The sequence below is a fragment of the Eutrigla gurnardus genome (assembly GCF_963514095.1).
Source record: "Eutrigla gurnardus genome assembly, chromosome: 5".
Classification (NCBI taxonomy): domain Eukaryota; kingdom Metazoa; phylum Chordata; class Actinopteri; order Perciformes; family Triglidae; genus Eutrigla; species Eutrigla gurnardus.
In genome coordinates, this window is record NC_139919.1 from 8,694,540 (window position 1) to 8,766,628 (window position 72,089).

Below are 72,089 nucleotides of genomic sequence, written 5' to 3' on the forward strand. Positions count from 1 at the left end.
CGTGTGTGTGTAGAAAGAGCAAGAGAGAGAGAGATATGGCCAGGCGCGACCACCAGATGGAGCTATTCCCCACAGCGTTCAGGGCGGAGCCACTGACGTCAGATGGAGTAGCGAAAGAGGGGGAGAGAGAGAGAGGGAGAGATGGCCGGGTGCAGCCACCAGATGGAGCTATTCCTCACAGCGTTCAGGGGCGGAGCCACTCGAGAGAGAGAGAGAGTGAGCGAGAGATGGCCGGGTACAGCCACCAGATGGAGCTATGTCCTCAGTGTCCGGAGACGGAAACAGCTGGCGTAGGATACGTGTGGGGGCGGTGTATGTGTGTGTGTGTGTGTTAGCGGGACACAAACAAAGAGAGGGGGAGAATGCGCGCGCAATATTCTAAGGCTCAGGAGGCGTGTTACTATCACACAGGAGCTCGTGAATGAACTGGCGTTCGTTCAGCGGGCCCCCGGTCTTTTAATTGATAGTAGACGCTTACTGAGCTCACGAATATGGCTGAGGTTAGTCAAAACACCGTTATAGAAATCAACCCAGCGGCGTGGGTACACAATCAGCCTTCGAATACAACAATACAGAAAGCCACGGACTCGGTGGTCCGTGAACAAAACTTAAAACATGTTAACAAGAATTACAAGCATGTCCTACACTATCGAATCTCTGCTTCTGCCCAGACAAATAGCCTCTTACTTTTGTCGATGTGAGGTGTGTCGATGTGAGGTTTCCGTCCCGTGCGGTGATGGCGTTTCTTGACGCCGGCGACGGACGGTGGTTCGCGAGCGCTCGTTCGGCGCCGGAGGGTGCAGACGAGCGGCTGAATCCAAGCGAGTTTGGGTCGTAGAAGTTATCCTCCTCGCGGATCAAATTAGTTGAAGAAAACAGTTAGTGTTTTCTCCCTTCTGCAGGCAACAATACAATCGCGGGGCTCAGCGATTTAGTCAGCTGACAAAAACGGGTCGTTAGAAGTTATCCGTTCTGCTGGCAGCTGGGACGAAGAAAGTGTTTTTCTTCCTTCCGCGGGTAAACAGGGGAGTCGCGCGGTCGCGGCGGTCTCCTCAGGATCCAAAATGATAAACAAAAAGAAAAATAAAGCGAGTAGAGAAAAAGAGAGGGAAAACAGTCTGTTGCTCGTCCAGCGAGCTTGGGGAAAAGACAACACCAGTTGTGTGACGTTGCACTTCGCACCTCGGTGAGAAGTGAAACTAAAATGGTGGTTGTAGTTTTTTATCTCCTTTGTTCCTTTGTCCTGACCGCATGTGAAGGCTTTTGTAGGCCGCATTGTGTAGTCCTAATGGTGAGGTCCCAACACCAGGATGACCTGGCCCCGAGTTCAGCAACTACAAGCACATTCAAGATGAACAGGTATCTGTAATGGTATCTACTTTGTTAGCATTAAGAAAATAACGTGTTGTGGTAAAAACCTTTCTTTCCTTCCACATCTGGATATTTACATCCTCCAGGAGGAGATCTTTCATCTAGCCAGGGAGGTCTTATGGTGTCCGAGCTGTGGAGGACCCTCCCAATCAGGAGAAGACCACAGGAAGCAGTAGAGTAGTTTGTTGTGTACTTGCCCCAGGACTACATACTGCTACAGTTGTGATCCTAAGACACTACGGAAAACTTTTTGAATGAGTTTTCGGTGAGATGCCTGAAATAAGGTCTGTCCGTCTAGTTTGCACCATAGTTTGCTCTACTCTCGGGTGAGATGGACAGGTCTTGAATTACATTGACTCAGGTTTTCCAAAAGTTTTGGTAAGTTTTATTCATGTTTATTAACCAAGAAGAAGGAGCATCCAAATCCCAAAATTGAAAAGAGAATACCTTCCCAATGCATGAATATCTGAATAGTTGAATATTTGAGTCAAACTCTACAGCAAATGTAATTATTTGATAGGAATGTGCAAAGAAACACATTTGGACATCATGGACATATAAAGAGAACTACAGTGTTGGATCCAGGCTTCTGTTCATTTGTATGAAGCATTCAGATAAAAACCTGAATACCTGGTCATTCTGGCAATCTTCTGCATCTACAGGCCCATACAGCAACCACACTGGCGTTTCCTTTAACCCCGCCTCCCAGCCATCGGTTCAGCCTCAGGCTGGTTTCATTCACATGAATGGATGAAGTAAAATAACTGGATGGTTATTAGTGCATTTTCCAACTTTTAGGACATAGTGATTTGAATAAGGGATATTATAATTTATTATAATTTATCATCCTGGAAAGCTGATTTACCTCAAAAAAAGAATCTGCTGATTTACAGATGTCTCTTTCCCAATGTAATGTCCCAATGACAGGTGATAACTTGCTTCATCACACTACACTATATTACTACGACAGATGATTTATTAGACAGTGTAGACTTCTTCTTATTTATTTTATGCATGTTATTATTAACATATTATACACTATTTTATACATGTATTTAATTATATATGTTTTATAATTTAAGAATTATATTCAATTGTATGGTATTTTTTTATTAGTATTTATGTAATAATTTTTTCCTACAATTCTATTTTATTCTATTTTTATCATTTTATTTTGTCATGTGCATTGTCTCAATTTGTTAAATTTTTAACTTCCTGAACAGCCTTTTATTTTTTATATTTTCACCATCCACACTTTTTGGTCTAAACAACAGTGTGGTAATGCAAGATAATTTGTTGTGTTCAAGTGTCATTTCCTCATTCTTGAGACACGTCAAATGTACGCTGGAAAGACATTTCCCCAGCTCATTGCTGTGCACAAATGTATATTAGCCTCAAGAGCCCTTCAGGCATCAGCAGACATATAGAGACCTCTCGACAGGGCACGCTGTGTGCACACAACACATTTCTGTAAAAAATGCAATGTAAAGGACTCACCTACGCTGCTACAACTCCATCCTTGTGGGAACACTAATGGAGCACAGATCTAACATAACATTAGCAGGGATAAAACAGTGATCCTAAATAAACAAGCTAACAAAACCCATTATATTTTTGAAGATTTCACAAAAGAAACAGCTTGAAAAAATGATTAATGTTCAACAAAACATCTTAAAAAAATGTTTAAGGATAACTGTTAAGATGGGGTATACAAATGAAACAAAAAGCTAACAAAGCATTAGCAGATTAGCAGTGCTAGGCTAATATCCTGGTATGATCCTATATCAGTTGAATGAAAACATTTTTAAGGGTGGGACATCTTTGTGACAGGGGATACTATCAAAGCACAATGCTAACAAAGCATTAGCAGCACTATGCTAATTAGTTGGTGTTATCCTACCAGCTAACAATACAACACTAACTACTTGCTAATTACAAAAATGCTATTCTGTTTTATTAATGAAGCTAAAAACATGGAAAGCGGGAGACGTGGAAGATGATTTAATCAGTCAGTTTAAATGTATTAATGTAATGTTTTACTTTGCTATCAGCTATCACAGTTTGTTTAAAAAAAAAAAAAAAAAAAATGGTTTCCAATCATCAAGACAGCCCTGAACGAGCCTCAGATCACTTTGAGACTGTAAACCGGCACTGTACTAAAGACTTGGACCAGATCCCTCCAGGGTCTCTAACCATCCGGCTTCTTTTCAGCCGATTAAATAAAGCCTAAAACGATGAATTATACATTGTTGATACATTTGCTTACACTTCTTTCTAATATGAAATCATAAAGTACACTGAGGCCTGCCATCCTCATACAGGCAGATCCAGAATCAGTTGAGTTAATTATTTATTGGCAGACATGTTTTGGCTCCACAGACACACAGGTGTTTAAATACAGGTAATTCTGTGTCATCAGCTCCTCCACATGCTGACAATTAACAGGCCAATTAGAAATTAACCTCACGTCAACATGTCAGCGTCCATGCTTCACATTCACTGAACAGGGCGATACATTTCTTTAATGAATCCATAAATGCACAAATACATGAAAACAACCATATTGAAATGAATACAAATTAAACCTCAACTATTTTCGAGGAAATAAGAAAAACATTTCTGAAGTAAAGATGATCAACTATGATTTTTTTCATGAATATTTGGTGTATTTTTTACATTATTGGTTTCTACTGCCCATTTTATTTGTCTTGTTTTTAAGAACACAATTTGTCATTTACATTTTAGTACCTAATACATCAACCATACTTGAATGCATTATTAATTAATATTAACTCAATCGCTCACATGTTGTTGAATTTAGTTCACAGGTACAACACAGCAGATGAAACAGTTTTACTGTAAACCGACATCTTTTAATTGGAAGACGTTTCAGAGTATTTTTCTATAAGAGCAAACATCAAATGTAGTTTTTGTGGCCAGAAATTCTACACTGCTATAGAGGAACACTGACTGTTGAGGCTGGTTTGATGAACACGAGTTACAACACGTCTAAAATACTAATATGTATATACCTGACTTTCTGAATCTAAGTGAGGAAAAATTATTTTAGTCAGCAAATTTATTTGCTTCTTGTTTGAATGTTATATGGCAGTGACGGACATATTAAGTATAAAATGAACAGTGTTTCTGTGCTTAAAAAAAGATTTACATTCACACAACAATGTTGTGTTTGTTTCATTATGATCCACTCAGATTTAACCTTTTTTATTAGTTGAATAACATAAGTTTAGTTTAATATTGTATTACTTTTCACTATTAACTAAAGTAATTATTTGCCTTGTGTATTTTTTTCCCCATTTTATATGATTATAAACGACTTTAAATGACATGTCATCATCGTGCTATAAAGGCTTGTTTTATAAATTGATCAGGCGTATCATAATACGTTTGGAATTTATTTGGTCTCTGTCTTTTTGATACTGGAAAAATACTTCACTGATTTTTTGAAGTACTACAATTACTAAAAGTATTCCTCTTGATTTCTACATGTTGCTTGTAGTGAAAGAAACTCTAAAAATGACCCTGCACCCAGCTCAAATACAAACAGCTGCTTTGTTGTTTAAATAAAGTACATTTTCTGTCAATTAATGTGAATTAAGCTGAAACCTGATGAAATTGTAAAATCCATTTTACATCCAAATGTTTGTGTAATGGATTTGTCAACTATATAAACATACAATAAATTAGCGGATATTTGTTGACAATACAATCACTTTATATTGAGTGGATTTTCAGCCCGGTTTTAATGTCAAATATCATCGGGTGCATTTCTTGATCTTCATTCCTACAGTTTGAAACAGAATCAGCAGATGAACGCAGTGTTTAACATGCAGTCTGTGGCTCCACCTGCTGTACTTTATTGTAATACTTATACGACCATACTACTACTACTCTCCAGTTTGATTTAATTCAAGGAGAAAGAAAAACATAGAGCTGGGAATTTAATGCAGTAAATGTTCACACTATTATTATTGTGTAGTTCCACATTTGTATTTTCATTTAATTTAGTTTTTCTACATTTCATTTTATTGTATTTAATGTTTTTTAGTGTGTATGTCTACACTCACGGTATATTTTAAGCCAACAGTGAGGCTTTAATGTGGTCCATCTGCGGAGGAAGTCTATGTGAGAGCATTAAAGGCTCCAGTAGGCTATGTCTACTAAATGGACCTTGTGGTGAGATATTTGTTTATATTTAATTCACTCTGATTGTCTGGATGACTAACGTGTCTTAACTTATTTTATCATAAACATAGAAAAAATACTATATTTGCACATGATGAAACAGAATTACAGCAGTAATATTAATCCAGAAACATCAGATATTACAGTAAAACACTTCTACTGCACCATCAATTCTTTTACGTTAACATAATTTTGCTGATGATACTTATATACTTTTACTTCCATAAGGTTTTGAATCCAGACTTTTACTTGTAGTGGCGTATTTTCACACTGTGGCATTGCTACTTTTACTTGAGTGACACAGTGATGATAGACGTAAAGGTTTTTTTTAAAGCTTTAACTGTCATTGAGTGAGTTTGAAAATAGTCCTACAGCACCACCTTATGGTTAAACTGACAACATGAGAAATTCAGACAGCCTGTTTGAACATTTCCCAAAGAGAATCTAATTTAAAATCAGATTTAAAGCTCTAAAACAAAACAATATTTAATGCTGATGGCTCTCCAAAAAACCTGAAATGTCACTTATACAACCTGCGATGGGAGGAAAAATCTTCTGAGAATAAATCTGGCATCACTCACATTGGACAAAGGGAGGGAAGGGAAGGCTACACCAGTACCCTTGTCAGAATATTATGAGGATTGTGTCCTAATTATTTATTGATTAAATTAAATAAATAATAAAATGTTATATTGTTACTTTTAAGTACTTAATTTAATTAATTGTGATTATTTTATGTAATTGTGTGTACTAGTACTCATTAATTGTGTTTTATTTAATTGTGTTGTGTGATGGGAATTTTTCATTTAGTAGTTCATTATAGTATAATTAGTAATTTGAGTAGTTTTAACTCATACTATTGCAAGTGTCATGAGGTAACCTGTATTCTGCACTTATGTCATGTCATGTGTTACGTGAGTTGTAAAATGCATTTTGTGACACCAGCACAGCTGGCAAGTCAATATGGATCTATGGACACTGATGAGTGGTTCAAACACCACATTCTGGACAAAGTTCTCCGTCTACACAAACAACGGAACAATGCTTCTCTGATGACACATCACAAACAACTGTATAAAAAGCCCTTCTCAAGACTGAAGACTTGGTCAGACTCTTAAGGAGTCTGCCCCTATCTGGCCAGATAGTTTGCTCTGAAGCTGTATGTCGGTGATGCGGTCCGCTTGGACACCCTGTTTGCGAGGGCTTTGACTTATTAGACTTTGTCTGTTACAGTCTGTCTGTAGCGACTGCTAGCCTGTTTTGGACTCTTTATAGAATAAATTACTAAAAGCGCTGTTAGGAGTTGTATTCTTATTTCTCATCAGGTGATCATAAACTGATTTCCACCACATGTTGTAGTTAATTTGTTAATTTGTTTGTAATTCTGTATGCACTGGACTTCAGCTCTCAGTACCACCTACTGCTGTAACAGGTTGTGTCAAATGTCACAAGTAAAAGAAAATGTTATGTCAAATGAAAAATGCAAAAGATAGGATAATATTATGATGACGATTTTCTCCTGTGGTTAATGGGGGCGGGACTGAGCCTTGGCTTCTCCAGCTTTCCCTTTCGGCCATGTGTATTGTATTATTTGAACAAAGATGTGTGATGATGATGATTTAACTGACATGCCCGAAATAAATAAATAAATAAATGTCAGCCCTGTGATAGACTGGTTACCTGTCTGTCTCTACATGTCAGCCCTGTGATAGACTGGTTACCTGTCTGTCTCTACATGTCGGCCCGGTGATAGACTGGTTACCTGTCTGTCTCTACATGTCTCCCTGTGATAGACTGGTTACCTGTCTGTCTCTACATGTCAGCCCTGTGATAGACTGGTTACCTGTCTGTCTCTACATGTCGGCCCGGTGATAGACAGGTTACCTGTCAGTCTCTACATGTCAGCCCTGTGATAGACTGGTTACCTGTCTGTCTCTACATGTCGGCCCGGTGATAGACTGGTTACCTGTCTGTCTCTACATGTCAGCCCTGTGATAGACTGGTTACCTGTCTCTACATGTTAGCCCTGTGATAGACTGGCTACCTGTCTGTCTCTACATGTATCCCTGTGATAGACTGGTTACCTGTCTGTCTCTACATGCATCCCTGTGATAGACTGGTTACCTGTCTGTCTCTACATGTCAGTCCTGTGATAGACTGGTTACCTGTCTGTCTCTACATGTCTCCCTGTGATAGACTGGTTACCTGTCTGTCTCTACATGTATCCCTGTGATAGACTGGTTATCTGTCCAGGTGTACCCCGCCTTCGCCCAATGACAGCTGGGATCGGCTCCAGCCCCCCCGCGACCCTGAATACAGGATCATCGGTAGACGATGGATGGATGGATCATTCTATTCAATTTCCTGTGTACCCTCCTCGCCAACAGGTGGCGGTAAATTGCATTCATTCGTTTATCAACCGCCACAACACTAAGAAGAAGAAGGCCTAATCGAATGGTTCCTTTAGGCGATTTTCTGCATCTATCGCTTTGAAAAAAATACGTTTTCACGTCTGAACATTTTACTTTCCGTCTTTATGAAGCGACTGTGTTTTTAATCGACCGAATTCGCCATTTATTTCAAGGTACGTATGGGGCTGCATTTCTGTCTTACAGTCTGTTAGCTTGCTAGCAACAGACTGATGATGCGGTTGGTGCTGGTTTCGTTAGCTCGGTAAGCTAAATCTATTAGCCTCCAAATAAATTGCTTACAAAGATGATAAAACCATGCATTCACACGGACGATATGCTGTGACTGCTGTCTACATGTACAGTTAGTTACCAATATTTTATTCATCGATAGTTAACTGTTGTTTTTCTCGTGTTTATGTAGCATTTACGTTCGCTTGTTTTGTGTGTGTGAATTAAACGCTTTTCTGTGTCTGTAGTACAAACATTAGAAGAGAGTTTTCAAGCGTTCAGATCTTTCAACCGCTGCTAGCAAAAGCATTCATCAACATACCTGCAGTAAAGTATACGTGTCTCAGCAAAATGTACTTAAGGTGGTGTTTTTAAGTCCTTCATATACGGCTGTAAGGTCATACGTTTGCAGTTTCGGTGCCTGTGAGGACCACTTATTTCTCTAAAGTCAACTTTTCATTAGCTCAGAAAAATCCCGGTTTTCAGTTCCGTGATTTTCCAGCTGACCCAATAGGCTCTTTGCATCTTTTAACTAATCTTTTAAGTAGTATTATTTCTCAACACATATAGGAACACTTTATCCTTCAGTTTAACACAGACATTCAACATCAACACATCTGGGGGTACAGGTTTTTCCTCAAACCAATACCATCATTATATATAACCATAAATACTATTGATATTTGAGAGTTTTAAAATATCAGGTGATATATATTGAAGGATATTATTTCTGTACATCAATTTCTTCTTTTTCAGCTCACGCTGATGCCGTCAAATCTGCAATGTTTTAGGCTATATAATATATCTAATAGCAATTTAATAACATATCATTTTAAGGTGTTAGACAAAATCACTTTAAAGAAAAAAAAATCTGGTTGACTTAATGATGGACTTTGGTAAGAGGTTTATATATAGTTTGTGCATATAATTCAACCAAAATTATTTGTTTATATATCTATATGTATCACTCAAATTGCGTACGTTTTACTCACCTGAGCAGCTCATGTTCCTGTGTGTTCATGTTTTTAGTTAAGATATGTTCTCTCAGGATGAACCGTCATCAGCCTTTTTACATCTCTGTAAGTCAGATTTTACAATATCATGTCTTCCCTGACACCTTTTGTCTGCAGAAGACGCCCCGGGCGTTTCTCCTTCCATCATGTCTCACAACTACCCGTACAGACCACAGTCGTCTGAGTCTGATCTCAGACGTGATCCTGGACCATATGGCTCTTCAGACCGCCGTCGCACCTCAGTGGACCGGGACTTTTACGTGCCTCCTCAGGAGTCCTTATCCTCGTCCCATCCATCCTCATCCTTTTCCTCCAGAGGAGCTCAATGGACCCAGGATGGTGCTCTTAGCATCCTGAACAGCTGTGGTCTGGAGCCCGACGACCTAGCTCTGCTGGCCAAGCTGCCTGAAGACGTCCTCACTGTCGAGTCCCTGCCTAAAGTCCTCAAACAGATTAAAGGAAAGAGGGGAACCGTCAAGCCTTTCCCTTCCAGTGCTCTTTCTTCTTCTTCTTCCTCCTCCTCTTTTTCCTCTTATCTCCCCAGCTCCTCCTGTCGACCCGCTGTCAACCCCACCGCTGGCAACTGGGATCCTCCCCGCAGTCAGTCACTCCAGTACCAGCTGGAGGTAACACCTGGTCCTCTTCCATCTGAGCTGGACCGCTGGGGGAATCCCAGGACCTGCAGCTCTGTCAGAACAAACCCACCAGCATCATCTACGTTCTCCAGCTACGGGGTAGACTACAACTACACAACAGGACCCTCTGAGTATGGTAAGACAGGCAGAGACGCCAATCCAGTGTTCTCTCACGACTACAACCACAGTCCAGGAGCCTCCGATTATGGCAAGACAGGCAAAGATGCCAGTCCACTTTTCTCTCAGGACTACAACCACAGACCAGGAGCTTCTTTCTATGGGAAGACAGGCAACGACACCAGTCCACTTTCTTCTCAGGACTACAACTACAGACTGGAACCATCTGATTATGGTAACGCTGGGCCTGCTTCCTCTCTGGACTACAACCACAGACCAGGACACTCTAACTATGGCAAGACGGGCAGAGATGCAGTGTCCACTGAAGCCCACACCTACAAACCAGGAACCTCTGATTGTGGCAACAGGGGCAGAGAAACCAGTCCAGTGTCCTTTCCGGACCGACCCTCTTTCAACTCTGCAAGAAGAGACAAAAGAATTCGTCCTTCCCGTTTCTCTCAGCCGGGACCAGCAGATCACAGTTTGGCTCTCCCTTCTGAAGAGCTCTATCCAAAACCTCGTGGGGACCGCCGAGAGTCTGAGACCTCTTCCATCAGGAGCAGCGGCACCCAGCCCACCGCCGCCTCACTGCCCTGCAAGAAAGAAGCTATGGACTTCCACGGGACTTCTCCGCCGGTGTTCCCATACTCATGCTCTCTGTGTGATATCACTGTGATGTCAGAGAAGGTAAGTACACTTGTCCTCCTCCTCGGACCTCTCTCTACAGTGTATGATGGGGGGTGGGAGGTGTTTGTATGCAGCTGTTGCAGCTGTCAGGTAGAAACAGTACAGTGTGACAGATGTAATGTTGCTGCTGCTTCTTGTTTTTCAGGTGTGGATAAAACATATAAACGGGCCTCACCATGCAGACGGACAGCTCAACCTGCTGCAGCAGTAAGTTTCTCTGTAATACATTGGTGGAAACCCTGACAGATTCTGGCAGCTGACGGCAGCTAAATGAACTGATGTGGTGGAGAATGTCTGTTTAGCTTCATACAGTAGCTGCTGATAAATGATGATTTAACAGGTTTGTTGTTTATTGGGTTGGGCGGCTTTTTAGGCTCAGCTTATGTACGAGTACATTGAGTAAATTATTCGATCCAATATTTGAGAGAAAACCAAGTCACATCTCCTCTGCAGGTTTCCTAACTGGGACTGTCGCTTGGAGACCATCAGCAGGTCAGTGTCATACACAGCTATAACCATCACCATCAACCAAACGATGCTCATGTGTTTACTGTAAAGCCTGGTATTAAACTACAAGCATATTAGGTTCAGTGTGTGTGTGTGTTTTGTCATTTAAGTCCCGAGAGCCAATCAGAGAAGAGGAAGGATGAAGGGAAACCTGTCCATCAGCCTCAGACAGCCAATAATCAGAACTCCTCTAGTAAAGACACGGTCTCAAAGCCAAATACAAAACCCCAAAAGAAGGTAAAGTCTCAGAAACCATTAAAAAGAAAGCAGATAAAGTTGAGTTAATCTGCTCCTCTGTGAGCGCTTAAATAACAAATATCTTGTGCATGTTTCCTGTCAGGCATCGGAGAAGGGTAAAGTGGTGTGTGTGCAGTTTCCGGCTCAGTCTGTGGATGAGGCGTACCTGAGGAAACTCGCCGAGCCATTCGGGAAGGTCGTCAAGATCCTCATGTTTCCATCTCTAGTGAGTGCACATGCTTTATCACACATGGCAATGTAATGCCTTACTTTTCAAAAGTTTTAAATTAGCTATGTAATTGATCCTCTTCTCCTCTCCAATAATAACTATTAACAGCAAAAATCAATACAATTCAAATGCTCATGTATTATTTACACATGAAATAGATTTTTACCCTCAAAGAAGAATATCCATTTGGTCGATGTCCTCAGTGTTTTATGACATGGGTGAATACTGTTGTAACCTGGACTTTGAATTTGTTTTCCAGTCCAGAAAAGAGTAAGTGACCCTTGACCATTATTTAACCGCAACACTGCTTTCTACCACTAAACATTGAATTAGATCATTTGTATGTGGGTCCTCTGCAGCCTGGTCAGTGGTTAGAAAAAAAGTAATGAATGCTGTACAGTAAAAGCTGGAAAAATCAGCCCCTTCATACACACATCAGTGAAGCATAACTCCTGTGTAGAATACATGTAGTTTGTGCTTTTACAAACAAATGGAATAATCGATCTGTTGTGAACCCTGCAGGCGTTTGTGGAGTTGGGCACCAACGACCAGGCGAAGGACTTGGTGAAGTTCCACTCTAACCATCCTCCAACTGTGAACGGAGAGCAGATGGCGTTCAGGATATCCCAAACCTTCAACTTCCTCCAGGTAGATATTCAACCAACACGCTGAAGCCACAGCTCACCCAGCCCTTTTGCACAGTTATAATAAGGCCTGATGTCTGAAACACTTCAAATGCTTCCGTTCCTCAATAGAGAAGGTGATCCAAGATGCTGTAGATGAAGGTTCTAGTATGTCAATCAAGTTCAACGTTTAGGTTTTTTTTTCTTTTTTTTCTTATCTACAAATTACAACATTCGGTCTAGTACACCTCTTCCAGAGTGCTGCTCCCTGTCCTTCACCACACAGCTGCCTAGTGTGGAGCATATAGGAACATTAATCACCCAGATCACCTGCAGCTGTGTCAATCAGCTGATGCTGCTTCTGCGTGCCACCTCCACACACCCCTCTCTCCTGCAGCCAGAAGCCTCACCAAGCCCTTCTCCACAAACACCTTACAGGAGAGAAATGAAGTCACCTGTTTCTCCCCACAGAGTTCTCGCGTGGTGAGTTTCACTCCGGCTCCAGCAGGAAAGGACAGCCAATCAGATCTGATCAGCATTGTCAAACGCTTTGGCTCACCGCTGTACACCCTGTTCCTGCCGTCTAAGGTGAGCTACACCAAAGTTGTGCAAGTTAAGCATGCATTAATGTGATATTTAGTCTTAGATTTGCCTTTTTGTATTTACATTATTGTAATCTGTTTAATTGTAATCACTCCTCTCTCTTAGATTCTAGCAGCAGACACAAAGCTGACAACTTCACAGCTAAACTAACTCTTCACAGCTAAACTAACTGATGTGGTGGAAATTCACTAGACTTTTTACCTTCATACTGCAGCTGCTGATAAATGATGATTTAACATGTTTGTTCATCAGGTTCTTGTTGCAGCTGGGCGGCTTTTTCTGCAGTGGTGTTGGTGCCGTTGTGTCTAAGTAGTTTTCTGTGGCTGCGTGTTTATTGATTGTTCCATCTTTGGAACACTGAGGGGGGAAAAAATCAGCCCAGTAACAACAGTAGTACCATACTATAGTACCATATTGCAGTACTGTACTGTTTCATCGGTTGCATTTATTTTTCAGGCGTTTGTAGAGATGAAAAATACTCCTGATGCTCAGAAGCTAGTGGATTATTATTCCTCCAAAACTCTAAAGATCAACAATGACAACATCATAGTTTCATTCTCTGGAGAATACAAGAGCCTAATGTGAGTATGATGGACCTGATGGATGATTGATCAGCTCATTCTCATCCATGGATTATTTATTGGTAGTAATACTCCTCCTCCTCCTTGCAGGCGGGTCACTTCAGCTAAGAAGTACGAAGAGGAAATGCTTTCAGGCAAGAGGATAAGGAGTTCTAGCCGAGAGAAAGAAGACAAGACAGCGGAGACCAAGAGGAGGCGGAGTTCCAGTCGAGAGAAAGAAGACAAGACAGCGGAGACCAAGAGGAGGCGGAGTTCCAGTCGAGAGAAAGAAGACAAGACAGCGGAGACCAAGAGGAGGCGGAGTTCCAGTCGAGAGAAAGAAGACAAGACAACAGAGACCAAGAGGAGGAGGAGCAGTAAAGACAGAGAGAAGGAGAGGAAGGAGGAGAAGGGACAGAAATCCAGCAGAGAAAAGAGAAGCAGGTCTCGATCCAGAGATGCATCTCAAGAAAAGTCCAGCAGAAAGGGGAGGTCCAAGTCCAGAGATAAATCCAGCAAAGATGGGACATCCAGAACCAGGTCTAAATCCAGAGAAAAGTCCACAAAAGAGAAAAGCACTAGAACCAAGTCCGGGTCCAAAGATAAATCTATAGAAAGGTCCACATCCAGGGAAAAATCCAGCAGAGACGAGACAAACAAGACCAACTCTAAATCCAGAGAAACATCCACTGAAGAGAAGAACACCAAAATCAAGTCAGGGTCCAAAGATAAATCTGTAGAAAAGTCTGGCAAAGAGAGGAGGTCCAGGTCTAAATCAAGAGAAAAGTCCAGCAAAGAGAAAACCACAAGAACCAAGTCCAGGTCCAGAGATAAATCTGTAGAAAAGTCCAACAAAGAGAGGAGGTCCAGGTCTAAATCAAGAGAAAAGTCCAGCAAAGAGAAAACCACAAGAACCAAGTCCAGGTCCAGAGATAAATCTGTAGAAAAGTCCAACAAAGAGAGGAGGTCCAGGTCTAAATCAAGAGAAAAGTCCAGCAAAGAGAAAACCACAAGAACCAAGTCCAGGTCCAGAGATAAATCTGTAGAAAAGTCCAACAAAGAGAGGAGGTCCGGGTCTAAATCCGTAGAAAAGTCCAGCAGAACCAAGTCCAAGTCCAGAGATAAATCTGTAGAAAAGTCCGGCAAAGCAGGGGGATCCAAAGACAAGACGACCAGGACAAGGTCTAAGTCTAGAGAAAAGTCCACTCAAGAGAAAAGCACAAGATCCAGAGATAAATCTGTAGAAAAGTCCGACAAAGCAGGGGGATCCAAAGACAAGACGACTAGGACAAGGTCTAAGTCTAGAGAAAAGTCCACTCAAGAGAAAAGCACAAGATCCAGGGATAAATCTGTAGAAAAGTCCGACAAAGCAGGGGGATCCAAAGACAAGACGACCAGGACAAGGTCTAAGTCTAGAGAAAAGTCCACTCAAGAGAAAAGCACAAGATCCAGAGATAAATCTCCAGAAAAGTCCAGCAAAGAGATGAGTCCCAGAGACAAATCCAGCTGCAGGTCTGAGAAGTCGGTGTTACCTGAGACAACGAAGACAACTGGTAAGAAAACACAACATGATGCAAACTTTTAAATCAGCAAAAAATCTTCAAATGTTTTTTTTTTGTAGAACACATCTGGGCCAAGCTAAAACAAAGTTACTTTCCCATACAGCTTTGCTATAGCTGGCCTTCAGTTATTTCTTTTATGTTCTGTTTTTACTTTTTTTGTACAGCACTTTGGTCAACTGTGTATTATCTTTAAAGTACTTTATAAATGAAGCTGGATTGGATTGGGTGTTTGACAGTGAAAAGCAACAAATCATCAGAGCTGAGAAGCTGGAACCATTTCACATTCTCAAAATGGTTGCAGATTAATCAACTTATGTCATCTAATTCATTGTTTTAGTCTCTCCACACTGGTAAACTGAGAACATTTCTCAGGGTTACAAGGATACAGTGCTTGAAAGAAAATTCAGCATTCACATAATACAGAGGTATCATAAAACAGCCACGGGTTAAGATCAAGTAAAAGCAGAAAGAAAATGTAGGTTTAAAGTCGTGCCAGTGTATTTGGCGAAAACCAGACAACTTTCATAATGATTGTATTTTCTCACCTCACCTCAGAGTCCAGGACTGATCCGAATCCAGCTTCTGTCAAAGACTCCAAGCCTGAAGCTGAAGACAAACAAGAGTCTGACGAGGAAGCTGAGTGAGTTTCTCCTGTTTGTAATGTCAATCCTGCAACATTTAAAACACTGCTGCTGTTTAAAAAGTGTTAAAAGGGAAAATGCGACCGTGATCGCTTGCAGGTCGTCTGCAGAGGAGAGTGACATCGAGGGGATGGAGGTGATCGGAGAGGATGGAGAGAGAGTGGAAGATGAAGATATAGAAACTCTGGATGACGCTGATGTAGAGGAGGAGGAGGAGGAAGAAGAAGATGAAACTGAGACTGACAACTGTCCTGCAGAGACAACACCTGAAGGAGGTAGAAATTAATAAAAGCTGAGCTTTTCCTCATAAGGAGAACCAGAAAACCAGACACAGATTTTAAAGAAACTGTTCTGATATCTGTTTCAGATAAAGAGGAGGAAGTGAAGGATGGAGAGGCTGGTGATGGGGAGAAAGTAATGGAGGAGACAGACAAAAAGGAGGAGGAAAAACCTGTGAAGGAGGAAGAAGCCGAGGAGATTCGACTGGAAGACGACGAGGTGGAGACACAACACACTTCTCATGAATGCTGCAGGGCAGGGCAGGGACGTTCTGAGACTGAAGTAGGAACTGATCAGTCGACTGTTATGGCTTCATCTCCTCTACCTAGGACAAGTTTCCCAAAGATAATTTAAACTGGTCTGTAGTTTAAGGCTGAAAAGTTAGCCACCCAGCTCCTAGACTAACTCTAAACTGGTTAAGTTTACTAGTCAGATTAGTTTGGTTTAGCTACACTACCTAGTTCTCTGTGAGTTGGCCTAGAGTTTAGTTTCGTCATAGTCCAGCTTTGAATAGTGCTGCTGCTGCGTCAAGTTATTTAGAATCACTTTAATGAACAAGAGAAAGCCGTGCTGGGTAGGATTGCACTACCTATTGTTTCAGTATCAACATTGCGATGTGTGCATGTGTAAAACTGACATCACAGGACATATATGAGATGTGGACAAAAATGAAGTCATACGCATCATTATAGCAATTACTCCTGACCTTTCTGCTTGCCTATCATTGAAGATGATTCAATAAGCGCATCAATTGCTCCCCATCTGAAATCACCTATGCTATCTTGGCTGAGTTCTCCCATTAAACGTGTTGTGATGTGGTTGCTTTGGTGAGGCTTGTTCCAGCTTTGGAAAAAAAACTCTTAATTTACCCTGAATTCTTTGGAATTTAGTTCTACTTAAAAGAGAAGAACCAGGAACTAAACTTAACTTGGTGGTCTGTCTGCTGGTAAACTGATAAATTGTTATCATGAAAAAGATCTATCCACTCGCCATACTTAAGCACTTCTCTGTAAATCTTTTTTAACCGTACCACTACCTCTTAGGTTGATGTTCTCTGTGGCATCACATACTTGCAGACTCTGAGAAATTGTCCCCTGTGGTACCAGCTCAGTCTTTTTTTATTGTGTCCTATTATGAGACAGCTGGCACTGCTCCTAATCCAGTAAGGAGGAGGAAAAGAAACAGCAGCAGTAGAAGTCGTAGCACTAGTTGGAGCAGTACAAATACTACTACCAAAAGTAATTGAGAATTGTGGGTTGTGAAAGTGGAAATACTTAAAGTTTGAAACAGGATAAAGGAAGAAAATTAATGTTTACACTCCAATCTATGAATCCATGAAGGGGAGTACTTGGTCAACTGTTATCAGATAATCAATAAATATCAGATATTTATCTCACCAGTCTCTGCTCTGTCTCTCCAGGAGGAACCAGATTTTCCTTTTGACCTGGAGGACTGCATCACTCTGGATGAAGTAAATGAAGACCCGTCCGATGACCAAGGTAAACCCAGAATGGCTGGTCTGGAATGTCTTGGAAAAATCAGAAATTACTCTGTAATCTAAAGTCATTAGCTCATGGAACATAACATTAAATACTTTCCTGTTTGATTGAAATCTGGTTTGTTTGTTACAGATGTAGAAGTCAACTTTGAACTCAAAGTAAGGAGGAAATGTTCATGTTAAGGAAACAGTTTATTTTGTTGGTCAGACGTGTTGTTGATGTTATATTTTTTGGTTGTTTGTTTGCAGTATGCAGCCTCCCGAGTGGTTTTATTCAGTAACCCCCTACTCGGTCACTTTAATAATGCTGAATTCATCGAGCTGGTGAAAGATTTTGGGACGGCGGTGAGCTTCTTCCGGGTCCGCAGCCTCACAGCGGTCAGAAACTCTTCTTCATTCTTTAGTCATTTGTTGATGCATCATTGGGAGAACATTCTGTTCGTTTTTATGCAGTGAATCTCCCTGATTAGGGATACCCGTATCCCACTTTTTTTTAAGTAAAAGTGCAAGTACTTACATTTGGGTACTTGCCAATACTGAGTACCAATATGAGTACTTAATAATGCCATAACAGTTCTTAGAATTAGTTGGAGAGAGAGAGAGCATGATGAAGAGTATGAAGTCAGCAGCTCCAGCACTTAAGGAAAGTGTGTGATGGCGTTACAGCTGTGGATGTAGCAGTTACCCCGACTATGGCAACCAAGAGCGTCATACGGCTTTACAGCTGTGAATCACGTCACGTTTACATTACTTCCGTTCTGCCGCCTACCTGATGTCACTACTGTAAAGTATCGGCCCACCTTCATGATTACGAGTAAAAGTACACGCACACAGTATCGGACTGATACCCGATGCTGGTATCGGTATACCATCCCATTCCCTGATAATACAAATATTTTATTATTATTATTATTATGGTTCATCTATATTGCACATAATTAAAGGCCATTAGACTCCGGTGGTGTTATGAATAAACAACACAGAAATATAAAGTACTCACCTGCAAGTACTTTGGGTTAATGTTAAAGGATATCTCTTCATCTCAAGTGTTTGTGTTTGTGTTTCAGGGTTTCATTGAGATGTCGACTTCTTCTGAGGCTCAGAGAGCTGTTAAAGCGCTGAAATCTAAACCTGTCACCATCTTTGGCTCTGAAGTCTACGTCCATATCTCCAACAGATACAAGAGACTCCCTAATGGGTCAGAGTCAATGTATCATCTCTTCTTCTCTTTACCTGTCAGATTTATATGGTCTTTTACCCTGACTCCTTGTCTTCACAGATGGCCGGCTAAGTTGGATGAAGAGAATAAGGAGAGCAGGAGTCAGAGCAGGAGGAGCGAGAGACGAAACAGGGATGAATCAACATCTAAAAACACTCGAGAGGAAGAGTCAACGTCTAAAAAGACTCCAGAGAAAGACTTGAGGTCTAAAAAGGCTCAGGAAAAAGAATCAACATCTAAAAACACTCCAGAGGAAGAGTCGACTTCTAAAAAGACTCCAGAGAAAGACTCAAGGTCTAAAAAGGCTCAGGAAAAAGAATCAACATCTAAAAACACTCCAGAGGAAGAGTCGACTTCTAAAAAGACTCCAGAGGAAGAATCAAAGTCTAAAAAGTCTCCAGACAAAGAGTCGACATCTAAAAAGACTCCAGGGAAAGACTCAAGGTCTAAAAAGGCTCAGGAAAAAGAGTCAATGTCTAAAAAGGCTCAGGAAAAAGAGTCAATGTCGAAAAAGACTCCCGAGGAAGACTCAATATCTAAAAAGACTCCCGAGGAAGACTCAATATCTAAAAAGACTCCAGAGGAAGACTCAACGTCTAAAAAGACTCCAGAAGAAGAATCAACGTCCAAAAAGTCTCCAGAGGAAAAATCGACGTCTAAAAAGTCTTGTGAGAAAGAGTCAACGTCCATAAAGACTAATGAAAAAGAGTATTCTTCTAAAAGTGCTAAAGAAAAAGAGGCAACGTCTAAAAAAGTTAAAGAAAAAGAGTCGACGTCTAAAAAAACTCCAGAGAAAGAGTCAATGTCTACAAGGGCTCAAGCTAGAAATTCTACGTCTAAAAAAACTCAACAAACCAGAAAAACACCAGAGAAACGGTCTGCCAATAAAAAGACTTCAGAAAGAGACTCAAAAAAGACTGAAGTAAAGAAGAACACAGCTGAGGATTGTAAAGACAAAAAGACTCCGGAGATGGACAAGGTTAAAGACGAACAGACTCCGGAGATGGACAAGGTTAAAGACGAACAGACTCCGGAGACGGACAAGGTTAAAGACGAACAGACTCCGGAGATGGACAAGGTTAAAGACGAACAGACTTTGGAGACGGACGAGTGTAAAGACGAACAGACTCCGGAGACGGACAAGTGTGAAGACAAACAGACTCCGGAGACGGACGAGTGTCGAGACAAACAGACTCCGGAGACGGACGAGTGTCGAGACAAACAGACTCCGGAGACGGACGAGTGTCAAGACGAAAAGACTGTGGAGACGGACGAGTGTCAAGACAAACAGACTCCGGAGACGGACGAGTGTCAAGACGAAAAGACTGTGGAGATGGACGAGTGTCAAGACAAACAGACTCCGGAGACGGACGAGTGTCAAGACAAACAGACTCCGGAGACGGACGAGTGTAAAGATGAAATCACATCAAAGGCGGACATCTGTAAAGACAAAACAACGCCACAGACTGACGAAAGTAAAGACAGAAAGACTCCAGTGAAAGATGAGCTTAAAGACGAAAAGTTATCTGAAATCCAGGAAGAGACATCTGGACCAGGACTGAAGGATTCAGAGAGTCCAGATCAACCAGACACCACTACAGATCCTCCAAAACCACAAACCGAACAGGTACAACTGAATTCCAGCAGCATGTTGCAGAGTGTCAAACATAGTGTAGGAATTGTAAACGCTTGGATTTTCTCACAGACATATGCATGTTTGTATATTGTATTTATATTCAGTCTGCAGGGCAGAACCACACGATTAAAGCTCTATCTGTAATGTGTTTGTAGAAAGCTGCTGGTGATCAGCTACAGGACTCTGAGGCGATGCTCCAAGTGCAGCAACAATCTGGATCTTCAGGGGGAGCTGTGGGGTTGCAGAAACCCACCACACCTATTGGTAAGAACATTTTTTTTTATAATGTCAATACTGACCCTTATCTGAAGGAACAGGAAGTGAGGCAGCATCGACCAGAATCTAGATATTTGGGCTGACCTCCACACATTGCACTGATTCTGCAACAAATCTACTCGAGAGGTCCAGGACTAGCTTTTTCTATAGAGTTGCCCGGGGTGAGGACGCCAGTCAGGTCTGGGAATAGTACTAGTAGGTTCGATAGGGTTGATATAAGGATGAGAACAGACCTACCCAGGGAAAGGACTGAACAATACTGGAAAAACATATGGGAGTAGATATGAGAGTAGACCACAGCAGCAACCACCCAGAACAAGACTCATTAACCATCACTATGGCAGACATCCAAGAGCTGGACAGCACCAGGCCCTGACACGATGCACACCTACTTTCCAAAGAAACTAACTGCACTCCATGAATGCCTGGCAGCATCAATGGATGCGACCCACCTAGAGTGGTCAGATGTTCCTGTTCATGAACCTGAACTACCTGATATTCCGTCACAGGATTAAGGCAAGGTGGAAGGAGAACTCAAAAGGATTTAGGAAAAAGACGGCCGTGGTGCTCAGAGAATCTTTCACTAAGCTACGTCATTATAATGACCGCTGATGATTGACAGCCGATCGTCCACTTCTCCACATGTTGTTGGTTCGCTAGTTCACTGACCGGCTTCAGTTCCAGCAGCTCCTCCTTCCTGTTTGACCGTTTGCTGTATTTACATTTAATTTAATTTGTTGTTTTCGTTTTGTTTTATGTAACATGATTGAAATCAATAAAATACCATTAAATTATTATCACTGTCCACAAACGTTTATCAACACAATTCCAATTACTATATGTCTGCATAAAAGTCATTGTTAAATATGCAAATAGGCATATTGTGTGTTCCATACACCCTGAAACGTTTGTTGCTGTCGTATGCATTATGATTTGTCTCATCGGATGAGCAGCAGTGGTGCGTTCACTGTCACCTGATTGTGTTGTTGTCCTCACAGGAACAGAGTTTGTTCGTCCGGTCGTTGGTTACTTCTGTAACTTGTGTCAGCTGATCTACGCTGACGAGGATGAAGCCAAACTGCAACACTGCAGCAGCCTGGCTCACTACAGGAAGTACCAGGTGATTTAATACCTTCAATAATAGTTTTATTAACGATTTTAAAGTCTTTCTCATTGTAACAGAAACATTTTTGTTTTTTTAGGAGAAGACGGGGAAAGATCCGTGGGCAAGCTGAATGTCTGATCAACACAACCACACAACAGAGACTGAACACATGAACACTTTGATTCTTGGGTTATTCTGATGTATTGATCCCTTAATGTCTGACACTTGATGAGGGAAATCTCAACAACTTTGATCTGTTTATATTTTACCCGAAAATCTGATGCAGGAATGGCAGAAACTTTCAGATTTTAGTTTTATTTGTATTTCTCTGTAAACAATGTAAATAATTAAGTGTGTTGCTCAAGGATACTAGGGCAGGGTTTAAAACCTGTTATGGAAGCTTTGGTTGGTTGATTTGATTCTTCATTATTATCCTGTCATGCATAAATAACAGAAGATTCAGTGCCATAATTGCGCTTGATTTAAAAATATGTCTGGAATTTTGCTTTTAACTGTTTTACCACAATTCACATTTTTGCATTTTTGATCCAGGAATCCAACCTCCATCAACCCCACCAGCCTTGTACTTATGCACACCGTAAATCAGCATGAAGCTCTGTTCTGTAAAGATAAATGTTCCGTTTTTATGACGTATGCTACCATGACTTTTTTTATGCCATTGCATTGGCATTATGTCCTCAGGTTTGCCTGAAGGGAATTTCCTCAAATTTAGCACAAATATCCACACGCACTCATGGACATCAACCTTTGGTAGGTAAAGGTCACTGTGCTCTCACACCATCATTTGGCGGTGAATTGGCCAAGAAATCATATGCTAGTTATGACGATTTTACACAAAAGTATTAAGATGATAAAATGATGACATTATGAATAGACATGGATTTAAACAGCAGTTATTCTAATTATGCCATACTATACATATTTTACCGCATACTGTATACTATTACTTTTTGATTAGATGCTATATTTGCTTACTTACATGTGATATTTTGACCTTTTGTTGACATACAAGGCCATGACATAGTATCCAAATATTTTTTAAAACACGTGTTATGCTATGAGACGGACATGTGTAAAGATAAACATCTGAATGACTCAGCTCAAAGGCTGAAACAAAACTAGGAGGTTAAAATACAATAATACATACACATTTATTTATTTAAATTAACCAAAACAAATGTGGAGTCAGTGATGTGTGGAACTGTCTGAAGCAAATAAATGAGCAGCTGTGTCAACAGAGAAGGGAGAAGTCCTGTTCCTGTGAACAGCATTTCTACCTGGAGCATCATCAGCCTCTCCTGTTAAAAGAGAAGAAAAAGGAACACAGGTGATGATGACAAACTACTGTGACTTGAATTACTTGTTGAAAAATGGTACTATTACTTTTTTATGGCATACTTTGCATTTTCTGTTATATACGTGTATAGTAGGATTTTTTAATGACAATTTTCATGACATACATTGAAACTATGACACTAACTCTTTGGACATAGTGTACATAGACTTCTTATGACATACTACGACTTTAATGACATGTTATACATAGTTTTTTGTATTATGTTTTGCAGTACATGCTATACTGTGACCTTTCATGACATAACATTCTCTGACTTTTATGACACATTACTGTGACTTTCTATGAAATACTATACTATATGCGCCAATTTTTTTGGACATAAAACACTGATGTGATGTCTTATTTGGCACATACTTTACGACAACTTAACCTGTAACATTTGTATGATATACTTTCTATGAAAATACATTTTCTCCAGTTACGTGAGAACTAACTCACTGTATTTGGGCCCAAAGGCCCAGTTCTCACATCACTACATTAGTTACCAAACCTGACCGAATCAACCTAAAAGTTCTATTTCTTGTCCATTAATCGTTCAACGTCATTCGAATCATGCTTTTCTTGTTTTTATCATATGTTGTTTTGTTACTTACTTTTTTTGTGTTCTTATCATTTGTGTCATAATAAAGCATTTTGGGTATTAAATGTGCTATGTATATCAATTTGTCTTGCCGATACATCTTCTATAATCACACTGTTATAGGCCATAATAGGCCTTACCTGATATTAAAAGCTCTACTATGACTTTTTATGATATGTTTTGACATGCTGTACATTTAATCTTTTAATTACTTTTTGAGTCGCTATATTATTACATTATTTCATTACTTTTACTATTTACATACTAGACATTTTTCGTGACTTATTTAGACATGTTATGGTACTATAACTTTTTAAATCATTTTTTATGAGGACATACAATGACTTTTTCTCACACTTTATGGCATACCACACTACGTTTCTTTATGATTGTAGACAATAACAAAATAAAATAATCAAAAATCATATAAATATAGTAGCTTAATAGCAAAGACTTCAAGTGTGTGCGTTCTAGGGAATAAATTGTTTTTAGTCTTAAAATATATGAACATGGTTTTGAATACCTCTTAAAATGACTTCAGGAATCCTACATATACTCTTCATTATCAACCAGTTGCATTTAACAATGTAATCACATCACAACAATGTGAACACAAAAAGTCCCTTCTGATATTCTCGTCATTCTATGACATGAATGAATGCGTGACGTTGTGTAGTAAAACCCTGCCATCTAGTGGACACTGTGTAACATCACAAACACAGAGCACACAGTTAACTGTTGTTATGACGGTGGCCTTAGGTGCAGCCTCTTATCAGCAGGCCTGCAGGCAGAGGGCTGACGTTAACACATGACAGGCCGTCACTCCACTTCACACTGACGTATTCTGAGAATTCAGCAGGGACACTGATGTGTTTAAAAGCTTTATTTATTTACAATAATACACCTGGAATGGCAGTTCTCATATTTACAATAATTTACATAACAAAACAAATATTAAAAATATAGCTATTAGGCAAAAACATTTCTTTGAAGACATTCACTCCAAAATAAGAACAACTGTTGATTAACATCTACAATTATTATTATTATTATTATTATTATTATTATTATTACTACTACTACTATCTACAAACTCAGGACTGAGTTTAAATGTATTGAAATCCACAAAAGTAATGATTTCTTTTCTTGGGTGGATCTCATTTCTACAAGTCATGAGCTGTAAATGTTGAGATTAGTCATCCTACATTTATGCTACAGACTTTATATAATGTAACTGTAATGCAATAGCTTATAGCAATAACAATAAGTCAAATGCTCGGACAAATAAATAAATAAAAATCTGTGGCGGGACTTTGAAAAGAGCCACTAGCTACTTTCATTGGAAGGCTGAGCAATACAGGCTGGTTTCTTCAGTTGGATCTTTTTTTTTTTTTAAATCTAGCCGACCTTCTCAAGATGACCAACATGATTGTAGGAAAAAGGTTTATGACAACGTGAAGTGAAAATTAACTGGATAAACTTGCTTCTCTTAATATAAGAAACGCAAACATTCAAGTGGATGGTAACATTGGATGCACATACAGTCCATGTGCATTGGAAGGCAACGTGTGAGAATAAAATGGATAGATGCATCATTTTCAGTACAGAAGAGCCGTTCATTCACGACAAACACTCCTAGTTTTCACTTTGATTCCAAGCTGAAAGAAATATTCTAAACGTGTCAATGCAGTATTTACACAGGAACCAGTCAAATGACAATTTTGACAAAAACAAAACAAAATGCAAATGAAATTGAAACTGAACTGAAACAAATTGCCACTTAAATCAAAATAAAATGTTAAATTTAGCTGTGTTGAAAATGACAGTGACATCCTTTCTAAAAGCCTGTGCAGCTCCCTTCGTACTGATAAATCCCACAACATCTATAAAGACCAATGATTCCTTCTTTACCACGACATGTTTCTTTGTCCTAGAGACTCCTGAAGAACTGCAGAGAGAGTTCATAGGTCAGGAACATGGTGGCGCTCATCGGGAAGCCTCGGATGGCGTTGACCGACGCCCCGCGGAAGAAAACCTGTACAGAAGAACAAACTGTTTTAGTGACTTATATTTTAGGATAATAGACTTCATATGTTTAGTGTTGTTTTTCAAAATAGTGCTTTTCTTTGACACTCACATGAACCTGCTGCTGGCTAAGGCTGGCGAACTGTCAAGTTCTATTCTATGTTTGGTACTTTTAATGAAGAAAAGCATGGAGAGACAAAGGATACCATAAGAAATGTATTAAGATCTGAAGATAGAAAATCACATAGAAAACATCCAGGTTTCTCAGTTTCAAGTTTAGGTCCACCACTAAAGGTTATATGGAGATTTACTTCTTTGTAATTAAGTTGCTTGTAAATCAGTTTTGGTCACTTTAAGTACTTGTTTTGCTCAACAGTCGTTTACTTGTGCTTATCATTGTTTGCTTGCTGCTATCAGACGTCCGTCCTGTAATAACCTGACATATTGATCTGCGACCATCATGTTCAGTCCAAACACCAAACACCAATGACCTTCTGTTATTGATCTCATGACTGCTGCCAAAACACTTCTTGAAGCGCTTCCATGTCTGGATAGTTTGTCTACATTTGGCAACCTGTTGGCATTATGAACATGGTGAACTCTGCGAGATGCCCACGTTGCAACTGATCACCTGATGTGAGCTCCACTAACGCAACACATCTACAGTTACTATCATACACCTTTTAACAGCTGTGTCACTTATTCATGAAAACCAGGGCTGGGCAATAATTCAAATTGATAATGTATCCTCTTTCAATCTTATCGTGATGGAATCATGTATCGAACCATCGTGATACACACACTAACTCAAATGTGTCAGAAAATCGGATTAGTTTTGCATTAAAGTTCTTAATTAAATGAGAATATATTCAGTACTTCATTAGTCAAGTATTTAATTCACTATGTTATCATGTTTGAAGGCCCTCATCACTATGTGTGTTCCGTCTGTATTTCACTATAACCTGATCTATATTTTTAAGATTGGCTCCCTCCATGTCAAGTGAATGACACCATCTGATGCTGCCGTGGCCTCTGATGTTGTAACATCATCTTGATTAAAAAGAGGCTCGTCTGGACGCTGAGCTTTCATTCGCTGACAAAATCATGTGGTCCGGGACACTTCGGGGGATTTAAGTTCTGGGAACACCGTTTTCTCCAGTTTCACCTCCAAACGATGAAACCATCTGTTACAGCCGCTATAGAACGCCTGGGTAACGTGTTTATTGTGAGATGGAGGTTATCTGAGGCAAGAGGTAACTCATATATCAGCCTTGGAATAGTATATCAGCCTGCCCTCTGCAGTATGTAACGGTAGATAAACTCTCAAATGTTTTGTAGTACAATGTTTAGGACAATCAAGCTGACTTGACCTCATTATGCATTTTTGCAAAAACTACATCTCCAACATCTGCTTTCTGGGTTTTCCCCAGGAAATTGGTGATTTAAGCCACGCGTGTCCTGATGCACCTCACTTTAATTAGTGGATGTCGGACAGAAAAATAGTCCCACTCGTTAAAATGCCATCTGCTGTGCGAAGCAGCGCTTCTGCTCCTTTTCCTGGATGTTCGATTTCCTAACACAAAACACGGCAGACGCTTCGTGCTCCTGTCTGTATGTTAAGTGTGGAGGATAATCCGAGTCTTTAAGACATCACAGCACTTTTACGAGGCTCTAATGTAGCTCTAATGTAGAGCTGCAGATATTCAGAGCTGATGCCTGGATGGTGAATGAAACATGATGCTGATTCCTGTCAAACGTATCAGCTGTTGCTTTTCTGCACTCGAGGATTAAACTTTTGAAATGCATCCCGTCACACGTGACAGCATCACTGTACGTTTTTCGGATGGCATTCGGTTTCTGCTGTAAACCAAACTCCTCTTTCAGAACAAGGAAGGCCCCGCTCACCTGTGCGCCCTCTGTCTTGTAGCTGTGGATGATGCAGTGTATGATTCCCTTGTACTTCCTCTGCAACTGAGCGTCGGCCTGCAATCGACTCTTCACCACATCGGCGGGCGTGGCCGTCACCCAGGAAATAGACCCTGAAGAAGAGAGGAGCAGCCTTCAGCTACTGCTTAACATGTGGAGGGTAACCGGGTCCATGATGAAATATGTGCTTGGAGGGATTGGTAGAAACTGCTATCAAAAGGCTGTAAATGGAAATGTTTAACTTTAAATAAAATGCTGTAAAATCACCTCCTTCAGCCAAATGTGTGGATGGTAAACAGTTAAAAAAAACAGCCTGAAAGCACAGCCTGCGTTCAGTCCTAATGTTTGCCTGGGTCAAAAATGTCCACGTTGCTCATCTGTTAATCAGTAGTCCTGCTACACAACCCCTGTTCACACACTGTCGTCTTTCCTACAACTCAGAGGATATCTAAACCTATGAGTAACCCAAAAGGCAGGCTAAAGATCCCAACATGTTGATTTATGACACACAGCTGATTTCAGCTTTCTCTCAGAGTGTGCTGACTCGGTCACATTCGTTCATAGGTTGCCAGCTTGCATCTGGAAGCAAGTCAGCGTGTTTATGTCCACACTGTTTATCCACCGCACACACGGCTCATATTCACTGGAGCTGAAGCACGAGGCCGACTGTAAGTGGACACACTGCTGCACCACAAATCAGCGGAGAGCTTCAGCTCTAAAAACATGAAGGCTTGAGAAAAACACTGTGAGGATCCGAAGTTTTTCTGATTAAAGGAAAAAAGGCAAAATAAAAAAAAAAAAAAAAAAAAAAAAAAAGATGTTGAGGTAAATTATAATGGCATTTTTCAAAATGTTCTTACTTACTTACTAAGTAATCGTTACTTAATCGATAACATAATCAGCATGTGTATTTACAGCCCCACTATAGAGACAAAGCTCACAGAACACGTGGGTTTATTTTGTATTTTAGTCAAGCTTCCATAATTCTGTGTTGGGCTTTAATTGTTTTTTTGTTACATTTTATCGACTTAAAGATGTATAGATGAATCAAAAGATGCACAGCAGAGTCAATGAAGATACGTGTTAGTTGCAGCCCTGCTCCCAAGCTGCTGCTGACTGGCCGGGACGGTATTCTGCTGGTTTGAGACCATGCCAAGCTGGGTTGAGTTTCTAAGGCCAGTGTTGGCTTCAGTGGCTAAAAGGCCTGGTGGGATCTGCAGCCGTCCGGCTTTAACTTGGTGACACAGTGACTACGTTGCATGTACAGTCATATTCAACTATCATGCCAAATATGACATTACTATAAATGTGTAATGGGTAAAGTAAACGTAATATTCCATTTGGATATTCTCAATTAGGGCTTATTCTGAATGGAGCATTTTCTGATGAAATACTTGGGGATTAACCAATATCTGGTTTTAGGAGCACTCTTCGGTTATTAAGAAAACACGACTCAATTTGGGTTTTTAATGACACATGTCCTCTTCCCTGTTTATGTAAGATAAAATGGACATGGACACACTATGCAAGGTACCGGCTTCCCATCAGGATCTAATCCAGCACTCATTTTAATTATCATTCACTGTTCAACTGGAGGAGCTGGGAATCGAACCACAGCGCCCTTCCAGCTTGTCTCCATTTCAGTCAGACAACTCACGTTTGAAATGTTTATGATTACATAGAGATGATGGGAAGTGATAAGTAAATTATCTTAAACACACCAAATGGGGGAACATAATAGCTAGTGACTGCTATGTGTGGGCCTTGGCACCAGCCGCCGTGTGGCCATTCCCCAGGAGCACCTTAGCTTTAGGGGGTCGCCAAAAGTCTGGTGAGACCTCGTTGATTGGGACGCTCACTACCAACACAACTGGCTTCAGTTCCAACCCAAAGAAAACAAAGCATTAGCACTTTTAAGCCCTTCATGAATCATATGGGCAATGAACTGTCTCATGAGCTATCATTCAATTAAATGAGATTCAAGCCTGGGCAACCAATGACTGCTCCACGTTATTGAAGAATACACACATCCACCTAATAAACAGGGACTCTGGTGATGCTAAAGAGCTGGACATTTACCTGCTAGTCCTCCGGCCAGCAAGATGGAACCAGGGTGAAGGTTGGACGTGTTGTCTGACTTCAGCAGGTTACAGAAGATGGTGTATGGGATGAAGTAGAGCGTGTATCCGGGAACGTCCCTCAGGATCATGGCCCCGGCCCCCCTGTACAGGCCCTGGAGGCCCTCAGTCTGTAAGATGCTGCCAATGCAGTGGATGGGGCCTCGGTAGAGTCTCTGGCCAGAAATGTTGATGGAGCTCAGAGGGATGTTGGAGCCGTTCGTTACATTGCCGGCGAGGTGTAAATTCTCTGTGGAAAAGGAATAAATGTGATTAGCAGGCAACGCGCACGTTCTTGAGCAGCATACTTGATTTCCTGCAACTATTGGTGTACGATATGGTCTGTTTCCTTTGTTGAAAAGTCAGTGGAAACTGGCCCCTCTTGGAAGAACTATTTTGAATTTGAGCTTCTGATTGGTTTTTCCTGATGTTTTAAACATTTTCTGCACAAACAATCATTTTAAACGTTTCTTAAGGTGTCTGTGTTCATTTTAGCAGAACTATTTTGTACTTGGGTGTTTGTTTCTCCACACTAAAATAAAGATTTGAGGAAACCAATGGGCAAGGTTACAAAGAGATCCCTTCAAACATTATGTCTAACTTTTAAGTACCTTGCTGTACTCATTGACCTGGGGTCCGTTTCACAAAGCAGGGGTCCGTTTCACAAAGCAGGTTTAGTAAAAACCTTGAGTTAGTTAACCCTGAGATGAGGGAAACTCTGGTTTTTCGGTTTCACAAAGCCAGTTCAGCATAAATCTGAGTCAGTTACCCGGGTAACATACTCTGTGAACCTAACCTGCTCTCTAGCAGGTTTGCTTCAACAAACCCTGAGTTTCTCCCTACATGTCTCCGCCTTTTTCCGGAATCTGAACCAACTCTGAAAAAATGTGCCGTCCTTTCATCGTCAACCTAATCGATATGGAAATAAAAGTGATTCTAGCAGCTTTGCGTTGGGAGACAATTTTGATTACCTTTCCTTCCAATCACATTAGATATTATCTAAACAATATTCTCCGACATTTTCAACATTTCATATCGCGGACATAATCCGCAACCAGATTCTTTGCGGAGGTAGTGTTTTTGCGAACGGGAGATTTATGAAATGTTTAAGTACATTCCTGTGTTGAAATACCTGCTTATATTTACTGTTTAATATGTGAAATATGATTAAAATCATATGCCTTAGTCAACGTATTTGCGCAATATTCTTATGCTTAATTTTTAACTGACGCCACTTTCTTTCTGTGCCTGGGGGGATTACACCCAATGAAAATGATAATTCATTCAGTGCGCTACTTTGTGAACTACGGGAGTTGAACCACTGTCGCCTGCGCCGCGTGCGGCGTTGCTAACCATTACACCACAGTGTCGCTGTGCTAGATCAATAGACTGTTTCATTCAGTGATACACATTAGATCGGGCAGTAATTGTCTGCCACGCTAACTATCGCTACTTTGCTGCAGTTACGTTGCTCCACTTTCTCAGGATGAGCTCGTTTTCTACATAAACACTCAGTAATATCTAATGATGCTCTCCCCGTTGCCATGGTGAATCGTAGTATCGGAGCTCCATTGATGATGGCTTTATAGAGTCGGCAGGCACGCGCGTAACTCAGAGTTTACATACTCAGAGTTGACTGAACTAATTCAAAACCGCTGTTCTGAAACTGAAAACTCAGAGTTGCCCATCTCAGAGTTGGTCAACTCAGAGTTCAGGGTTAGGTTCAGAGTTTGTTGAACCTGCTTTGTGAAACGGGCCCCTGCTGTCCATTGGGACCGGAGCCACCAAACCTTCAGTGTTGGCTGTTATAATGACTCATTTCTTTTTTATTATTTTTATTGTAGCGATGACTCTTACTGCTTTAAATTGTGTATCAGGTTTATCAAATCAGATCAATTCAGTTGCATTAATCACAGAAAGGTATGCTGGAATTACTTTGGTCTGATGCTTTCTGGCCCTTTGCCCCATCATAAAAGAGTCAAATCGTGTTTGATTAACTCAGTCCTCACGTGAGGACAGCTGTGAACTTCACACCGTAAACAAATACAAGGTTATAAATGTGCTATCTTATCTTGTAATCATTAACCTGCTCTGACCTTGGATGTGTTTGTTTACAGTTAAATGTATATCCTCCACTTCCAAACCAGTCCTGCAGCATTCGTTGCACATATTTTGAAGTGAAATAATCCTGGATTCCTGTATGGATCTTAGTCACTGCTGTACGATTACATCTCAACGTGGCTCCTTAACTCCATGAAGCATTTACACTTTGACTGAAACACATTTCAGCACGTCATAAGTTCAACAACCACTTCAGCATAGTTTAGTGCTTCCTTTTATTGCCAGTAGTGCCAATTCAATTGTATCAATTCAACCACTTTTTTTCAGTTCCTCTATTCTAGATTTTGCAGTTCTATCATTTATTCCTTCCTGCTGGCACAGGAGATCTGTAGTCCTAGCTGTGTTGCTAACTTATGCTAGCATAAGTCATTTCAGTAGGCATCATAATCTGCTTTACTTGGCCAAGTATGTTTGCACATAGAAGGAATTTGACTGTGTTTTTTGTTTTAAGTGTAAGTTTAATTGACCAAATGTTTGTTTCGTGAGCTCCCATCTACATTACCTGCTGGTTATGGGTCCAAACTGCCAAGCAGGACGTAAGAGATACCAATGGGCTTCATAGTAGAGGGGGACTCGGACTGTACCATGAGTAGAGCATAGAGGTGACGATCTGACCAAAGAGTTGGTTCTTTGAACTGAGTTAAGTAACTGGGTTATAAACATAATCAATAGCTGCAGCTCTAAATGCATGCAGTTTATTTTGCCATGTTTTAGCTTTGTTTGGTGAGTGTTCGAGCATTTCGAAACATAGGAGACAAACGGAGGTAGAGAGGAATATGCTGCAGCAGTGGTTTGAAACGTTTAACTATGCTGGCTGTTTTTCAGTGGTGAAGAGTTGGAATACTTTGTGTCTGACAGGAATCCAAGCTGACTACAGCAGGATACTGTTAACCTTTAAAAGCTACATTTTGAGACGGAGAGCTAGAAGGCCTTCACAGCATCCCCATTGCCAGCATAACAATACATATTGTAGCGAGTAGTGTTGTTAGAGTACCAAAATTGTAGAAAGTGTTGTGTTGTGCCTGACTGCTTTTCCTTTCTGCCCATGTCATATTACTGAGAAACACAGAAAAACTTTAACACATGCTCTTTGTTGGATTATGTGTTTGATGAATGAAAAGAGATGCTTGGACAGATTCAGAAAACCCACCAAGGGTGAAGTCAATTTATGAAGGATGAACAAAGTTATTGTTAGAACTGTAATGGTGTTATTAAGTACTCCAGTACTCAGTACTACTCGGCGATGGCAAGTACTGAAATTTAAGTTTGTACTTGGTCCGAAAAAAAGCGGTATCGCTTCAAGGCTTCAAGTAATTTATCTTTCTGTTCCCATAATATACAGAGAAAATGGGAATTTTTGGTTTATATTTACAAATGGTAAATACTCCTGATCAAGCCACATCCATCGATTAACAGCCCAAAGTAAAATCTTATTTGAGCCAGCTGGGACCACATGGACGTTGCCATATTGACAAGATTGCAACTATGTCTCACATTTTTTTTTTTTTGGAAAAGGGAAGGAACACATTCTTCATTCTGCTTTCCAAGGGGGGGGGAACAGAAATCCCAGGCCAAAACAAAAAGACTAACACAGATTTACCTGCTAGAACCATCTGCGTCTGCATTTGCAGTCTGATCTTGACCAGATCCACAGGGGCTCCAACTCCCACTGACACCAGACCAGTCAGCATGCTGGCCACAGTCAGGTCCACCATGCCGCAGGGATGCTGCCCGTCGCCATAGCGATACTTGCTTATAAGTCTCTGTGTGTTGCTGAAGAAGCCAAACACCAGGGAGTTGTAGGCGGTGATGCTGGCCAGCGGGAAAGACATGCCCTTAAAGAACCCCGCGACCTGAAAACACAGAACACTTCTTGTAAGAGATTAGTCACCCAAAGAAAAGAAACTAAAACCTAGAGTAAAATCCAAAGTATACTCAGACTATATTGGCTTTTGCCAACCAACTACAGAATGAAAAATGGGGGAAAGTTGCAGCCAAGTGTGCTTTCTTTAGGGAAGCATTCCCTCTCAGCGGGGGACACATGCTGAAATAGCTGCCTGAATAAACCATCTGACCACAGATCAGTTATTTGGAAATGTCAACATTGTTTCAAAGAAGAGAAGTTTCAACATTTTCTGGTCAATCATTTTCTGCTTTACTGGAATGATATTGCTGTAATAATTCAGATTGCACACAGGATCAGGCTTTTATGATGCTTGATCATCATTTTAAGCCTCAACAAATGACTTCACAAGCTGCCTGAACTCACTGAACGCAAGATGGAAATTAAGCTTTAAGCTTCTTCCTGCGACGAAACTGGATCACTGAAGCAACAAAACCAAAATGTCATGGGTCTCATTCATGAAATGTTAGTTAATCTGTGAGTAGATTTACACATAAATCACCTCCGTATTAAAAACCCCTGGATTCATGAATGCCACATAAAACTCTGATTTGATGTACGTGTGTATGTTCAGGAATTCCTATCGTAAGGTCAGCAATTAGCCCCGCCCATGAAGCACCATATGGTAACTAAAGGAGATGTGCATTCTGTCAGTCAGAGGCAGGAGTAGATTTTGTTAGTAGCTACGAAAACTTTGGAGAAAATCGTGGAAAAACTTGTGCAATTTGCGTACAAATAACTTACAGAATAAGGCAAGTAGAATAACAGAACACCTGTAACTTTCACTTCAAACGTACATGTGTAAAAGGGATATAAAAAGGGGTATAAATGGAATTATCAGCTATCAGTAATGTTTTATGAAACAGTATAACATAATGTAAATACATGTAAATAAAGGCTCTGACAGTGTTTGTGAGTTCATGTTAACTGAAGGGTACCTTTCCACTCATTTTAATGATGCAGCTGTCCTATGTTTTTACACACTTGGACGTCCATTTGGACCAACATACATTATAAATGCTGAATTGAATGGAAAACCAGTTAAGACTTTTGACCAAAAATAATGTGCTACTGAAGCTTAATGAGTAACTGGACACCACACGCTGTAAACTAAATATCATAACTGCACTTTGATGAAACACAGCAATGCTAATAATGGCATGCTAATGTAAAATGTATGATCGCTACTGCATTTATATATTAGTTTAAGAAGTTTGAATGATTACCGTTTCCTTCCTGTAGATGGTGAGGACGCAGTGTAGAGTGTTCCGGTAGCCTTTCCCGGCCTGGAGACGCGTCTGGAGGGGAGAAAACAATCAGTTTCATCACAAAATACAACAAAATAGTACAGTATTTCCTTATAGACCTAAATTAACTTTCATCACTCTCTCTCAAAAGACTGAAACATGACCCTGGGGTTTTTCTGTCCAAACTTCAAAGATATGCATTTCCTCTTGTACTGGACAGTAAAATTGGAGCACCTCTTTGACCTAGCATTCCAATATAATAAAATAAGATTACAACTTCAAGACTCCGCTTTACTTTTTCACAATGAACCAAACAACTACAAATAATACCCCAGTGTGTGATTTCAGATAACACATCATCGTCGGCGTACTGCCTTTGTGGGGGAACAACTCTGTCCCTTCAATCCGTGTCTTTACCTTTAATATTGAACAGTGAGCTGCTTTGAACAGGCTTTGAACAGGCTGTGTGAAAGGAGGATTTGAAAATAGTGTAGTACAACTTGACCAAACATCAACAATTGGACAGTCCTCTGACCACCCTCCCTGACTCCGCCCACCTGCTCCTGGGGAGACTGGGGCTCTCCACAACCACCCATCCCAGTGGCCGCCTCCTCCTGGGATCATCTCATTATGAATGCACAACAGAGGACACACTTCCTGTGACAGCTGAAGAAGTTCAACCTGCCAAAGCGAATGATGGTGCACTTCTACACTGCCATCATCGAGCCCCTCCTCACCTCCTCCTTTACCCTCTGGTATGACGCAGCCACTGCCAAGGACAAGAGCTAACTACAGTGGATCATTCCATCTCCTTGGCAGTGGCTGCAGCGTACTTGACGGTGAGGATGAAACTCTGGTGGGCAGGAGAGATTGTGGCTGACCCCCTCCAACTCTGGACAAGAACTGTTGGAGTAATTTCCCCCAGAGGTCCAAAAAAAAAGGACCCCAAATTTCATAAGACGCAACATGTAACATTTCACATCTTTACATCTGTTTGTACCGCATGCTTTACATTGATGTACATTATGTATTTTGGTAACAATGTTAGTAAATTACCCGCCAGTAGAACAGATGGAATTGAGACAGGCATCCAGCTCTTTATATACTCAGAAGATGTTTTGAATAAAAATTCAAATACAGCACCAAATGGAGGCAAAACTGCCACGAACATATATTACATTTTTTATGTGCATTTGTCTTCTCTTTTTTGTATCAAAACAATAGAAAACATCTCACTGGAAATTGTGTAGCTGCACAAGTTCTTCTCATTGTTAATTACATGGTAAGGTAAGTGTTCAATGCAGCAAATCAGCTCCTTTTGCAACCACAAAACCGCTGTTGCATAGCAACAATTAACCAGAAGGCGCCAAGAAGAACAAACACACATCCACATTTTGACCAACTGCAGATTTGTATTCACCTCCAAATCAGGACAAGATATTTCTTAAGAGTTTGGGAATGTGTTTGATACCTTCACTGTGTCCAACGGATGGCCCACGACTACGCTGGAGCCTCCTGCAGCCAAGACACAAAGAAAATAGACAAAGGAATGAATTTGAGCACAGAATATAAGAGAGAGAGAGAGAGAGAGAGAGAGAGAGAGAGAGAGAGAGAGAGAGAGAGAGAGAGAGAGAGAGATAACTTTTTTAATTTATTTGACACTATTCCTTTTATAGATATCAGTAACATACTGATGTACACACTGATACAAGTTTATAGGCTCTTGGTTTGTTGTTGGGGAGAGGGGGAGAGAGAGAGAGAGAGAGAGAGAGAGAGAGAGAGAGAGAGAGAGAGAGAGAGAGATTGAAACATATTTCAGTACATTAGAAAAATTCTCTGTTGAGACAAAGCTGTCCTTTAGGGGGCGATGTAGAAAGAGACTGGTCGAACTTGGATGTCGTAATGGGGCCCCCGGGGCAAAAAATGAGCCATTGTCCCCTTATTAACCCCCTGTTCTAACTGCTCTCTCAGCATTGTGTGTGTTCCTCACCACCTCCACATATCCAACAAGCACACAGAGGACAACATAGCAGAAGAACCAGGTTTACTGTGTGACTGGACTTCAGTTTTGTCCTTCAAAACATTCCATAGTTATTATTTACTGAAGCACAACCTGAAGAAATCCCTTACAATTGTAATCAATCCATGCATCAGTTTTAAGTAAGTATTTTCAAACCAACAATAAAACTTTGCTTTTTTGCGTCCAAGTTTTTTAACTTTAATTTACTTTTGAAAATATTTAAAGCACAAAATGTAGCATTTTCTTTCTTTCTTTCTTTCTTTCTTTCTTTCTTTCTTTCTTTCTTTCTTTCTTTCTTTCAATTAGAAAAGTGTCTGTGTATTATGTTCCTTTAGATTTCTAAACAAGAATCACAAGAAATCAGTTCGATTATAATAATATTGTTTTCCAGGGACAAATAAGGTTCCTCAAAATGGATCATATAAATTAAATGCTTTAATGTCTTCTGGATTAATTACAACATTATTTCCTGACATTCCTATTTTGGCAACCATTTGGGAATTAATGTAAAAACCATGTTTTCAGCTTCAGCAACCAAAAGCTGATTCCTGATTGGAAGAACTAACATGTTTGTGTACATTCCCAAATTCGAAAGTCTCAGTTAGCAGATAAAATTACAAGATGCAGCCACTCAGACTAAAGGTTACATGCTAGAGACTTGAGGTTGACCCTCGGTCAAACTAGGATCCTGGGGTGCCGCAGGTACCTTTACAGGGTCCTTTACAGGGTCCTTGGGGGTCAACAGCAGAATACCAGACACTTTAAATGAACTATGAAAACTTTTATTCACTGAAAGGCAACACATGCATTTAAATGGCCAGTTTGGTTGTTCTGTCACTTTTTTCACCTCCCCGTCCACACACAAAAGGCTGGATGTTTTAGTTTTACTCTATTACATTGAGGGGTATTATTTTATTTTTATATATTATTTTATCGGATTGATGACATAACTTTTCTTCTTTGATTTGCAACATTCATCACAGTATTTCAAATGTGTCTTAACATATTTTCTCTTAGTTTCTGTTTACATTGTTCTTCAATTTGACTTTAAGTAGAACTTCTAACTGATCCTTCCTTTCATTTCATCAATGAAACACTTGAAACCAGAATTTGTTCCTTTTTTATGCTCATGTTTTATCAATTGCTTTTGTAGGAGAAACAATACACAACAACGCCAGTCTCTGTATCAGAGGCCTACTATTTTGTTTGTGCAACTTAAAATGATACATACTTAACAGCAGTGCCCCTAGCGGGCAGGCCTCACACAGTATGTGATCCACTTGAAAAATTGGGGTTTTTCAGTAGAATTAATACTTCTGAATAATCAATGCGTTCAGGGAAAGTCTGAACACATTTAATTACTGGCTTTATGTTTGTTTAGAGGTAAAAAGCTTGAGGTGAGAGTGTTTATTTACCAGTGTGGGGAAAGGAGGGGGTGCTCTCAGAGTTCTCTGCAGACCCTCCATTGTTTACACTAGATGTTAATGTATGGGGAGACTGCCGTGGTTTTCCTGCGCAATTTGCATCCGTTTCTGCTTATTTCTAAACCCGTTTTACTCCATCCACAGAGGATTTGATCCAAACAGCTCTCACTCACCCCCGATCCATCCTGCGAGAAAGTCATCCATCCGAAAGCTCTTTGAGGTCTGCATCTTTTCAGCTCAGTGCGTCCAAACTCCAGCCGACTGTGTGTCGTCAGGCGCGGAATGAAACCGTTTTATTTTCAGTGTCAGCGACGAGGGGACAAAACGAGCGTCCACTTTTATTGGCAATGTGGCGAACAAGTCTGTTTCTGAGAAAAGAAAAGAAAAAAACAGAACTTATGTCAGTGTGTGTTGATAAGACAGCGGGGTTGTCACCAGTGACCAATCGGAACAACGTGTGAACCTGCGGGACAGCCTCGCTGACCAATCAGATACGAGCTCTCCGGTGTCAGGCAGCCAATAGAGACACATTCATGGAAATGAGCCATGAGGTGGAGAGTTGATAAGAAATACACTACTGTCACATTTGACAGGCCAAGACTAGCTCCTCTCTTATGTTATAGAATATGGATGAATAATGTAATGAATAATCTATAATGATAGCCATGGAAGGCTGCTTTCTGTTACTATGGCACTAAACAGCAGACCACTCTCCAATTGGACCTTAGAACAGCCCTGGGATGTTTAATAATAAGTAAAATACATATCTTTTAATTTGGCTTTCAACTCATTTTAATTTTAAAGGTAATTTTTAACATTTTGTTTTATTGAAATAGTCAATAAAAGAAATACTGTTGTTTTTTATTGTTGTTTTGTTTTGTTTTGTTTTGTTGTGCTGTTTTGTTTTGTTTTTCATTTTGAGCTGCATTTCATTTTGAGCTGCATCTTTCCCTGGAATTTGATTTAAATATTCTTCAACATTCTATCTGTATTATGATTTACAGCTGTTGTCATGCCCACAACACTGACAAAGAATTCAACATTATAATAATAATCGGTATAATTTATATTTTACAATAAAAAAATAAAATAAATATGCCCGTCTCAATCATCTCTATGAACCGCTATAAGTGTGTGGTTGTATCTGCAGAGACCTGTGCTTGTAGATTCTCTTTTCTTCCTGATGTTTTCTGGGTGTCTTCAAAGAGCATTTAGATCCCATGGGGGTTCTAGTTCCCAGCCAATAAGCAGTTGTGCAGCCCATTATCATTACAGGTCAAACACTGCATGTTGTCCATCTTTATACCGAGACCCACAGGCCTGACTCTCAGTAACTTCCATGAAACGATCAGAAAATGGCATTTATTTTGGTGATTCACTTTGTTCTCACTTTCTTTGTTCGTCCTACTGAGCAGGAGAGGAGGGACGCATTTTGCACCCGACAGTGCGACTATCTTAAACAGTAGTGTTACAGACGTTTGCAATGGTCAGAAATGACCATTGTCGTCACTACCGCGTCATTCAAGTTCTAATCAGCAGTGAATTCAAGTTTGCACTGTTGTTATGGAATTGTTTTTGAGCATTTCAAAGACTTATCCGTCACGTTGGCTTAGAATTTGAGGTTTAAAGTTCATTCTTGACCTTGGACAAAAGCAATAATCAAACAACATCCACTCGAGGTCATTTTAGTAGCTTCCAGGCATAAAGTGAGACAGAGAATTGGGAAGACACATTGCTTTGCTTAAGCTCAAAAAGTTAGGCAACCATTGTTCTAGGTAATTTTACTTTTTGCAACAGTTGTTAGCTAATCTGTTAAAATAACTATAAGAGGACGCAAATGCAAATCTTGTTTGATGAGGGTGAGGAAAAGGAAATGTGTTACCAGGTAGGCCTGTCTGTGGTTCATAAAGGTATAATTAAAGCTTTACTACTAATCCTTTCAGGGATATTTGTCCGATAATAGTAAACACTGCCAACTCTACTCATGTGGGCAGTCAAGGGCAGTGGCCAGAGAACTGCTGATAGCTCACACAAGGAAACTTAATAAATAATACCTAAAACAGAGCCAAAAGACACACAAACGGAATGAACCCTGGAAGGGCATCGGACTCTGGACACTCTCACGTGTGAGGTGATGGCTGGATACTGAAGGTAGATGAAGGAAGGTAAACTGAGCTGACCTACTCTGTTCTGAGTCATAGCAGTGCCATAAAACATCTGTAAATGAATAAGAAAAATAAATGTGGAGCTATAAAGAGGAATAAATACAAGCATAAAAAAAGAACATTTAATACAAAATAATAAATGTATACAAAAATAAAATATTTATTTAATTATGTACATGTATTTATTAATGTATTTCTGTTTATTCAAATATTGATGAATATGTATATATTTATAAACATTTATTTATTTTTGCATATACATAGTCTTTTTTTCTGTTTATATTTTAAAATGTATACATTTTTTTCCTTATCCGTATCATGCCATTTATTTGTCTTTAATTCCATTCCATTTTTTGTTGTCTATTCTTTGAAGGGCCAAACTGTCAATCAAATTTATGTCCTTATATTTTAAAATTAATAAATCATCAATACTTTTTTCCATTAGCTGACTTGTTTGGATCACCGTGCAGCGACATATTTAAACTGGATAAGTCTGCCATGAGGTCAAATATCCTCGTTTTATCTATGTGGTTTATTGATTCACGGTTTATATGAGGATGTGATGTAGACAGCTACATCACATCCTCATATAAACCGTGAGCATGAACTGTTTGATTCTGATTGCTTTTTTATTGACATTGTTTTCTTAAAGAATTTTCCAAAGTTACAATGATTACAATGTAGAAACAGATGATTGTCCAACCTTAAAGCTACTTAAGGAGAAGGTCAAACTGAATAAGGGTTGAATCATATGTAAACACATGTAGTAGTCTCCATAAAATGCTCAAAGTTAATGTTTCACAGTTGTTGTGGCGGACCCCCCCCACCCCCACCCCCCTCCACATGCAGACAAACCCAACTCCACCCTGCAATAAGGTGCTGATAACAGAGACATTTTCACACTTGGTGGAAAATTACCAAAGTTTGACCTGCAGCAGGAAACGCGTGCAAAAAATAAAAAATATAAATAAAAACCACTTTTATGTTCTTACCTCACAGCACTGTTGTTCTTCAGGTATGTTTGCTGAACAGCTACTACTTTACTCAGACGAGAACCGAAGACTTGTTTCTATTTTTTCACTCTTACTTTATCGGTGATGATATGTTGTGGTTTCTTTCTTTCGACAAATGTACTTTTTGTAAGTGGTGTCGGACAAAGTGTCTGCTAAATTCCCTAAATGTAAATAACACTGACATTAAGTTGCATCCCCACCACTCTTTCTATTTGTTTCTTCTTCTGGAGAACAAAAACAAATATTTAATCAGTGTCTGCCTTTTTGTTCCATCTCATCATAGTCGTCCAACAAAATGCAGCAGGACATGCTATCACCTTTATACCTTATGATGTTTGATGTATGACCGAATCATATAAAATTGTTCTCAGTAAATGTAAATGTAATTTTTCTATGGAAACTTTGCAGACACAAACAGTTAATATTTCCATGGATGTAATATCTCTTGGTTTGCTTTTTTGTCTCAATGAAAAGAAACACTTCCAGTAGCCTTTTCTTATCTGCACAACAAACTGGAAACAACTGTTCCATTTATCTTCTCTTTCCTTTGTCCCACCTTCCAGCCGTGATGTAAAAGGAAGAAGAGGAAGACTAGACATGTTCTTGAAAATAGTTTTGGTCAATGCTTGATCAGAGGAAGGATATTAATAGTACTGTTAACATTTCCATTGGTAATTTCATTTATATTCCTGTATTGTCTACATTTTCTAAAACCTTTTAACGTCCCACTTTCCACCAATAGAACTCGAGCAAGAGCTTTCTTGAAATTAAATTTGAACGTAAGAGGTTTGTATCTGCAGTCTTGTAAACAAAGCTCTGTAACAGGATGAGACTGTAAATACTGTAAAAATATACTTCCCTGAAATCCTAAACTTACTTAGTAAGTAAACTTAGAGGGCTTCCTGATCACAGAGAGGAAATGTGCACCATCTGCTTACTATACATAGACAGGTCAGGCTTCCAATGATCCACCAGCTGCTACCAACATTAGAAACCAAATAATAATTAAATATCAGTCTTGTTTGCTATCGAGGCTAAACACTCCATGGATCTACAGAGGTTAAACTCCAACAAGAGATAAAGCAGCACTAGTATTTTGCAATGGTTATTATTTCTGAAGGTTCTGTTTGAGAAATAATACTTTCAAAACACTGACCACACCTCCAGTTTCTACAAAAAAATATTTTTTAACATTGAATGAGGAAGTTTCTTCCACCTGAACAATGACTGGTTCAAGCATTTTGCTAGATCCAGATCACAACCACTCTGTGCTTCCCATGCCTCCTCCCACTTTTAATTAAAACAAAGAAAGAATAACAAAACATGTTGAAATGTTTGTTACATACCTAAGAAGACTGGAAGTCTGGAATAACATGCATACATGTTGCTACAACATGTTGTCATTCCAACTCATCACATTCTGGCCTGATGGATATGATGGAAGCTGCTGTGCTTGCTATTCTTTTGCATGAGACGTCTGTTGTCGTGGGAGAAAGCAAACTTAGAAGAAAAGACCTCTCTGCCCCTCGTTGTAATGAGAGTTCACAGTGTTTAATGTTTGAGTTCACAAAAACACTTTTATTAGGTTTATGAAAAAAAAACCATGATTGAGCTTAAAATAAGGATGCAAACTTAGTAAAACAACGTGCAGAAAAACATCACTAATGTTTCTAACTTAACCTACAAATTAATTCCACAACAATTTGGGACACGAACACCAGTCTTCTGGTTGAAAGTTCTGTGCTTGCTTTTTTTCACTTAGATGGTGATATTGTTTGCAGTATTTTATTTATAAGTGTGGTTTTCATTTGAAGTGATGGATCTCCCAGTCTTGGTGACTCTGTCGTCTTCCCTTCCATTGCCGTACATTTTTTAGAAATAGAATTAAATAAATGGCTGTAGATGGCATGACCCACACTGACTGTTGTAGTCTCTTTATTTAAGCGCCTGTAGTTACTTGGTTACACCTGGAAACAGACTTGTCTTTGCAGTTTAGTTGTATGGGAACGTACTTAGTAGGGTTGTTATCTTATCTCATCCCACTGCCGGAGCATTTCTCAGCATCTAATAGAGACATATTGGTTCATATTGTAATTACTTAGAAGTCTGACTCATCTCTTCCTCCAATGAGAGACTCATCCTAAACGTTTTTACATTACAACATCTAGAGTTTATATTAAAAAAAAGAAAGCATTGACAGCTAATGCATAGCTAAACATAGAAGGTCTGTCGCACGTGTTTCTGCTGATGAGGCAGCTCATCTTTCTTAAGGGTATAACATTTCAGTGACTGAAGCACTTCACTCTCCAGACTGCAGAGGTCAGATTTGTTGATGCCAGCCTTGACCTGGTAAAACCTCTGCTAAGATTCGTCACACTAACACAGTTAGTCAGATATGTATATGAATATTTATTTATTTATTTCGGGCATGTCAGTTAAATCATCATCATCACACATCTTTGTTCTAATAATACAATACACATGGCCGAAAGGGAAAGCGGGACAAGCCAAGGCTTATCTAGTCCCGCCCCCATTACCCACAGGATAAAATTGTCATCATAATATTATCTTATCTTTTGCATTTTTCATTTGACATAACATTTTCTTTTACTTGTGACATTTGACACAACATGTTACAGCAGTAGGTGGTACAGAGAGCTGAAGTCCAGTTCATACAGATTACGTGTGTGTCTCCCATCCAGTCACAACACCATGCCTGCTGATTCGTGCCTCAGACCTTTTTCAACTCTCATGCAATAATCTGTACCTGTCAACGGTTGAAACGGTTGGTACTTTTTCTTGAAGCCACTTAGTGTTGCTGATTTTTTGACTTCTTCTTCTAACACATTCCATTGTCTAACACCTGTGACCGATAAGGAAAAGGATTTTAACGTAGTTTGTACCTTCCTTTGCCTGAAAATCATGTTCCCTCTAAGATTGTGTCTTAATATAATTTATCTGTGTGGCGTGTGAACAGGTTGAAATGCGTGTCTCTCACGCCCACTGAGAGCCCTGGCTGTTTTTCATTTGTTTAGTTTAGCCAAAGATGCTCTCTGGTTTAGCTCTCTTTACAGATAACACATTTCAAAATAGGCAACATTTAATTTGAAGGTGAGCTGTCTCTGTTTCCAGGTCTTGACTGCCTTGTTCAACTTTCATTGTAAGAGATGGATAATGGAACAAGCTGATGCTTTGTTGCGCTGTATTGCGTTCCCCGTCATCATTCAATGCGACCATATCACTGCAAAAGCGTTGACAGCATTTAGTTCACACACAACACACATTTGCATTACCACAAGTTGGACAATGAAATAAGGCAATACCATAAACTTGCATGTTTTTAAATATACATGAGCAACTGAAGATTATACTACATGCACAAACCTGTTTTGATTCCATAATATGCCTTCTTTCAGTCTTGTGAAAATACACATTTAGCTGTTTATTGTTCTGCTTTGTCTATTTGAGTATGCAGATTTCTGATAAATCCACCAAAAGTTACCATAATTCCTTGTTTAGATATTTAAACATATCATTTCAGAAATGTTGTTTCATGGTGATATCCTTTTTTTTAACCTCTAGTGTCTTCAGAATGTAATAATTCTTTAAAGGCCGTTTCTAGGTGAGTTTGTTTCTCAGATTGCATATTAAAACATTTGCAGAAGAAAATTGCCTTATTGTACGTACTCTGTTTCATAATGGTATCTTGTCTCTTAATGAATTCATTAAATAAAATAGCTTCGAATTTGTACTGTTTAAAATAGGAAACCTTCATTGAATTACTTTTGTGATTCTCAATTTTTTGAATATTTTTCTCAAATTGTGTCCTGTAAAATTATTACCTCAAGTTACAAATATATGGAATGCATGGAAATCTGATGGATTTTAGTGTAGAAATGCAAAATGATAAGTTGAGTAGAAACCATTTATTATGTAGTATAATCATAATATAAACTTACATAATCTATGAAATGTGAAACTCTGATTTTATTAACTGTGCACATGAAACACATCTCTGCAAAACAGGTCCTGTGTGTGTGCGTCTGACATGCGTGCGTGGTGTGTACTAATTCTGGCTTCTGGTTGATCAGTGGAGACAGGTGTGGTTGACATGGATGGTTCATGACTTTACCTTTAAGATTTAATGTGTGTCAAACACACAGAACAGTTTGTCAAAAGAGATTTAAACATACTGCATATATGTAACATATTTTCACTTATATATCATGAAATATGAGAGATCACAACCAACCTAACAGATAAAAAAACAGGTCAGCCAAAGTTGCACAATCCCCTAAAAAAGTCTATTAGTAAGAAATGTGACCATGCAGACTTCTGGATAATTCTGACTGTTCAAGGATTTAATTGCACAAACTCAGACTGCTGACTTACTGCCATTTCAATTAATCATATTGCTTTATTTCAATCATTCATTGATCAGAGATTGATCAAAAATTACAACAGAAGAAGAAAAATCAATACCGTATAGCAATTTAAACAATGGAGTAATACATACTCTATAATGTGTATGAGAAGTCATACTGATGTCAGTGAAAAGTATATTAGCAGTAAGACTAATATCCATCCATCCATCCATTTTCTTCCGCTTATCCAGTACCGGGTCGCGGGGGCAGCTGCCTGAGCAGGGACGCCCAGACTTCCCTCTCCCCGGACACTTCCCCTAGCTCCTCCGGGAGGACCCCAAGGCGTTCCCAGGCCAGCCGGGTGACATAGTCACTCCAGCGTGTCCTGGGTCTTCCTCGGGGTCTCCTCCCGGTGGGGCATGCCTGGAACACCTCCCGAGGGAGGCGTCCAGGGGGCATCCGATGCAGATGCCCGAGCCACCTCAACTGGCTCCTCTCGATGTGGAGGAGCAGCGGCTCTACTCCGAGCTCCCCCCGTGTGACGGAGCTCCTCACCCTATCTCTAAGGGAGCGCCCCGCCACCCTGCGGAGGAAGCTCATTTCGGCCGCTTGTATCCGGGATCTTATTCTTTCGGTCATGACCCAAAGTTCATGACCATAGGTGAGGGTAGGAACGTAGATTGACCGGTAAACCGAGAGCTTCGCCTTTCGGCTTAGCTCTCTCTTTACCACGACGGACCGATACAGCGACCGCATTACTGCAGCCGCTGCACCGATCCGCCTGTCAATCTCGCGTTCCATCCTTCCCTCACTCGTGAACAAGACCCCAAGATACTTAAACTCCTCCACTTGAGGCAGGAACTCCCCCCCGACCTGGAGGGAGCAAGCCACCTTTTTCCGGTCGAGAACCATGGCCTCAGATTTGGAGGTGCTAATCCTCATCCCGGCTGCTTCACACTCGGCTGCAAACCGCCCCAGGACATGCTGGAGGTCCTGGCTCGAAGGAGCCAACAAGACCACATCGTCCGCAAAAAGCAGGGATGAAATCCAGTGGCTCCCGAACCAGATCCCCTCCGGCCCACGGCTGCGCCTAGAAATCCTGTCCATAAAAATAATGAACAGGACCGGTGACAAAGGGCAGCCCTGCCGGAGTCCAACATGCACCTGGAACAGGTCTGACTTACTGCCGGCAATGCGAACCAAGCTCCTGCTCCGGTCATACAGGGACCGAACAGCCCTTAGCAGAGGGCCCCCGACCCCGTACTCCCGAAGTACCTCCCACAGAATGCCACGAGGGACACGGTCGAATGCCTTCTCCAAGTCCACAAAACACATGTGGACTGGTTGGGCAAACTCCCATGAACCCTCAAGCACCCTGCGGAGGGTATAGAGCTGGTCCAGTGTTCCACGGCCAGGACGAAAACCGCATTGTTCCTCCTGAATCCGAGGTTCGACTATCGGCCTAATTCTCCTCTCCAGCACCCTGGAATAGACTTTCCCGGGGAGGCTGAGAAGTGTGATCCCCCGATAGTTGGAACACACCCTCCGGTCCCCCTTTTTGAATAGAGGGACCACCACCCCGGTCTGCCAGTCCAGAGGCACTGTCCCCAACTGCCACGCGATGTTGCAGAGACGTGTCAACCAAGACAGCCCCACAACATCCAGAGACTTGAGGTACTCAGGGTGGATCTCATCCACCCCCGGTGCCTTGCCACCGGGGAGCTTCTTAACTACCTCGGTGACTTCAGCCCGTGTAATGGGTGGATGAACCTCTGAGTCTCCAGCCTCTGCTTCCCCAATGGGAGACGTGTCAGTGGGGTTGAGGAGATCCTCGAAGTATTCCTTCCACCGCCCGACGATATCCCCAGTCGAAGTCAGCAGCTCCCCACCTCCACCGTAAACAATGTTGGTGGAGGGCTGCTTCCCCTTCCTAAGGCGCCGGATGGTTTGCCAGAATTTCCTCGAGGCCGACCGATAGTCCTCCTCCATGGCCTCCCCGAACTCTTCCCAGACCCGAACTTTTGCTTCAGCGACCGCCCGTGCTGCAGCACGCTTGGCCTGCCGGTACCCATCAGCTGCCTCGGGAGTCCCCCGAGCCAACCAGGTTCGGTAGGACTCCTTCTTCAGCTTGACAGCATCCCTTACTTCCGGTGTCCACCACCGGGTTCGGGGATTGCCACCACGACAGGCACCGGAGACCTTACGGCCACAGCTTCGAACAGCCGCGTCAACAATGGAGGCAGAGAACAAGGTCCATTCGGACTCAATGTCCCCAGCCTCCCTCGGGATCTGGTCAAAGCTCTCCCGGAGGTGGGAGTTGAAGACCTCCCTGACAGAGGGTTCCACCAGACGTTCCCAGCAGACCCTCACAACGCGTTTAGGTCTGCCAAGTCTGTCCAGCTTCCTCCCCTGCCAGCGGATCCAACTCACCACCAGGTGGTGATCAGTTGACAGCTCAGCCCCTCTCTTCACCCGAGTGTCCAAAACATACGGCCGGAGGTCAGATGACACAACCACGAAGTCGATCATTGACCTCCGGCCTAGGGTGTCCTGGTGCCATGTGCACTGATGGACACCCTTATGTTTGAACATGGTGTTCGTTATGGACAAACCGTGACCAGCACAGAAGTCCAATAACAGAACCCCACTCGGGTTCTGATCGGGGAGGCCGTTCCTCCCAATCACGCCCCTCCAGGTAACACTGTCGTTGCCCACGTGAGCGTTGAAGTCCCCCAGTAAAACAATGGAGTCCCCGGTTGGAGCACTCTCAAGTACCCCTCCCAAGGACTCCAAGAAGGCCGGGTACTCTGCACTGCCGTTTGGCCCATAGGCCGAAACAACAGTGAGAGACCTATCCCCGACCCGAAGGCGCAGGGAAACGACCCTCCAACACATGGCGGCCGAGCTGGGGGGCTATGAGCAAGCCCACACCAGCTCGGCGCCTTTCACCGCGGGCAACTCCAGAGTAGAAGAGAGTCCAGCCTCTCTCAAGGAGTTGGGTTCCAGAGCCCAGACTGTGCGTGGAGGTGAGCCCGACTACCTGTAGCCGGTAGCGCTCTACCTCCCGCACTAGCTCAGGCTCTTTACCCCCCAGTGAGGTGACATTCCATGTCCCCATGGCTAGAGTCACCGTCCGGGGATTGGGTCGCCGGGGCACCCGCCCAGGACAGCCACCCAAATCCCACCGCACCGGCCCCTTCTGAACCCTCCTGCGGGTGGTGGGCCTACAGGAGGGCGGGCCCACGTCGCTCTTTCGGGCTGTGCCCGGCCGGGTCCCGTGGGCACAGACCCGGCCACCAGGCGCTCGCCTGCGAGCCCCAACCCCGGGCCTGGCTCCAGGGTGGGGCCCCGGTGACGCCAATCCGGGCGACGTGAACGTCCTCGATTTTAGCTTCTTCATTAAGGGCTTTGGAACCGCTCTTAGTCTGACCTGTCACCTAGGACCTGTTTGCCTTGGGAGACCCTACCAGGGGCATTAAGCCCCGGACAACATAGCTCCTAGGATCATTCAGGTGCTCAAACCCCTCCACCACGATAAGGTGTCGGTTCAAGGAGGGGTAGACTAATATCAATGTAGTAAAATATGTAAACTGTCTTCCCAGGTGCAGTATGAGAACAGGTGGCAGCTGTTCTCTGTAACAACAAGCTGGTGCTTCTTTGTGAGGGGGGCTCTAAGGCCACATCCCCACGACCGCTGAGAGCTCCAGCATGGGACCAGCCCTTGGTGCTGGACTCTCTATGGTTGCCTCCCTCCCAGCACAGGCAAGGCTGAGGTGGGAGTCGCTCCATCAGCGAGGCGAGCTTCATACCTTGCAGATCAGCAGTTCTTGTCTGAGGTGGAACACCACATCCTGGGCCGCCCTTATAGTGGTGCCCCTGGAAGCAATATATGCCGCATCTCCATCCCCCCATCCCCAACGGTTCCACTCCTCACCCAGTGGGCAGGGTCCTCCTGCCGAGTTCTTAGACCTCCGGTCAGTGAGGTACGTAGTTGGGATTCTTCGTGCCTCTGCTGGTATTGGTCACCCATGTACTACATATGTGTTGGGTACGTAACTAATTCCAAGAGTTCCAGCTGAAAATGTGAAACACTTTTTCTATGTATGTACACTAGACAGAATTGCTCATGGCTGAATGTTTTTTTCACCAAATATTTTGAGTGTTTTTTGTTAAACTGACTCAATATTAATTTTCGTTGGTGGAGGAAAGATCACAAATCAAGATGACAACCTTGTGGTAACCATTCCTTAACCTGTTATTACTCAACCACACATGGGCTGCGGTCATCCTGACATAACCGCCTCCCTTGACCTTGATGAAAAACGCCACGAGACAGATTGACGTGAGGCTGCCGTGGTGAAACTACAATGTTCTGAAGATGGACTATAAAAAGTGCATATTCCACTTTGAGTTCTTATTGCATTGTTCCATGATGTCGGTTCTGTTAAGAGCTCCTTCAGAAACGCTGCTTCACGGCGCTGTTGAAGGAGAGTTCCAGCTGCTCCTCCTTCCTGCTGCTTTCACACTTTAACATCAAAACTGCTGATAAAAACCATCAGACCAACACTGTTCAGTCACACTGGAATATCAAGATTTCCTCTCTGCAATAATGTCAATTCAACTGTTTAGTTATATTCTTTTTTACTGTTTAGTCATTTATTACAGGCTGATCTTGCTTTTGTCCCCGCCATGGAACAAAAAAGGGTTATTATCTGGGGCGACCGGTAAAACACATTACTTAATTTCCAATGTTGGAATGGACATAAAACAAATGGAATATAGGTTATAGTCACCAGAGGTTTTATGATTAATGAAGTTAATTCATTGTTTGAGTTGTGAGAAGGGGTCAGATCAACTTTTCCTCCTTTTGAGACATCAAATATTTGTGTTGTTTATAAGAATGTGTTTACTTTTAATTTTATTTCTTTTAGTTTTGTGTTTTACTTATTTGTAACAAGTTTAAATGAAACCCAAATAAAGTGATCAAAATTGTTTAAACTGTCTCATATTTATATGACAGGAATCCATTATTATATGTCTGTATGAAGATAATCATATCATGAGATACTTCCAGGTCATTTTTACGCGGCAGAACCTGCCTCATTTTCAGCCCTGGTTTCTTGGTTTGGTTCTGGTGTATAGCACGGCAGTGGCGAGAACCAACTGCCTGAATAGACTTTCAAACAGAAATCTCGAGCAGACCAGGCACTTGGGTTCCATCTGCATTTGGTCTTGGTAGTTTTAGAGTCTATACAAACTAAGTGTAGTCAGACATTAGTTCCTGAGCTGTGTGACTGATAAGACCTGAAAGATGAGGGCATTTCTCAGAGATCTGTTCTGATTGGATGTCGCGCCAAACAACAACACAGTACTGTTTTTATGCCCTGTGTAAAGTGCACTGACCTGTATTACGTATGAATGGATCTGTTTGAGAAGGGAAACCAACCGACAAAAGCATAATTATGTCTATATTTGCACTTCAGTGACACAGTCGTGCAGGTGCTTTTGTTTGAAAAGGTGTGTAGCCAAGATAACATGTACATTAACAATCTAAATGAAAAAAACACCATAAAAGCAGCTGAACACACTATAATGGCACCTTTTCATCTTTGTGGGTGGCTGACATGTAGAGACAGACAGGTAACCAGTCTTACACAGGGCTGACATGTAGAGACAGACAGGTAACCTGTCTATCACAGGGAGACATGTAGAGACAGACAGGTAACCAGTCTAGCACAGGCCCGACATGTATAGACAGACAGGTAACCAGTCTTTCACAGGGCTGACATGTAGAGACAGACAGGTAACCTGTCTATCACAGGGAGACATGTAGAGACAGACAGGTAACCAGTCTAGCACAGGGCTCACAGGTAGAGACAGACAGGTAACCTGTCTATCACAGGGAGACATGTAGAGACAGACAGGTAACCTATCTATCACAGGGAGACATGTAGAGACAGACAGGTAACCAGTCTATCACAGGGAGACATGTAGAGACAGACAGGTAACCTGTCTATCACAGGCCCGACATGTAGAGACAGACAGGTAACCAGTCTATCACAGGGCCGACATGTAGAGACCGACAGGTAACCAGTCTATCACAGGGAGACATGTAGAGACAGACAGGTAACCAGTCTATCACAGGGCCGACATGTAGAGACAGACAGGTAACCAGTCTATCACAGGGAGACATGTAGAGACAGACAGGTAACCAGTCTATCACAGGGCTGACATGTAGAGACAGACAGGTAACCAGTCTATCACAGGGCTGACATGTAGAGACAGACAGGTAACCAGTCTATCACAGGGCTGACATGTAGAGACAGACAGGTAACCAGTCTATCACAGGGCCAACATTCAGCGTTATGTTTTCCTGATACAAACAGAGCAGAGTTTCCGGTACGGGTATTAATAATTAACCGCTTAACCGTTAATACTTCGTCCCATCCAGAGAGACAACAGTGATGCGTTGGAAAAATGAACGCGTTTATTCATTCGTTCATAAAACTTTTTGATGTTCAGATGACTCAGCAGGATTTGTGCCACTCAGAGTCTGTGAAGATCCTGAGGTAGTGGACTGTTCCTTCACCTTTTCTGGTCATAAAACCAAATATTTAGCTGAAAACAATAATAGCACATCAATATAAAAAGAAGCCTACCGTAAGGAGTGTAGGGGTCGAAGGTCAAATTGGTAAGCTATTTCTGCTGCTGTGCACTTTGCATGGGAGTATTTAGGTGGAAAAAAAGCTCAGGAAAACTTCAGGCGATATTTTAATTTGTAGTGTATAAATCACAGCAAAGGGAATGAAAAAAACAAAACAGAACTTGACTGGTGTACTGACACTAGGGGGCAGAATAACTTCATCTTTGAATCTCCAGGCAGCCCATTAATTCCACCTCTATCCTGCCTTTGTCAATGTCACCGTTTCAATTACGGGCGACCTTTTTCGCCTCGCGTGGCAGCATTCATGTCACGGAACATGTGATTCCGATGGAATTCCTAAAGCAGCCCAGTAAATATATGTGACCTCAGTCCAGATGCACGCCATGAAACAATGCACGGAGGCTGGAGTGGTAGATAAAAGCCACCGACTCAAAAGGTCTTTGCTGCCTCTGTGTTTGTGCCATCATGCATGTAAACCGCCCGTGTGCAGAATGAGTAATGTTCAGATTGTATAGATATTACTGTATTGATAAAAAATGTGTTTTCAAGATGTTTTGCTGAACATGTGGATCTGGATCTGGAATAAAATGACAGAAATGCATTGCATATCAGCGGTCAAGTGTTTTAATGCCCTTAATAGACGTGCTTGTCTATATGTTGACATCATCGTAAATGAAGCTTTTCACTGAGTCGATGCTGGAGGCGGTTCACACTCGTGGATCCTGAACAACAGCGTTGTTGACGGTTCTGAGGGCTTCGTTATCTTGCCCTCTGAAGCCCGTGCATGTGTTTCAGTGCTTAAGCTGCGTTCATAACAAACATGTTGCAACAAGAAAAGTGTGATGCGAATAATTAGGAGGGGGAACATAATCCCTCCACTTACAGTCAACAACCACAAAACACAAGGGATTATGGGGGAAACAAATGGTCTGGACAGAATGTTTATGCTCATCTACTAATTTGTGTGCTCTTTAGGCGAGAAACTACAGGCCAAAACATTGCATTTCTTATGCTGGTCAGTTCTGAGATTATGGGCTTCCATAACATGTCTCCTTGTTTCAGACTCATGGAAATAAAACATCCTGAATACACATAGCTGTTTATTTTATTACTTTTTGCATCTGCAGATTTCTCCTGAATTCACCAAAAGGGACCATTTGAAAATACCTCTTTTGCATATTTAAACATAACAGTTCAGAAAACTTGTAGAACAAAGATTACTCATCTTTAGTTTCATTCTTATCTATGAAGATTTATGCAACACGTTATTCCTAAAAACAAACCTGTCCTGTGCTTATATATATATATATATATATATATACTTGTATTTATATCTGTACATAGTCAAATGTTAATGTTTTCCTTTGTTGATTTTGTTATCCTTGTTTTTAGCATGTACGTCTCATGTGTGTGTGTGTGTGTGTGTGTGTGTGTGTGTATTGTGAGTCAAATTCCTTGTATTACTTACTTTTAAAACCATCATGTAAAATGTTTTTCTAGCTATTGACAGTATGTTCTCATTTATGGAGAGATTTCCAACATCTTTGAAAAATCTTTGACCCTAATATGTCAACACAATGAATTTTGAACTTGCCTCCTTTGCATATTTAAACATATAAATATATCAGAAAATGTGTAATGAAAAAAATTGCAAATTATAATGTACAGTTTCTCACTCCAATGTGTCACACAATGCAGCAGGCCTCGAAATCTTCAAACCGTGACCCCTCTAGAGTCACTCTCGTTACATGAATAGAGCCTTTTCAACATAAAACTCCATCCGAACAGGACGCTGGCTTTAGGCAACAAAACTACTTAGTAAAAGAGCATGGTTGACGTTAACTGAACAGACGAGTGATGAATCATGTGATTATCAACACTAATGATTCACGTTACTAACATGACAAAATGTCACCTTTACTTTTACACTGACAGTGGCCGCCTGGATGAAAGTCCTGTGTTTGTTTGACCCGTACATCTCCCCTCCTTCCCTGTGTGGACTGTCTCTCTCTATATATTCTGTTGTTCTACCCATAATGCAGTGGGTGGATGCATCACATACAAACGCTCACACTCTAAATGAGCATCTGTCAGGTGCCGAGGAGCACTGAGCAAGCTGCATTATTTGACGCCTTGGCAGTGAGAACGGGTCTAAATAATCAACTCTGAAATGCAGAGAACCAAAAAACACGTATTCATTGCCACGATTAGCTCATGACAAACTGGTATACTGTATTCTATACAGTATATTGGCTGATATGAAAATGGGAGAAACTTCAATAATGAATAAAAGGAACAATTTGCAATGAGTTGAGAAAAAAATGTTTTTCGTCAGATATTAATGAAAAGGAGAGAGACTGTGTGAAGACAATGTTCTCAACTCTGTCAAGACATGCAAAGATCAGGATACGAAGACAGGGGATACTATAAATAAATACAATTTAAAAATAAATACAAAGATGTTGTATTTACCTGCCTGTTATCTGATTTCTTTGAATTCAAACTTTGTTTAAGTTCAATCTTTCAACCACATGGCATTGGAAGGATTATTTGTTCCCAATTAGAGAACATCTGAATGAATGTGTGGAGCTATATCAACATTAATTCATTATATCGTTCTGCTCTCTTCTCCTTTTCATATGCTAGTATATCATGCTGTCTTTTGAATACATTTGTAATATCCTTAGTTTAGATTTAGCAGCCAATCACTGTGGGAGGTGGGAAATGATCAACCAATTGCCTACTCGTCTCAGCACACACCTATTTACATGAATGTACATTATGCACGCATTCGCACTGATTAAAACTGTCAAAACAGTTTGGAGAGTGAACATTTCAAACGAAGAGATGGTAATACAAAAGCAAAAAGGCTGACCAGAATAATTTTAACATAAAAAATAGCTAAGATTTGGATAAAAGCATGTGTTGTAAAGTTACTTGCCGAACTCAGCTGGAGCTGTTAGAAAGTGAGGATCTAAAAAAGATTCACTCATAGATAATAATCAACACATTTCCATCACAAGTCCAATGCATTCAATATTAGCATCAGACTCAAAACAATAAGTCAGAGTCGTATTAGTATTATTTGCCCTTTATTTCCTGCTTTATACTTTATACTTTCTTTGTTACGTTTTTCTTTATGGCAACAGCCTAGAGCCAAATTAAATTTGACTCTGAGATGGATGCTAAATAAATTCAGCATTGAATCTTCTGTGGACCTCGTCTCCGTCCGGTCAGACTAATCGTCCAGCAGAAAAACAGGAAAGGGCTCCTTTCATGAATTCTATTACCATCTAGTTTCTTAGACTCTGCAGACCAGGACCCAGAATGAGGTGCAGGCTCATTGCTGCGGGGCCCCTACATGACAAGGATAGAAATACGTTTTAATGAGCCAGAGTCCCAAGGCAACAGAGTAAATTTTTCATTCGCAGCCAAGGTTGTGAGACTTTAAAAATGCATGAAATATTGTCTTAAAACAGTAGGAAGAAAAATATACTGGTGAGTAGAAAAACCCTACAGCTTTTATGAAGACTACCATCAGAAAACAATAATCAACCATAATCATTGATGCCCTCTAGAGGCTGCATTGTTCATTACACAATATAAATGTGTTGAAATAACATACTGACAATTTTGCTGTGTGGAAAATTAGGAACCATATTTATAAAAGCAACAGGCAAATAGTCATGCAAAGGCAAAAGAGGGTGACGCATATAAAATAAAGACTGCTGTATATTACCTACATGGACAAAATACTGTAAATATTTGGTTGTGTTATAATTCTAATTCTTGAGATATCTAAAGAGACAGGGTTGAGCTGTGTAGTGAATGGTCTGTGGAGGTGCTGAATGATTACTTTTTTATATCATGCACAAGGTGCTTACTCAGATTTTCATCGACATTTCCCATCTTTTCCCAGACTTTCCAAATTTACAGACTCTTTTCTGAAGTCTGTAATTGTTATCCATTCAAGAGAAATTAGCAGAAATAGAGGCAATTACGCTGCGAGGCATCTTTTTCAGCTCATCACATAAAGGACAATAGAACATGAAATGAGACTCATTTTCAATTTCCCTTAAATCACAATCTCAAAGACGGCCCTATTCATTTATCCTGTAACTGATTCTGTTCATCTGACTGTGCGATCATTGTGTTCGGATCTTTTGACAAATAACATCACACTTATGATAATTACTAATTTACTTTTATATTAAAATTGCTGTGATTAGGAAGTCTAATATTCAGTTGTATTTATTCTGAATGTCTTGCTCCTCTTCTTCAAGTAACTTGGGACAATAACTCATTAATTACAATGAAGGATCTACATTTATTATCTGTGATCACACATAAAACAGTAGATGTGAAATGTTCTGATGTTCCAAGAACCATGTGGCCATCTTATCATTTTAAACTTGCTGTAATTGGAACCTGAAGTGAAAGAGGCTTATGTTTTATTCATACTCCTTGTACTTTTTCTACTACTACACAAATTCTCTTTTCATTCAAGATATCTCTACTGAGAGAGAAAGTTGTCGATTATTGTAGCTAAAAGAGAACAAATCAAGTTGTTCATTTGTATTGTAGACAATTATTATTTTAATTTCTTTAAAATTCACCTGACCATAATATGTAAAAACTGTCCTTGGTACACTCAATATACTATATTCATTGTAGGTAATTATAATCAGACACAGAAGAAAGAAACACACATACTTAACATATTAATATACTAATGTCATGTCACCATTGAGCCACATTAGCAAAGTTAACAAAAACATTGTCTGCTGGTTATCACTTATCTGTTTAGCTAACAGATCAATGCTACTGAGAGCTAGCAATCAGCAGTAACTCACTTTGTTACTTGGTAGCTAAAAGTAAAGTTAGCTAGTTCGCTAAGTTGTTATGGTTTCAGTTGATATGTAAAAAATAAATCTTCCATCTACTCTACTGGATAGTGATGCCAGCCTCCTTTGTCTCTGTGGTCCTTTTAGTAAACCAGTTAGGTGCTGAACAGCTGAAAACCAGTTGATGCCCTTTAAAGGTCCCCTATTATACTGATTTTCATCAATTTCACACAGCTGTCAGAGGTCCAACAACACTGGATTCGATATGCATTGCCCCAAACCCATCTGTGGTCCTGAATTTCAGCTGTCTAAAAGTTGCTCAAATGAGCTCTGCTGAGAACTGCTGTTTCTGTACCTGCACCTTAAAATGCTAATGAGCACTGTCTGTCATCGCCTACTTGGAGAGCCATGGAGACGATGCCGCTTACGCTAGCGGTAGCATGCGCCAATGTTTACGGTGGATGTATGGCTATGGCTCGCCTATGTGTCTCAGGTGAAGTTGCTGGGTCCCGTTATGGTTGGGACAGATCCTTTTAAGAGGGTCAGTGTCGAGGCAAAGCATTAAAAATGAAATGCAACCACTGTCTCTTCTGTCCTTCTGTAGCTGGGACAGAATTTAAGCACTTGATGTGTACAACCAACAACAGAGCAATCAGCGTGTCTAGCTGTGAGCGACGTCGTTTTCACCTCGGTGATGAGCGCCCCCTCTCGGTTATCTCCTATCATCGCGCAGGAGTCTGGCCTATGCAAATGACTCCCTTTGTTATGTAACGACGGGAGCTGAATCTAAACAGCCTGTAGGAGCACGGTTGCACCAGTGGGGGCGCTGCAGAGACCATGCAGGAGTCACTTGTTGTCCTCATCCTGAAAGTTGACAGCCTCAGGGAGGACCAGTTTATAGGTGTAGAGGCCAGAGAAAACGTGTTTTTCATAATATGGGACCTTTAATGTTTAGTCATTGTAAACAATAGCCAGGAAAAATGGTGATCCCATGAGTTATGAAACAGTAGATGTGACAGTATGTCATATTATGTGTTGAAGTGTTCTTCAAACCTTTCCCTGCCCTCAGTTTGAGTGTTGGGACGGCGTGTCAATATAAGGCCATGGCAAGCCAAACCGCTCTCTCTGCCAAGGTTTCAAATAAACCAGGTCTGTGCTCCTTGGTGTCTGACAGCGGCACTCATTTAGTGTCAATTGCTCTACCCATAATGCAGCAGGTGGGTGCATCACATAGTATAAAGAGAGAGATAGTCCACACTGAGAGGGAGGGAAAGGAGATAGATGGGTCAAACAAACTCAGGATTTTTATCCAGGAGAACGCTTCAAACTAAGACAGTTAACGGCAAACTAACTTAATGTGAAGACAGACATTTATTTTGAAAAGACTGAGTGTCAATGACCAAGTGGCGGTATTTGATGAGTTGGGGTGTGATAACGGGTTGGAAAGAATGTAAACCTCATTCAGCTGTGATTGGACTACAAATGGAGTTCAAAGGTTACAGGGCTGGATTGGAATTGGACCTTTGTTTGTCTCTTTCTTGTTTCAACAGTTCAATGTCCACAGGTAGAGAGCCAGCAACAAGAAATGTTTTCCCACTTTGATGAGGGAGAACTTGACTGACCTGCTCAGAGCCCTGACCTCAACCTCATCAAATAGGGTCTGCAGTAAAGTGTTTTCTTATCTTAACATATAACAATGTAACCTATTCTCATGGCAGTTCGTGAAATAGTTACAAAATGCAATGATTGCTTTTATTTTCAGAGACATGAATTGTTTTTCCTGTCACTTAGCACAAAAACAATGCCAACAGAAAGTTAATTAGGATCATTTTTCGTGGTGGACTCTACGCATACATGTGACGCAATATCCAGAGATAGTGACATAGTATTAAATATTGATAGACTTTTGGTGGTGGGAGGTGAGGTGGATGGGTCACACAACTCGGGACTTTCAACCACAAGACTGGTGTTGGCGTGTCTCAAAGGGTTGTTGTGAAGTGATGGATTTGTGATGGTTTTCTCAACATATATAAGAGGTTTTGGTGCCTAAACCTAATGTTTTCATTAACTGCTGTTAAACTGTGTTGAATAATACACTAGAATGTATGTTTTCATATATTTTACAATATTAACCTGCAAAAGTAACTAAAGGTATCAGATAAATGAAGTAGAAGTATAAAGTAGCAGAAAATCAAAGCTGCTGAGACACAGTACTTGAATGTTTCCAGCCACTGTGGCTTTTAAAGAACGGAGTCATCTGACTCACTGAACACACTGCATGATGTATTCTGATATTGTTTTGCACATAGTAACCCTGATATGTTTGCTGTTTATGTCAGAACTGGGTCTCATAGCTGTATATTACATTTTACGACTTTGCTCGTCTACGCTCCAAAGGCCAGAGTTGATTATCTGCCAACCCGCCACACACCAATGAACCCCCACACGTGCCTTGCTCGGTGATAAACACAGATACGTTTAAACATGTAGTGATCCTCAGCCATGTGTGTGATAGCTTAATAATGATATATGTGGACCGTTCTGCTGACTGCAATCCCACAACTGTCTGCTTCCAAATATGTATTACAACCCTCCTTACATACACAGAACGCCTGCACAGTTCAACATAACTAATGTGCACTGCCGTGTGTTATTCAGCTGCTGCAATCAAACTGCTGCAACCAACCGTGTCTCAGTACCCGTATATCTGCAGTATATATGCCCGCCCATGTCGATTTGTATTAATTAGATACATTTTTAATGATCCTCGAGGAGAAGCCTCATCAATATTTCATAATCTGTATGTCCTTGCAAAAATGTGTGTTTATTGTGTCCCAATGTGAAGGCAAACACTGCCCATTGTGAATCACCTCTAGTACTTTACAGGGTATCTGTTTCAGTACTGAGATGAATGTGGAATGATTGGGAGGTGAAAAGAGATGTGGAAAGGACCACAAGGATGACCCTTTAAAGAGAAATTAAACCCCTTCAGCTGAAAATCAATATATCTGGGTATTTAGTAGTGTTGTTGATTGATTTAGTTCCTGATATTGACATTTATAGCTGCTATTGACGACATCCAGCCACTAGATGCTGCACTCGCACTCCCCCCTTCCATTGCATTCACGTCACAACACAGCTGTTGCTCGCTGCGCATGCGCCCTCAATGGGTTTCCAGTTCATTGCACAACCTGCGTTTTCATGGTCGAGTGTATGAATTCAACATGTAGCTATACATTTGGGTTACTAATGTTACTTGGGACTGGTACCGAAATGTCGCCCGCTTACCGTCAAACTCAGCCATTTTTCTGTTGTTCCACACTAACTGGCAACTGGCGACTCTTTTTTTTTTCCAAATCTTTTTATTAATTCACAGTTGCAGTGGACAGTACATTCGGAAAAAGTCACATCTTCATTTTTTGCAACTGGCGACTCTTGACCCCTAAAGGTACGTGTCCACAGGGGCGTTTTTAAACGCGAGTGGACGCGCCGCTTGCCGGTATTGCACGCTTGGTGGGCTGCCACTAGAGGATGATTGACAGGCGCTCTCCTTGCTACAACACCTTCATGGCTGCACCGGATTGGACGAACGCTTTCACTGGTGGCCTGTCGGCTCCCGGATTTCAAATACCAACATGGCCGCTCGTTTGGAAACTCTTAGTTTACGAAAATAGTTCACCGAAATGCGTTTCTGAAAACATTTTAAGCGAGAAATTAGCTATGCAGTTGCTGAATCTGTCTTTATTTTAGATCGACAACATTCAGTTTAGAAGTTTTTGGCGAGCATTCCCGAGGCGGCGAGTCGAGCCGGGCGGCTCTGATTAGCATAAAGTAGATTCAAATTCAACTTCATGCAAATGAGGAGCGGGCAACTCTGTCTCTCGAAATTCGCCGTGACGCTACCAGAATGCATTGCACGGCTTTTCACATAGACAATGAATGGGAAGCGGGGAAACACCGCTATCCGTGGACACGTACCTTAACTATGCAGAGATACCACGTGATACCAACGTGGTTGGCTCACAAGCCTTGCTGAAAGCCACAGCCACACGTCACACATCTACACAGAGGTAAACAAAACATTCAATTTGGAGCAGTCAACATCTTTTTAAATGATTCATTCACAGTCAAAAAATGATTTTCACAAGAAGTGATACTTTGATTCTGCACCTTTCTAAACGCTCTGTGGATGTATTATATATATATTTTTTAATTATTCGTTTAAATAAAAATGTTATCAATATGACCTTTAAGTGCAAAGTATTTAAATTGTATATTGTGTCATACATAAGCTAAGTGACTGCACTCTATTGTTTGAAATACAGTGATTGCAATTCAATTTTGCTATTGTTCTGATCGGAGTCAGGTGACTTAGATGTAGGCAATTTTTTTATGTTTGTCAATATAAAATATCATTACATCATCATTACAAGTCAAGAAAGTCTCAGTTTTTCTTTCTCTGTTGAAGTATAAGAATATGAACTAAGACAGACTGCACACCCAGAACTCCGGTCACTGATATCTTGCTGAAGCTACGATGCCTGTGTCTTTCATACCAGGATGTACTGACTTGAACAAAAGGTCTTGCACATTCTTTCTCTTTCCCCACTTCTAAAAAGACATCAGGTACATAATCTTACATTTGTGCATGAACAAAAGCTAAGTTAGCTAGCTAGCTAACAAGCCAACATAATGGTTGGATGAGAGATGTAGTTCACTATGCAGTTTCACAGAAAACTATGAAGAAAACAAATATCTTTAAAATGACATGTGAAATGGGACAATTTAAAAGGGATCAAAAGATGATTTGTCTCTCGCTGTTAACTATTGTACACATTTTTTTTGTAAATAAGGTCCCATGTGGAACACCGGAAGAGGCGGGACTTCCCTAGTCCTCTCTATTCTCTTATAGTAATTTTTATCTTTTCAGTTACCCTGTGAATTGTTTGTGCAAATTACTATGCTCTAGCATACTCATATAACATTCTTGCATGCAAACTCAAATTCACACAATTTTCTAAGAGTTTCACTTTACAGCACTTATCTGACCGTAATCATGCCATCATGCTAGCAATGAGCATGAACAATTAGCATTAGTGATAGCAATTAGCGGGGGCTGCACGGTGGTGTAGTGGGTAGCACTCTCGCCTCACAGCAAGAGGGTCCTGGGTTCGATTCCCGGGTCGGCCCGGGTTCCTTCTGTGTGGAGTTTGCATGTTCTCCCCGTGTAAGCGTGGGTTCTCTCCGGGTTCTCCGGCTTCCTCCCACAGTCCAAAGACATGCAGGATGGGGATAGGTTCATTGGTGACTCTAAATTGCCCATAGGTGTGAATGTGAGCGTGAATGGTTGTCTGTCTCTACATGTTGACCCTGTGATAGACTGGCGTCCTGTCCAGGGTGTACCCTGCCTTCGCCCAATGATAGCTGGGATCGGCTCCAGCCCCCCCGTGACCCTAAAATACAGGATAAGTGGTAGAAAATGGATGGATGGATGGATGGATAGCAATTAGCATAAGCTAATTGAAAGATTAATCATGAACAGTAAGTGAAAAAAAAGTGAAGTCTGACTACATGTTAAAGTGATGTAGACCAAGTCCAGCAGTTCATGTTGTGTTTTTTATGTTGACTGTAGCGTGTAATTAGCAATCTAGTTAGCAAACAAGGCAGCCCCTCAATGAGTAAAACTGAATAACTGTATGCTTCATCCACACTCAGTCACACTGAAGGAGAGCACATTGCTTTCGGCAGATAATTAGTCAATAACACTGACTCACCAGATTTTGTAATGCTGATGGTTTGATTTCAAGGCCACGGAAAAGAGAGAATAGGCTTTTGCTGTGATTGTAATGCTACACTGGTTAGGGAAAATGAGCCAATGATAGAGGTGACTGGGTTATAATAAAAACAACAATACTGACTCTTAAAAAAAGAGCTTGACAAGCTAAAAGCTTGTGAAAAAATGTTTCTTTTGAAAGAAGACACTGTTGTAGTTGACCTTAGTTCCTGTGGTAGAGAGTTTAAGAGAGTAGGATCATAATGACTGAAGGATCCGTGAGCTGATTTCGAATGTATTCTAGCCATAGCGAGGAGACCTTTATTGAATGCCCCCATTTCACTACATATCTTTGTATTTGAAGTTGTGTGGATAGCAACATTAAAATCTCCTGTTTGGATATACACTCAACAAAAATATAAACGCAACACTTTTGTTTTTGCTCCCATTTTTCATGAGATGGACTTAAAGATCTAAAATTCATTCCAGATACACAATATTACCATTTCTCTCAAACATTGTTCACAAATCAGTCTAAATGTGTGATAGTGAGCACTTCTGCTTTGCTGAAATAATCCATCCCACCTCACAGGTGTGCCACATCAAGATGCTGATCTGACATCATGATTAGTGCACAGGTGTACCTTATTTTGCCCACAATAAAAGGCCACTCTGAAATGTGCAGTTTTGTCTCACAGCAAAATGCCACAGATGCCACAAGCATTGAGGGAGCGTGCAATTGGCATGCTGACAGCAGGAATGTCAACCAGATCTGTTGCTCGTGCATTGAATGTTCATTTCTCCACCATAAGCCGTCTCCAAAGGCGTTTCAGAGAATATGGCAGTACATCCAACCGGCCTCACAACCGCAGACCACGTGTAACCACACCAGCCCAGGACCTCCACATCCAGCAGGTTCACCTCCAAGATCGTCTGAGACCAGCCACTCAGACAGCTGCTGAAACAATTGGTTTGCATAACCAAACAATTTCTGCACAAACTGTCAGAAACCGTCCCAGGGAAGCTCAACTGCATGCTCGTCGTCCTCATCGGGGTCTTGACCTGACTCCAGCTCGTCGCCGTAACAGACTTGAGTGGGCAAATGCTCACATTCGATGGTGTCTGGCACGTTTGAGAGGTGTTCTCTTCACGGATGAATCTCGGTTTACATTGTTCAGGGCAGATGGCAGACAGCGTGTGTGGCGTCGTGTGGGTGAGCGCTTTGCTGATGTCAATGTTGTGGATCGAGTGGCCCATGGTGGTGGTGGGGTTATGGTATGGGCAGGCATCTGTTATGGACGAAGAACACAGGTGCATTTTATTGATGGCATTTTGAATGCATAGAGATACCGTGATGAGATCCTGAGGCCCATTGTTGTGCCATACATCCATGAACATCACCTCATGTTTCAGCAAGATAATGCACGGCCCCATGTTGCAAGGATCTGTACACAATTCTTGGAAGCTGAAAATGTCCCAGTTCTTGCATGGCCAGCATACTCACCGGACATGTCACCCATTGAGCATGTTTGGGATGTGCTTGACCGGCGTATACGACAGCGTGTACCAGTTCCCACTAATATCCAGCGACTTTGCACAGCCATTGAAGAGGAGTGGACCAACATTCCACAGGCCACAATTGACAATCTGATAAACTCTATGCGAAGAAGATGTGTTGCACTGCATGAGGCAAATGGTGGTCACACCAGGTACTGACTGGTTCTGAGTCCCCAGACCCCCAATAAAGCAAAAAAATGCACATTTCAGGGTGGCCTTTTTATTGTGGACAGTCTAAGGCACACCTGTGCACTAATCATGATGTCAGATCAGCATCTTGATGTGGCACACCTGTGAGGTGGGATGGATTATCTCAGCAAAGCAGAAGTGCTCACTATCACACATTTAGACAGATTTGTGAACAATGTTTGAGAGAAATGGTAATATTGTGTATCTGGAATGAATTTTAGATCTTTAAGTCCATCTCATGAAAAATGGGAGCAAAAACAAAAGTGTTGCGTTTATATTTTTGTTGAGTGTATATAGGTGTGTTAATAGTGCCTGCAGACAGGCTGGTGTTTTTGTATTAACCTAAACCTTCAACATACAACCTGATACATGTGTTTTCTCTCAACTACAAGTGAAGGTCAACAGCATCAGAGTTGGCATGTGAGCAGATTAATTTGTGGTCCTGAACTAAAAATAAAAAATTCTGATCAGGACTTAAGGGCGACTCCTGAAGCACATCATCACCTTATTCTTCAGTCTGTTGTGATAAATGATCAATCTCAGTTAATCCATTTAAATGTTCTCAAGCTGATCGTTAACTCAACAGACAGGAAATATTAGAGCTTTCTGATGCGTATAATCACAGACATAAAACGAGTCTAGGGCAGGTTCACCTCATGTCCTTCCCAAACAAACTCCAAATTGTTTCTTGTTTTGTTCCACTGTTTTTTTTGGGAATTTTACTCTTTGAATGTTTTATGGCAAGTAAATAATTTATAGTAACAGTGATTTAACTCAAAGTTATTATTACAAAAAGAGCAACATGTTAAAAGAAAATGTAAGCAATATTTACAACAAAAGCAGGTAGAGGGAGAACAACACAGAATACATATTAATACAATATTTAAATGTTATTTAAATTGTGGAAAACAGCATAAAACTGAAAGGAAAAAATGTCATACTTTCATCTCAGACAAAAAAAATATAAGTGTATAAGTTAAAAAAAAATCTATGAGAGGCCTCACATCTGCTGGTGATAACCAGATACTCCAACTGTTTAAACATTTAAACTAAAGTGATGAAAAACAGAAAATCTTCTCTTGAGATGAGAAAGAAACTAATTTTCCAGATATATCTCACCACAAAACTACAAAGTGGAACACCTTGGACACAAATGTGTCTTCTACATTCCTTTAATTTAGTCGAGAAATTAACTCTAGATGCAAACATTCAAATGTTCTTAACCATCCAAATGGGCTCTTACCAGGAATGCTGGTTGATCAATCCCACTATCAAATATTGGAGGCCAATTGTTTATTTAGAATAGGTAACAGCCCCTATACACTGTTTCAGGGCAAACATCACCCAAGTGCCACCAAAACAGGACTTTAAGAAGCAGTAGGTAAATTAAGGTCCTGTTAAATAAACATAAACAACTTTCTCACCAAATTCCATATGAATGCACAATTTGTAAATAATTTAATGTGCAATAACAACAGCCTTCTTTCCAAAGAGCCATTGTAATGTAACATTGCACTGTAATTCCCATACATGTGAACATGCTATGCTCATAACTAGTGACCTAGTATAAAAAGTGAGTAAAACTAGGACTAGGAGTTTTCCGCACTTTTGTTGCATTCTTACATTTTGCTTAGTTTCTGTAGTTATTTTATCCCCAACTATGACTGTTTTCCTTTTATCTCACTAAATGGTCTTGTTGCCTAAAACTGTGGCTGTAATGATATTGTCTGTAATTACCCAGAAAAGGACTACAATGTCTTATCATGACACACGGATTGCCCTTACAATGTCATGCTATTTATACACCTTCTCGTGATATCAGGTTGATCAAACTGCTTGACTTGGCCTCACCAACTCTCTGTGGATGTGGATCAATCACTCCAACCACCAACAGACAGTAAGACTTGGTCCCCACCTTCCCCTAATCTGACCCTCAGTAGCGGTGCACCACAAGGCTGCTTACTGGGTCCTCTACTCTACACATCTGATTGCACGGCCACACACCCCTCAAACAGAATCATCACATTTGCACAACACAACAGTGGTGAGACTGATCTCAAAACAGGATGAAGTGAGCAAATTTAGTGTACAGAGAACAACTTAGCTCTGAGCATCACAAAAACTGAAAACTAATCACAGACTTTCGGAGACACCGTGAGGACAGCTCTCCGCTTAACATCACAGGGACAGAAGTGGAGAGAGAGACACTTTTATTTACCATGCAATACTATGGAGTAAGAGAGCTTCCAAAAAGATGTGTCCATGATTCTAACCATTCGTACTCGTAATGATAAACATTTGTATGTAAATAAAAAAGTTGTACCCAAAATTCTGCTGTCATACACATGAATCTGAGAAATTGTTCGGGTTAGGATTGTTTTTATGTGAGTATGAATCTAAAAGCTGTGAGTGCAAAGTCTTGTGAATACAACTCTAATTTCTACGACTATGAAGTCTTCACTGTGAACACGAATTCAAGTTTGTGGGTACGAGTAGAAAAAGTGTTGAAATGACGTCACAGCAGGTCACAGGCAGGTCACAGGGGAAAGTAATCGAACCCCGAGTGATGCGCCGAAGCCGAGGATGGCTGACAACAGCAGTGCACCGATGGACACCGCGGGTAACTCAGGGGAAGCAGCATCACAGGTAAAGTAAATAACACATCCAACATTTATTTATTTTTATTTAGTTATTTATTTCATGAAATTGTACTGTTTTAAATCATATACAGTTTATGGACGTGAAGACTGCTACTGCTTTAGCTTACAAGCTAACGACATGCCCGGTGATGCTCAGTTAGTGCTTGCATTAGCTACTAGCATTAGAAGTTGGCTTAAGTTAGCTAATTAGCGCTGATGAAAACAAAAACAAAACTAATTTGAGATATAATGTTGACCAACATTATAGGCGTTACGGTGCGTGTTTGTGTCGCGGTGCTGCAGAGACGTCTGAGGCTCCATTCTCCACGTAATTAGTCGTTTATTTAACCAGCACTATTACTCTGAAGCTGTTTAATCAAGGTAAAAAAAAAAAAGAACCATAAGGAAAATATCCTGCATAGTTCCTCTGTAGCCTCTTTGATCAGAGCTGCGCCCCCAGTAGCGGGCGCACCGCTGCTGGGGGCCCTATAAAGCCCTATAAGAGTTATTATTATTTGCCTGCAGTCATTTGCTTGAGATTAGGCGCACAAGTGTGGTTTGCATGGGTCCAGAGTCAGACCAGGGATCTATTATAATACATCCATGGTCCAGACTGGCTTTTTGTTTGTTGTGGATGCTGACCCAAGCTCAGACTTTAAGAAGAAGTTAGTTTACTTTGAAGGCATTCTGTAAAATCGTGGAAAGTACCCATGTCTGTAACATTTACTATCTTTTTTCTCACTCAGGGCCAATTAAGGGACATCATCAACACAGCACAAAATCTGGTGTTGATGTTAAGTAACAATGTACCAGCGAATGTCAGTCAGAGAACTTCAGGAGAAGCTGCTGTTGGACAGGGAGTGCAGTCAGTTCCAACAGCGAGGCAGCCTCAGCAGGCAGTGCAACAACTTACAAGATCTCAGAACAATGGACTGTCAGTGAAACAAGAAATGGCGCGGTAGGGTACATGCCATGGGTCATTTATTGCACTCCCAGTTTAGGCACATTTGGCCAAAATGGGTCCCTGATTCTGATTCAATCAGAGGGCAGTGAAACAGCTGGAGATTTTTTAATTTTATAATTTATTTTCTGGAGCTTCAGACCATCACCATATTAACTATTGCATAAAACAAATTAAACAAATCTACATACTGTAAGCTAACATAATCACTTAGTCTTCTAAGTTAGTTTGCTTTTTGTTGTTGATGGAATATAAAAGAGAGAATAATACTATGCCATCTTTTTAGGTCTTTTCCAGGATTCTTTCAAAAAGAGGCAAGAGGCAAAAGGCGTTTTGCACCATATAGGATGAAAGAATCTGGGAAGAGCTTTTTGGTGAACTTTTTTCTTCTTGAAAAACAATATGAAAAAACACCAAAAGGAGAAGAGGAACTGCCACTCATGCTGGCTGGCCTTGGAAAACGTTCACTATCCATATCTGAAAATGTGACACATTCAGAGGTACACTGCCATTGCCTTGTGTCAAGTCATGTCTCAAGAGAAAAACACCCATCTTAGAATTAATCTTGACACATGATTTAATTAATATTTGCATGATGAAATACACAGTAGTTCATAAATACGACTCATTGCATTAATGCTTTAACTATTGTTTTGTCTCTTCAGTTTTCAGATTTGCTTTTGAGTGCATACCCAAGACTGGCAAATATCTGCGGTGGCTGGATGCTGCACAAGTCCACAGGTATGTGGCGTATACACTGGATTAATGTTGTTTCAAAATAGTTACTCTATATTCAGGTTTGCTTAGTATCCAAAACTTTTCAAATTTAGGTGGGGGTGGGCGGCGGAGCTTGGTTGTCATCCCTCCAGATCTACATGGTTACACTGGCCAGCAGCTGAAAGCAGTGAGCGGGAATGGGAAATACACATTGTACATCTCTCCTCTACAAGAAGAACTTGATACAATTCCATTACCACCCGAAGCAAAGGAGTTTGAGAACATGCCCAAAACCCAGTGTACAACCTGCAAGAAAATGGTTCCTCTTCAGATTCTTCCAGTACACATCAAGGAATGCAGGACAGAATTTGTAGATTTGTCCTCTTCTGCTGAAGAGGTATGTCAACGTTGAGTCTTTTAGGCTTTATTTCACAGCTGTTTATATTGGAAAATTAGATATTATTCTGTATTATGCTCTGAACACTTGCGTATTACTGTTTTTCTCCCCCAGGAAAGCTGCAACGAAGCACATGAAGATGAATCCCCAGATTCCATTTGTGACCAGACGGGCAAGGTGAAATTGTTTGTGCCTTCCTGGTAAATCAAGATATTAATCTCTGGGATAATGTAAGTCTTTATTCACATGCCTTGTGAATTCTTTTTTTAAGACAGCAGAGTGTCCTGTGTGCAACAATGCATTTCAAGTTGACATGATTGAGATCCATGCAGCCACATGCGGATTGCGGTAATATTAATGATTTTAGTGCATTTTTTCATGTATATCTTCATTTGACAAATGACATGTAAGAGGATTGCCTTGCAAAATGTTATAGATATGCAAGTGTTTCTGTCAAGATAATGTAGGACAAGCTGTTTTCTTTGTGTGTGCAGACCTTCAAAAAATGATGGCCATGAGTCAAGTGGATCAGTACCAGTCAGTCAAATCAGTACCTTTCAAAGGTAATATTGTACATTAGGTAATCATGGTGGCATATCATGTCATCTGGATAATACACAATTTAAAGAGATACTGCAGTATCAATCATCTTTTTCCATTTGAAAAGCTTTATATGTGTGGAGTGTGATCACAGAGAAATGTGGTAATCATACCTTGCTCTTGTCTTGACTTACATGAGGCCTGCTTTCACCCCTTAGAATTTCACCAGTACAGGAGGTGTGGCAATTGTTGTACCATGCCACACCCCAACAACCACCTGGAATAATTGTAACAAACAGCTATGAAATTATACAGACAGTATAACCATGTCTAATTTTGTTTGTTATTCAAATGCTCAGTGTTGAACAAGAAATATATAAGTAAATAAAGCATTCAGAAAAGACAAGTTGGTGTCTATATTAATGTTTAATTTTTGTCTTTTGTTTTTAATTCCAGTGCTGAGGAAATCTTGGATTGGATCGCTTTACAAGTTGATGAATCAGACACATTTTCCATCTGTGTTTCGAGAACTGACCTCTTCAGCAGAGGCATGCAACAATGGCAGCGGCAGAAGAAGACATCATTAGACATTAGTGAAGAGACCTTTGAATTAACTGTATTTGCTGTTTTGCAGAGATGCTAGCAGAGATTGAAAACAGACTATTTGTTGGAGGGTCAGATAAGAAAGGGAAGAATCCTGTTTATTGTCTCAACAGTTTGGACTCTAACTACTTCAGGTGTGTAATGAAATTCATTGTGTTTTCTTTTAGCATATTAATTGCAATGCTAGTTAACCCTGTTTTATATAATTGTAAATAAATTCAGGCAGTTTATATGCGGTGTTGTTGTGTTTTGTTTAGGAGTGCAGGAGAGGTCATGGCAGCTAGCCTGGCACAAGGAGGACCTTGTCCTAAGTTCATGCGCGAGTGGTGCTTCAGATACCTCTGCTCCGGTGACTCTGACAGCATTCTAGTGTCTCCCAGTGATGTAACAGATTTAGAACTATCACAGCTTATTGAGAGGGTAAATTCAATTTTATTAAAGTTAATAATTGCATTAACCTCATTATGAAATGGCTTGCATAATTACTTTTTTGGTTTGTTTCTTTTACAGAACAATAATACAATGCAAATTAATTTCACTTGACACCTACTCTGTTTTCAGATAAACAGCGCCAGTAAGGACAACATCAATGACCTGGTTGATGATATTGTGACCTGCGGATACACCGGACCCGTGTCCATGGAAAAACGAGACAGCATGATAAGGTATGTCGGTGACATTTTTGTTTTTCATTAAGGCAAGGGTGTATTGTACAAGAATTTGTGACTTGAATTAGGCTACTTGTTTGGTCATGTCTAAAACATGGATTACAAATAATATGGCATTGGTTTCATGCAAAGCTGTGTTCTTCACATGTCACCAAATAATATATATTTGTATATATTTTTTTCTTAAATAGTAGTTTTGTCCCCCCAACCCACCCTCTACGTCCAACAGGTATACTACAACAGTATATTCTCCTGATGAAACATTTTGTCCATTAGAACTGTCATACTTCACTCCACCATGAGAGTCCTCCCAATGCTTGACCAGCTGAGAAAAGGCCTGCAGGTGTATGACCTCCCAAAAGTCATGAAGAGTCATGAAGACCTCTGCCAAACGCTGTTTATTCCAGGGGAAGATGATGAGGTAAATTTTTACATTTTAGACTGCTTTTAATTTCGCATGAATGTCTTTTGCAAGAATTACAATGTTTATGCAGACTGAAATGCTCTCTTCTTCTTAAAGGCGGATGCAGCCTTCGTTCTGGAGAGCAGCCATCCTGTCTACAGTGAAACTGGTTCTGCCAAGCACAAAAAGGAAGTAAACATCATGAACT

General features: G+C 40.8%; 3 protein-coding genes and 1 long non-coding RNA gene across 9 annotated transcripts in view; 3 read left to right on the plus strand and 1 right to left on the minus strand.

Moving 5' to 3' along the window:
• Positions 1-8,021: 8,021 nt before the first annotated feature.
• On the plus strand, positions 8,022-22,293 carry matr3l1.1 (matrin 3-like 1.1). 6 transcript variants are annotated; one of them, XM_084009498.1, is made up of 22 exons: positions 8,022-8,161; positions 9,347-10,668; positions 10,814-10,875; positions 11,122-11,160; positions 11,286-11,412; positions 11,516-11,638; positions 12,164-12,289; positions 12,736-12,852; positions 13,324-13,448; positions 13,539-14,980; positions 15,545-15,629; positions 15,730-15,905; positions 15,998-16,128; positions 17,330-17,408; positions 17,541-17,566; positions 17,657-17,785; positions 18,475-18,605; positions 18,687-20,253; positions 20,418-20,526; positions 21,537-21,658; positions 21,741-21,773; positions 21,842-22,293. In XM_084009498.1, exons 2-21 carry the CDS (start codon positions 9,376-9,378, stop codon positions 21,771-21,773), a joined length of 6,042 nt encoding a protein of 2,013 aa, XP_083865624.1. In that variant the 5' UTR covers positions 8,022-8,161; positions 9,347-9,375; the 3' UTR covers positions 21,842-22,293. The 6 variants fall into 6 exon arrangements, with proteins under 6 accessions (XP_083865624.1, XP_083865625.1, XP_083865626.1 ...); XM_084009499.1 differs by having other exon boundaries at positions 18,687-19,365; positions 19,396-20,253; positions 21,741-22,293; XM_084009500.1 differs by having other exon boundaries at positions 18,687-18,810; positions 18,871-20,253; positions 21,741-22,293.
• A 2,357-nt stretch (positions 22,294-24,650) lies between these two features.
• Positions 24,651-38,748, minus strand: slc25a48 (solute carrier family 25 member 48). Its single transcript, XM_084009094.1, has 7 exons — positions 38,558-38,748; positions 36,412-36,455; positions 34,920-34,991; positions 33,391-33,643; positions 29,632-29,919; positions 27,532-27,665; positions 24,651-25,636 (listed from the first exon to the last, which is right to left on the minus strand). Exons 1-7 carry the CDS (start codon positions 38,610-38,612, stop codon positions 25,532-25,534), a joined length of 951 nt encoding a protein of 316 aa, XP_083865220.1. The 5' UTR covers positions 38,613-38,748; the 3' UTR covers positions 24,651-25,531.
• A 28,435-nt stretch (positions 38,749-67,183) lies between these two features.
• LOC311013576 lies at positions 67,184-69,547 on the plus strand. The gene is made up of 4 exons (XR_014597163.1): positions 67,184-67,599; positions 68,840-69,053; positions 69,219-69,294; positions 69,384-69,547. It is a non-coding gene; the product is annotated as an uncharacterized lncRNA (long non-coding RNA).
• Positions 69,548-70,805: 1,258 nt separating this feature from the next.
• LOC311013577 (G2/M phase-specific E3 ubiquitin-protein ligase-like) overlaps positions 70,806-72,089 on the plus strand; it is a 2,339-nt gene continuing 1,055 nt past the window's right edge. Inside the window, exons 1-5 of the mRNA XM_084009689.1 lie at positions 70,806-70,944; positions 71,068-71,230; positions 71,372-71,475; positions 71,755-71,899; positions 71,999-72,089. The exon at positions 71,999-72,089 is cut by the window's right edge and continues 36 nt beyond it. Coding sequence (XP_083865815.1) covers positions 70,844-70,944; positions 71,068-71,230; positions 71,372-71,475; positions 71,755-71,899; positions 71,999-72,089 — 604 coding nt within the window. The 5' untranslated portion in view covers positions 70,806-70,843. The remainder of the gene's footprint in view (positions 70,945-71,067; positions 71,231-71,371; positions 71,476-71,754; positions 71,900-71,998) is intronic.

What these genes read in the sequence shown, in the direction of transcription:
- slc25a48 (XM_084009094.1), bottom strand. Translation starts at nt 38,612, where the DNA reads ATGCAGACCTCAAAGAGCTTTCGGATGGATGACTTTCTCGCAGGATGG. An exon ending in ATCCGTTGGACACAGTGAAG is followed by an intron (nt 34,992 to 36,411) that starts GTATCAAACACA and finishes TCTCCCCTCCAG; the next exon opens with ACGCGTCTCCAGGCCGGGAA. An exon ending in GACGCAGATGGTTCTAGCAG is followed by an intron (nt 29,920 to 33,390) that starts GTAAATCTGTGT and finishes CCTTTTCCACAG; the next exon opens with AGAATTTACACCTCGCCGGC.
- matr3l1.1 (XM_084009497.1), top strand. Translation starts at nt 9,376, where the DNA reads ATGTCTCACAACTACCCGTACAGACCACAGTCGTCTGAGTCTGATCTC. An exon ending in CGCTTGGAGACCATCAGCAG is followed by an intron (nt 11,161 to 11,285) that starts GTCAGTGTCATA and finishes TTGTCATTTAAG; the next exon opens with TCCCGAGAGCCAATCAGAGA. An exon ending in AGACCCGTCCGATGACCAAG is followed by an intron (nt 17,409 to 17,540) that starts GTAAACCCAGAA and finishes TGTTTGTTACAG; the next exon opens with ATGTAGAAGTCAACTTTGAA.